The 72089-nt window shown below is 39.8% G+C and overlaps 1 protein-coding gene and 1 long non-coding RNA gene across 5 annotated transcripts; one reads left to right on the forward strand and one right to left on the reverse strand.

The window, feature by feature from the left end:
* Positions 1–23367: 23367 nt before the first annotated feature.
* Positions 23368–45968, reverse strand: slc35b3 (solute carrier family 35 member B3). Of its 4 annotated transcripts, none has more exons than XM_079806823.1 (11): positions 45875–45961; positions 37392–37468; positions 37117–37297; positions 36907–37028; positions 29378–29532; positions 28154–28261; positions 27910–28007; positions 27728–27820; positions 25902–26013; positions 25721–25790; positions 23368–24019 (listed from the first exon to the last, which is right to left on the reverse strand). In XM_079806823.1, the coding sequence occupies exons 3-11, from the start codon at positions 37249–37251 to the stop codon at positions 23869–23871; spliced, it is 1044 nt and encodes a 347-aa protein (XP_079662949.1). In that variant the 5' UTR covers positions 37252–37297; positions 37392–37468; positions 45875–45961; the 3' UTR covers positions 23368–23868. The 4 variants fall into 4 exon arrangements, with proteins under 4 accessions (XP_079662949.1, XP_079662948.1, XP_079662946.1 ...); XM_079806822.1 differs by lacking the exon at positions 45875–45961 and adding an exon at positions 44587–45098; XM_079806820.1 differs by lacking the exon at positions 37392–37468 and having other exon boundaries at positions 37117–37344; positions 45875–45968.
* Positions 45969–47404: 1436 nt separating this feature from the next.
* Positions 47405–50265, forward strand: LOC307119647. Its single transcript, XR_013815665.1, has 7 exons — positions 47405–47521; positions 48109–48182; positions 48386–48434; positions 48518–48600; positions 48751–48956; positions 49124–49283; positions 49380–50265. It is a non-coding gene; the product is annotated as an uncharacterized lncRNA (long non-coding RNA).
* Positions 50266–72089: the final 21824 nt, after the last annotated feature.

Consider the following 72089-nt stretch of genomic DNA (forward strand, 5'->3'; position numbering starts at 1 on the left):
TATTTGCCTGTTACATGTTTTATATTGTTTAGAAGTGGGTAGGTTTAGGGTTTGAGTGGGGTTAGTTTCTCCAAAATAAAAAAAGTAGCCTATAAATATTCATAAAATCATGTCTACTTTTACAAATGCAAAGAATTAAATGCATCTTGATCTGACGCATTGGGCAAACAACTGAAATCAAATGGAGTACCCTGTGCATCGGACAACGACAGGTACGTTAAAAGTGACGCTGAGGGGTCCTAACCAAGCGCCAATATGTGACGAGTTGGGAGTGAGACCACATTCATCTAAACATCGCTCTCAGGAGTGTGGACGGCATCTGGATGTTCGTAACAAAAGATATATCGCTGCAAAGGTATTTTTTACTTCTAAATAAAGAACGAAACAGAACTTTGCCGCAAGTATATCAGGGCATTGAATCACGTTCAGTCTCTTGTGTGTTATGAGTGCACGAGTGCAAGCTCGAGCAATAAGTTGCTACGGCAGTTAATGGCCACTGCTAATACAGAGCCGCTAATGACAAGGGTTTCTAAATCTCTACATATAGCCCCTTTAAAGTTTGTCTTTACAATCTTTATTATCTAGTTTTTATATTGTATGCTATTTCATATTTTAAATGTTTATTATTCCTTAAGCTTTAGGGTCATAAATCTAAAACGCTTTATCAGAAGGATAATAAAAGACAACTGTAATGCAACCAATTCCTCTTTACCCACAGATCATTACTCTGTCGGACCACATATAAACAGATGTGAACACAAATGGGAGCTAACTGTGACAAATGCAACATATTTTCCTATCACACTCACCACTCATAAAACGGCGAAAAAATGTTCCCAACTTACGTTGGGCGCTGCATTAGACATACCCTGTGGGTAGCATTACAATGAGAGCTCGTGGGATAATGTTCACTGGATATGAAACAAAGCCACACATCATGGCATGCCATTTTGACCAAACATTCCTTAATCGCGTTTAAATTTCCCAGCAGCCCCTTCTATGACTGACATATGGCTCAGCTCTATTGGCTGTCATGCTCAGTGGCCTGTGCTTTAAGTATGATTTTACCATTACAAATAGACTCTCTCTGTTTTCTATGCATGCCAGAGCAATACTCACTGAAATATTGAATGCTCATGGCCTGACCGAATGAAAGTCTTATTCAGTGTCCAAATATGTTCTTCAAAGTATCTCAGAGGACTTCAGAACTACAGGTCAGGAGTTTTATATGAAAATAGCACTAAATGTAAATAAAGGCCCAGGTATACTTAATTTTATGCATTCCACTCCATCTCGCACACAGTCGTGTTTGCACAGCTTACAAAGTATACTCGCCTGCGGATGAACACTGTTGGACGAGTTCGACACATGAGCTGTACAAGTGCTTTTCTATACTCTACCAGCTGTCAGAGGGCAGCACTAAGTGTAATTTACAGAACATTTGCTCGGAAGGATAGAAGAAAAGTAGATGATCCGGCATTGCATACAAAGTTTAGAACAAGAAGCAAAACAAAAACGATGGAGAAGGATATGCTGCGTTTTATGCTGTTTGTATCTCTCTTTCCACATTCTTTGACTACTGCACAGTACATCACAATTTTGCATATTGCCACCTAGTCGACTATTCTGTTTCAACATTCACCTTGCGCATACATTGTTGTACACGCACTGGGCTGCACATGGATGGAGAGCATGGACCTCTGTGGGCCCTCCTGCTGACAAAAATTACATCATGTGGACAGTGCGCTGGCTGGAGTACTTTGGACTTAAAGGTCCCATGGCATGAAATTTTCATTTTATGAGGTATTTCAACATTAATATGAGTTCCCCTAGCCTGAATATTCTCCCCAAGTGGATAGAAATGTTGATCGGTGTAAAACCGAGTTCTGGCTGTCTTTCTCTGCCTTTGAGAAAATGACAGGCCAGACGAGCCAATCCTGAAGTCTCCTGGTTTGACGTCCAAGCAGGAACGGTTACCTCCCTTTCCTCCGCCCAGAGAATCTGGCACGCCCATGCAAACACTCGAGATCATTAACCTTACTTGTGAACGAGTGAACACAGGCAGTTTCTCAGTGTTTGGATGTACAAATGAAAACAGAAGTCTTTCTTCAGTTCTTTCTGATCTGTGATCATTGATTTCTTATGTGTAGCTTATTATTTATTATTTGTGGACACGCAGCGGCTTCTCTCTCTCCCGACAGAACAGTGTTTTCGTGTTTTCTATCTTGTGAGTCAGTGTTTTTGTACGTCCTTGTCGCGTCTATCTGTTCTAAAATGTGCATACAGTCTTTTCTGTTTAACATCAGCAGTCACATCTTTAGAGATAAACTTCACACACGCCGAAGCTCGGCCTCCAACATCGCCGACCCCCAGTACTGCATCTGGCCCACAGCGGAGGCACCAAACGCGGCGTGAGATTAAGCAGAAGGAGGGTAAGCGTGAGCATATCTGGGCTAGGCTAGCCAGCTTTCCCCACAATAAACTGGATAACATTCGATTACTGCTGTTGTGTCTTTGTTTGCGCTGTGTAACGTTACTCAATGCGCGTCACTGACACTATTTATATGATTGGAACATATCTAGAAATAATGCTATACTCAACACTTACTAACTCGTTCATCTCGCTGTAATGGTACATTGCATGTGTTACAAAGTTGGTAGAATAATGATGAAGAGGACTCAGTGTGACTGGGACTCGTGTTTATTCAGAACTCTCAGATACAAACACAATAAACTCGCGCTGACAGACAGCGCTCTCACAACTCAGTAGTTACTATAAATAACTTTGTTAGCAATCGCTTCGTCTCCGTGATGTCCGGTTCACGAACGAATCATTCTTTTGAATCGGTTCTTTTTAATTAACCGAACCAGTTCACCAAATCGGACTGAATCGTTCTAAACGGTTCGCGTCTCGAGTCAGCGCTGATCCATAATTTACTAAAGTTACTAACTTTCTGACATGAGTGACAGCCCCTCCGACTAGAAATAAACTAATAACCTTAAGTATATGCTGTAACAGTTCAACCTGAACTGAGACATGATGAGAGAACTGATGAGAAGTGAACACAGGTCCATCCGTCTCTCTGGCAGACTCGTGCCTGCTCGTGCCTCGTTAAACCACGCCCCCTCCGCTCATTTAAAATGCAAAGATGTCAGCCAATCACAACAGTGGGCGTTTTTACTGAAGTCTCACAGCAGACACGCCTCTTGAAGCAGGGCATTCAGCCACAGGGCAAACAGCAGTATAGAAAAAATGCCTTTTTTTTCTAAATTATGACATTTATGATGTAAAAATCATACTAATAATATAAGTACACCTCAGAAAACACCATAAAATAATAGAAAAATGCCATGCCATGGGACCTTTAATGAATGCAACTACCATAATTGTTCATATTTCAGCAAAATTAATGGGGTTATCAACAGCATTCAATCAACATCTACGGAATTTGGTACAAATTAATCTGACACTTGGTGGAAGCTTTCTAAAACAGATGCCAACATGGCTGTGGGGTGTCCTCTTATATGACCCAGACCACATTAAATCACATTAAACTCAGTGGCCAATGCCACTGCTATAGGCCACATAGGCCTAAATAAAAATGTGGACTTGTACGGAATCATTTTGCAGTGACAAAAACACATAGGTGTGCAGTAAACGCAAACAAATTTGCCTTCTTAAAGAACACCTATTATGTTTTTACAATATGTAAAATAAGTCTCTGATATCCCCAGAGTGTGTATGTGAAGTTTTAGCTCAAAACACCCCACAGATCATTTTTTACAGCATGCTTTTTTGGGGCGAGCAAAAAGGCGCAATTTTTGTGTGTTTCCCTTTAAATGCAAATGAGCTGGCATTCCCGGCCCCTTTCAAGAAGGGACAATCTCATCTCATGGAATGAAAATGTAAGAATAGAAACTCAAAGTAGCAGTGTTCATTTCAAACCAGAGTCTGACAATAATGCCAACAGAGCCAGAGGATATATGCTGTATGGAGATAGAACAGGTTTCGTTTTGTTTAATTACGGTTATAACTTATTTGTCATGTTTATCCACTATTAGTACAAGCCTGTTGTAGAGGACCCCATCCGAATGATGGCCAAAACTGTACTAATGAGTTTTATGAAGTTTATTGTACTTCACACAAAAGATAAAGCGTCCAGAAAATCAATGTAAGAGCTGAATAACGCAGTACAAGAAGTGCACATTAAAGTCTTATCCTTGATCTCTCGCTCTCTCCCTTGCATTATCATCAACATACACAGCGAATTACACAAAAACACCCGTTGCTTCATTCTTACATCCAACAACAAAACACCTCAATCGCTTAGGAAACATTCTTGTCTACACCTGCTCTGATAGGTCCCCTATAAAAAAAGAGCTTGCAAATGCAGTCTTTCTTTCCTGTTGCAAATGCATTTGTCGATTGTTTGAAGCTTGCTAAAACCGGTATCCCAACATGGTCAGGTTGTGGGACATCCTCTTATATGACCCAGACTGCGTTTAACCCGAGTTATGTTCATTTCTGTGTTGTACTACTGGTGTCCAATGCCACAGCTATATGCCACGCTGATTAAAACTTTCTCATACTCATATGAAGTCTTATTGCAGTGATGAAAACCCAAAGTTAAGAGGCTTAAAATGTGGTAAACATACAATTAGAGCAAACTTGGCATCTTAAAACAAGTGCTTCACTGCAAATGCATTTTACAAATGTTTAATTAGGCCATATTAATTAAAAGAGACACTCTTTATCTCACGCTCCGTCTTTTTTTCCCTCTTTTTCCAGTGGATCTGCAGCGTGACCTCTAGTTAATTGAAACCCTGGAGAATCCTCTTGCATAAAATCAGAATCTCTCTTCTTAAAAGGATTCTGGTAAAAATAGTCCAGGCGCAGTGGCTGGGAAGCGAAGGCCTGGAGCTATGCAGCCGAGTCTTGCGGTGGCCCTTTGCCCTCCTTCCATCGCCGTCCTGGAACAAGTGCTACCGCTAACTAGCTGGGGATGCATTAATTAATTGCAGGAAAACACAGACATAATGTCTATAGGGCAGATTATTTCCCAAAAGAGAAAGAGAGAGGGAGGAAAAGAAAGAGAAAAGAAAAGGGAAGAAAAATAAAGTGTGTGTGCACCCTGCGACCCCAAGGAGCCTCATTGTGAGATTTCCCCTTGACAATAAAGTTATGATCACAGATAACACTAATGTGTATCACATATGCCATATGTATACCGTGACATGACATCCATATTTGAGCACAAGCTGTAGGAAAAAATTATTAATAACGAGATTAAAATCTGCAAATGGAAAATGTTGATTAATGGAAGTGTTTTTTGTGAATAACTTGGAACATTTGAAATATAGTGAGTCATATTCACAATGTAATAGTTAGTTAGTTAGTTAGTTAGTTAGTTAGTTAGTCATTTATGAGCTTGGCAGCCCCAGTTCCCAATTGAAAAGCGACCTGTAAAAACTATATATATATATATATATATATATATATATATATATATATATATATATATATATATATATATATATATATATATATATATATATATATATTATGAAGGCAAAAAGTGATTGAGTGTAAGAACTGTAAAAGATGACAATTTTAATTTTTGGAACTACTTGAGTCTTCTGCTTCTCATATTCAAAATTCAGAGAGCTCAATATAAACTCATCAAAACTAAATAATCTGAGCTATGCTATCCATGTTCATTATATAAGTCTTTACATGCTGCACTGTGTGGAAACTTCAACCTGTTTTAGAATAAACATCGGGAAAACAAAGTTCAATGTGAGAATTCCATTAGGTCTCATGAGTTATGAAAGAGCAATATCTGATTATCTGAATATCTTAAAACATTTATACTTATAAGTATTTTACTTATCTGCTGTGTCTGTTGAATCTTTATTCTCAACATTCATAAGTGATGTGTTTGTATCAGTTCACCATGTACATGGATTATTTGTGGACAAGGGAAAAAAAAACTTGACTTCATTGGCTAGCCTATGATCAAACATTTATTTTCCCAAACAATTCTTCTATTCTGGTCTCCATCGTCTGGGAAAACATGTCAATATTTAGGATTGGTGTCAAAAAGTCTTTCTGTTCATTAAATAGCTAAAAATGGAATTCTGGTCTCTGTTGTTCGACAAAAAATATAAGCCTGATGATGTAATGGTGATGATGTGGGGGAAATAAAGGCAGTCCACTGGTATGAGCACCTCCTCTCTCAGATAAAGGTATTGAGAAGGAAGAGGGGGGGGTGGCGGTGGGGGGGTCACAATCTTTGTAACCAATTACTGTATACACATATTTCACATTCAGTCGCAGGCGCTGCGTGCAAACCAGCCTGAGGGCAGCCATTATTGATGCTATGCCCCAAGGACAGACCATATGGGCCCCTATCTCAGAGCCTTTTATTAATTCACCATAATATACCTCTCCCATGCTAGCATTTACATTGTGGAGAAATGGCTCTATAATTAAAAAAAAGACTGTGCGTGCACATTGCTTGTTTGCAGTCGGAATGATACATAAAGCAGCCGTGTTGTCCCTCGAATCCCTGCTCCCAGAGTCCCCTCTCCATCTCTACGCAAATTAATAGCCAACCGCCACTGATGCGTTAAATTGCTTTCCGTTCGCCGCTGAAGACAACCAGATTATTTGTTATTTCTTATTAAAGCGATTCCTTGGCTCTATTATACCAAGGTGGTTTCCTTTGTTATATTGCAGAACTTATAAGGAAAGATTCTTACAACACACATGTTTAAAATGGTGGATAATAAATCAGCAATATATATGACATTTGTTGTTTATTTGACTTATCTAGAACAATTCTAGATACATGCCGTCGCTGCAAAAGAAAATTGTTCAAATCATGTTGTTACATTTGATGTCAGTGACTAAACACCATTGATTCTTGCATGTCTTGAGAACAAATGCAATCAGCAGAATGTGGATATGCGTATAATGATTTGAGAATTTAAAGCTATTGTGGTTGGGGGTGGGTATGTGGTGGGGGTAATAAATGTCTTAAATTAAACACCAAGCACAAAACAATCTTCATAATGTTTGGAAAATAACATGCAAGTCGTATGGACTACTTTTATTATACAAGATTATATGTATTTTCTGTACATTTTGAAGCTTGACCGCTTTAGTAATCATTAATTTTCTTATATTTGAGTTTCACAAGAAAGGTATTTAGGTTTAAAGCAATATTATGGTAAATACATAACTGATTGTTTTGTTTTTCCATGAACTAACTCATTTCTATTCATATAAAAAGTGTTTAAACCAGAGATGGGCAAACTTGGTTTTGGAGGGCCACTGTCCTGCAGAGATTAGCTCCAACCCTGATAAAACTCACCTGCCTGTAGCCTTCTAGTAATCCTAAAGAAAGCTAATTCATGTGTGTTTGATTTGGGTTGGAGCTAAACTCTGCAGAACAGTGGCCCTCCAGAAACGAGCTTGCTCGTCCCTGGTTTAAACCAATCCAGTGAAGGCTCTGTCATTTGTATGGTTTTTATCAGTATACTGTAGTGTCTTTCGGCTTCACTGGGCCTCTGCTTTGTTTACAAGTGCTGTCAGGGCAAATCTGTGCTAACAGTAAACTCTGTGCACACCAGCGCTGCTGTTTCCAGTTGTTTACCATCATTTCTTCTGCTTCTCTAACAACATGCATCTTTACGTTCCTCAGTGCCTGCCTTGCTGTTTCTGTTCGTAACACGCTGGAGCACCTTCCCCTGCGTGCTGTCTGATGAACTCGGCCTCAATGCTGCCACGGCAAGCGTTGACCCTGCTGCGGCACATATGCGTGTCAGGCCGTGTCAGGCGAGAGGTGAGAGCTGACGTTATGGGCTCTGATAGCAACATGTTCCATGTTGATGGTGGCTGTTTCCGTGCTCAGGTATCAGGCTTGCTTAAACGCATTTGTGCAGTGATCTGCCCAGGAGAAGACTTTAGTCCACACCATCAGGAACAGCACAATGCAAGATGGCAGCTGAGCTTGTGAGGATCAACAAAGCTTGAGATTCGATTTTTCCACTTGTGCTTTCTCTGGTTCTTCTGTACCCATATTTTTACACGTTAGTTATACAACTTTGGTTGTATTCGTTTAGTGTTATCTAAGGTTTCGTTTCTTAAAATTCTGTCATCATTTACCCACCCTCGTGTAATTTCAAAACCACATGCTATTTCTATTTTTTGTGAAATACAAAAGTAGCATTTTGTAAAGAAGGTTGAAACAAACAACAAACAACCCCAATGCAAATTACAAAAACAAAAATTATATATATATAATATATATATATTATCAGTATACACTCACCTAAAGGATTATTAGGAACACCATACTAATACTGTGTTTGACCCCCTTTCGCCTTCAGAACTGCCTTACGTGGCATTGATTCAACAAGGTGCTGAAAGCATTCTTTAGAAATGTTGGCCCATATTGATAGGATAGCATCTTGCAGTTGATGGAGATTTGTGGGATGCACATCCAGGGCACGAAGCTCCTGTTCCACCACATCCCAAAGATGCTCTATTGGGTTGAGATCTGGTGACTCTGGGGGCCATTTTAGTACAGTGAACTCATTGTCATGTTCAAGAAACCAATTTGAAATGATTCAAGCTTTGTGACATGGTGCATTATCCTGCTGGAAGTAGCCATCAGAGGATGGGTACATGGTGGTCATAAAGGGATGGACATGGTCAGAAACAATGCTCAGGTAGGCCGTGGCATTTAAACAATGCCCAATTGGCACTAAGGGGCCTAAAGTGTGCCAAGAAAACATCCCCCACACCATTACACCACCACCACCAGCCTGCACAGTGGTAACAAGGCATGATGGATCCATATTCTCATTCTGTTTACGCCAAATTCTGACTCTACCATCTGAATGTCTCAACAGAAATCGAGACTCATCTGACCAGGCAACATTTTTCCAGTCTTCAACTGTCCAATTTTGGTGAGCTCGTGCAAATTGTAGCCTCTTTTTCCTATTTGTAGTGGAGATGAGTGGTACCCGGTGGGATCTTCTGCTGTACGAGTGGTTATTTCAGTCAAAGTTGCTCTTCTATCAGCTTGAATCAGTCGGCCCATTCTCCTCTGACCTCTGGCATCAACAAGGCATTTTCGCCCACAGGACTGCCGCAAACTGGATGTTTTTCCCTTTTCACACCATTCTTTGTAAACCCTAGAAATGGTTGTGCGTGAAAATCCCAGTAACTGAGCAGATTGTGAAATACTCAGACCGGCCCATCTGGCAACAACAATCATGCCACGCTCAAAATTGCTTAAATCGCCTTTCTTTCCCATTCTGACATTCAGTTTGGAGTTCAGGAGATTGTCTTGACCAGGACCACACCCCTAAATGTATTGAAGCAACTGCCATGTGATTGGTTGATTAGAAAATTGCATTAATGATAAATTTAACAGGTGTTCCTAATCCTTTAGGTGAGTGTTATATATATACATACTGATCATGCATAACATTTATTTATATAATATTGTGTTGGTTGTGCTCCTCAAACCATTCCTGAACCAATTTTGCATTGTGACAGGGCACATTATCCTGCTGAGAGAGGCCACATCTACCAGAGAATACCATTTCCATGAAAGGTGTACATGGTCTGCAACAATGCTTAGGTAGGTGGTATGTGTCAAAGTAACATCCACATGGATGGCAGGACCCAATGTTTCTCAGCAGAACATTGCCCAAAGCATCACACTGCCTCCGCCGGCTTGTCTTCTTCCCATAGTGCATCCTGGTGCCATGTGTTCCCCAGGTAAGCAACGCACACGCACCCGGCCATCCACAGGATGTAAAAGAAAATGTGATTCATCAGACCAAGCCACCCTCTTCCATTGCTCTGTGGTCCAGTTCTGATGCTCACGTGCCCACTGTTGCCGCTTTCGGTAGTGGACAGGGGTCAGCATGGGCACCCTGACTGGTCTGCGGCTATGCAGCCCCAAATGCAACAAACTGCGATGCACTCTGTATTCTGACACCTTTCTATCAGAACCAGCATTAACTTATTGAGCAATTTGAGGTACAGTAGCTCGGCTGTTTGATTGGACCATACCGGCCAGCCTTCGCTCCCCATGTGCATCAATGAGCCTTGACCCTGTTGCTGGTTCACCACTGCTCCTTCCTTGGACCACTTTTGATAGATACTGACCACTGCATACCGGGAACACCCCACAAGAGCTACAGTTTTGGAGATGCTCCGACCCTGTCGTCTAGCCATCACAATTTGGCCCTTGTCAAACTCACTCAAATCCTTATGCTTGCCCCTTTTTCCTGCTTCTAACACATCAACTTTAAGGACAAAATGTCCACTTGCTACCTAATATATCCCACCCACTAACAGGTGCCGTGATGAAGAGATAATCAGTGTTATTCACTTCACCTGTCACCTGTCAGTGGTCATAATGTTATGCCTGATCAGTGTATATAATTATATATTTATGTATATGCATTGTATTAATTTAATTTATGTATTAACGAATATATGTATTAATTATCTTGTGTACATCTTGTGTGCTTTGAAAAGCTGCTTTTAAAGGTGTTATATAAAATAAAGTTTGTTATTATTAATTTTAATGTAGTACAGTTTTATAGAATGTAGTTCCATCCACCATGATAATGAAGAGCAATGCCTGGGTTTATCGGTGGTTACCATTTTCTAATCATAAATACCACACTTAAAATTATGAACATTATGCAAGAAAGAAACCTTCAGTAGATTGACATTATGATCAGAATTAAGTACTTTGACTTATTTGCTGTTGCTGTTTTGTTTTTGTTCCCTTTATTTGCATTTGAAAAAAATTCCAATAGGTGACTGTACCTCAGTAATTAGGAGAACGATAAAAAGAAAACTATTTCCAAGGAGAAAATCTTAATCGCACAGTCAGAATTTTATCATAATATAAATCAGCTGTTAATAAGCTTTTTACAGATATTCATTGATTTATATCTTTATCGCAAATACATGTTTTACTGTCAAATTTGTGGTTTGACATGCAGCTTTATTAGAAATTACACTTTCACATACATTTATAATTACATGATTATAATACCCTTTATATCTGTTTCTATGAATTCTAGTAATTTTAGGATCAGTTTTATCCACATAGCTGAGAGTTTTAATAATGGAATTTGGACTCCTTAAAACATGTAACCAAATATGAAACCTGTACAGTTTGAAACTTTAGAAATTAAGCTTTGATACTGCCCGTTTTCTGACAGTGTAAAGCTTTACCACACATCTGTGATTCCAGTGAGAGAATATTAGATGCATCACGTTTCATTAGACAGAATTGAAGTGTTATGAAGGATTTTCCAGCCAGGTTGAGTGTCAGCCGCCCCACGTACGACGGAGGGCTGTTTAAAATTCTGGATTTGTCAGTCGGTCTGTCATAATTTATTGGAACTCATCTGTAACAAGGGCCTGGCTCAGATTTACACACTGATTTGAAAAATAAATAAGAGCGATACAGACCTGCGCTGCTTTAATGACAGACTGTACTGACATGAAGGAGTGGAGATATGAAACAGAGAGAGGAAATTAGATATTATGCCCCCAAGACAACTGCAGCCACTGGTCCATTCATTATTAGTGTGATATTTATTATTAAGAATTCCTCTCAGTGAGAGAGCACAGAATATTCTCCCGGCTCCAGCACTTTGAGTCCTGTCAGGAGTGAAGTGTGTGCAGATCATTCCTGTAACGCTGCTGCTGACACGGCAAATCTGCAAGATACATCATGTGAATATTGTCTTGCTCACACACACACACACGCTCGCAAGCGCTCATGCGGAAGCAGGCGGTTTACACAGCCCAGACATTCATGAGATGAATATTTACAGTTGTTGTGATGGGAACCAGATTCTCTAGAAAAGTCTCTAATGTACGCTGAATTTAAAGATTTTTTTTTTCTATCTAAAACCATTGGGAGAGCCATTGGCAGGTGTTGGCAGGTGTATGCCATAGATCTGGCTTGGAAAAATAATCTTTATTTTTATAAACATAAAACTTGTACAAAAGCTTCTCACTGTATAGAGAACATTTTTATTCCAACTCAAAGTTTGTAGTGGTATCGTATGAAGCTTGACAGCAGCAGTAATCATTCATTTTCTTATATAAAAAGCACAGAGAAAATAGAATTAATATAAAGGTAATATATTATAGTTGTCATAAAATCATTCTAATATGCTGATATGTCATAATGTCATAATGTTGTCAAAATGATCTCGGTTCACACGGATCCGCGAAAATGACTAAAAACATTGTTTTATTCATGCCAGGCCAGTAGTTGGCGATCCCTTTGTAAAGAAACACTACGCGCCTTTAGACTGAACATGCAATATGCATGCGCATGATGTCGTTTTTGTAGTTTACACGGAGATGATAACAGTATTGTTTTTTAAAAACTTGCACTTTGAAATTTGTTTTCGAAATTTTTCATTTTCAGGCCCCCAAAACGCCGCTGTCTTGTAAATTAACAGCCAAAACGCATACAATTTTTTCCGTTTCTAGTTGAAAACGGCGTCATAATGGACCCTTTTATAGAAACATTTATTTTTATTATCAGCATTGAAAACAGTTGTCCAACTTAAAGTGATAGTTCACCCTGAAATTAAAATAAAGCCATCTTTTACTCACCCTGCTGTTGTTCAAGTGCCCTATGTCCTTCTATCTTTTTCGGACCTCAAAAGCAGAATTTTATTAAATAGTCCTGCACATGCTCCTTCCTATAATGGCAGTGAATAGCGACCAAGCATTACATTACAAAATTACAAAAATTATACAAAAGTATCACGCAATGATACAGTGAGACGCCCGCCATATGGAAATTGTTCAGGAGGCATACTATAAGGTTTTGCGAGAAAGAAACCGTATTATTCAGTCAAAATACTGAGCTCTGCTGTTACTCTGTGCGTGCGCACTCCGAGCCATCAGCAGCCACTCACACAATGTTGTCATGACAACCGGTACACAACATTCAGTTCAGGAGGTTTTATTATGAGTATTATTGAATTATTTCTTATCATATACCTAATAGAAAAGACGAGTCGCATTTGTTTCTATTGAGCCCGATTTCTCAAAATGGTGCGTGTGTGTGCCATGACAACAGTGCGAGTTATAGTTAGCATGAGCACCGGCGGTTGCTGACGACTCGCACGCACTCACAGGATCATGCACAGAGTAACAGCCGAGCTCAGTATTTTGAAATAATACAGTTTCTTTCTTACAAAACCTGATAGTATGCTTTCTGAACACTTTCCATATATGAGGCGCATCTCACTGTATCATAGCGTGATACTTTTGAATAATTTTTGTCTTGCTTTAGCTTGGTCGCTATTCACTGCCATTATAGGAAGGAGCGCGTACAGGACTATTTTTACAATTTCTGCTTTTGAGATCCGAAAAAGATAGAAGGACATAGGTCATTGGAACAACAGCATTTCAGGGTGAACTATCCCTTTAATATATATATATATATATATATATATATATATATGGAAAGCATATTTTTTTCAGGATTGATGTGTGAAGTTCTTGAGCAGTGCTTATTTTAAATGTTGTTTTTGAAACGATTTTAACTTTTTTATCAATTTAAATAAAATAATTAATCTGTTTAAAGAAATAAAAAAAACAAAATTTTACTGACCCCAACTTTTGAAATGTATAATAATTCAATAATAATTGTGTAATGTTTTATTTATCTAATTTAATTTAAAACATGTTGTATTCAATGTGACAAATATATAATAATATCAATAGTAGCAATAATAAACATTAGGTCTGATACAAAATATAACGTAGTTACATATTTCTGCACCATTCACACTGATTTGAAATTACGGGTCCATCCAGTGTCAATAAAAACTGACTCTCTATCTGTCAGGTTTGATGTACTTTAACCCACCACTCTCCCCTTCTACCCCACTGGTATCCCATTTACTTTCACTTCTGAGGCAGGCCTGTGACCTACTTTTGTCCATTTCCACCCCACCACCCCCTTCATTTCCCCCTTTATCCTTTTTTACAAGCTCATAGCCTCTCTCTCTCTCACCCGGCTGGCCCAGTCCGGCCCCGGCCCAAGGACGATACAGCCATGGCCCTTTGGTAATGGATGGGCTGCCAGTGGGACCTGCTGGGCTATTGGAGTGGCTGGGGCTGTTATATGGAGTTATACGGCAGCCTATTTACTGAGGTGATGAGCTGCAGACGTCCCCCATTATTTATGAAGGGAGGCCAGCAGAGGGGGGGCAGAGGTCACTGAACCCAGGTAGACCCGATACATTAATAAGAGCTGGGCGGACGTCTCAGTTTATGCGAGAGCAAAAGAGCAACAGAAGATAGAAAGTAGAGAGAATACACTTGTATACAGGCAAGACTATATATACACACACCCAATGCAGTCTGGGTGACATTAATATGCTAATTTTGTTGGTATTTGCAGGTCCTGTTCTGACAGGGACAGCAGGGGAGAAAAACTATGCTAAATGCAAATAATAGAATGCAATGTAACTCTGTATTTGGTTGGCAAGTCACACTTTGTTTATGCATTAACAAAATTGTCCATGTTGCATATCATTGTGCCCATGTTGTTCAAATATGAATACATTTAAATGTTTGATTTTCAAGATTTTTAAAACATGGTTTTTATGATAAACAATTTTGCCAAAATTGAACCTGAAGCAAAAACAGCTTAAAAACACACTACACACAACTGTTTTGCATAAGACATTCTTAGTTTTTATTCAAGCCTCAATTCTGTTAAGCATCCGATCGGACAGTTTGTACTGTGTGTTCTGAGTGTGTATAGGGTCAAATACTTTGTTTGATGAATGAAACGCTCACACTTCAAATGGGTTTTAAGGCTTCATTGTTCAATGTGCTAGTGTTTCTCTTCACAAGATAAATGGTTCTTTTAGCTGCGGTCAGCTGGGGCTTTCAAACGTATTATGATCTAAAATGTACCTTTAGGCACAATTTATCTCGACTGCATTTAAAATGTGTTTGATTAAAAGAGGTAACATCTCCTTTCCAGTTCACAACTTATTGTTGAATATTTCACTTTTGATATAAAAGTTAGCTGTATTTAGCAAATTTTACACACAGAACCACAAAGGCAATACTAGTATAAATCTAGTTTATGCTGATCAGAATATTGGGTGAAATATGTATATAAAATAAGCTTATTTTCAGAAAACCTTTTGTGTACCTAAGACTTGCTACTGATATAATTATATAACACCTACAGAATTTATTCATTTTGTACAAAGCAAAATAAATTTTCAATAAAACAATGTCATTTTGAAATGGTCTTTGTATTTTTTGGAAATAATAAATTAAATTGTCAGTGAATTTATCCAAAACAAATAAATGTGTCACTGATTTAGCCACTTTGTTTAGTGTACAATGCAAAATAAAATATAAAATGTTTGTGTACACACACACACCGATCAGGCATAACATTATGACCACCTTCCTAATATTGAGTTGGTCCCCCTTTTGCTGCCAAAACAGCCCTGACCTGTCAAAGCATTGACCCTTGAAGGTGTGTTGTGGTATCTGGCACTAAGATGTCAGCAGCAGATCCTATAAGGATAAGTCCTGTAAGTTGCGAGGTGGGGCCTCCATGGATCTGACTTTTTATTCAGAGATGCTCGATTGGATTGAGATCTAGAGAATTTGGAGGCCAAGTCAACACCTCAAACTCATTTTTGTGCTCCTCAAACCATTCCTGAACCATTTTTAATTTGTGGCAGGGCACATTATCCTGCTGAAATAGGCCAGGCCACATCCACCAGAGAATACCGTTTCCATGAAAGGTGTACATGGTCTGCAACAATGCTTAGGTAGGTGGTACGTGGCAAAGTAACATCCACATGGATGGCAGGAGCCACGGTTTCTCAGCAGAATATTACCCAAAGCATCACACTGCCTCCGCCGGCTTGCCTTCTTCCCATAGTGCATCCTGGTGCCATGTGTTCCCCAGGTAAGCGACGTACACGCACCCGACCATTCACGTGATGTAAAAGAAAACGTGATTCATCAGACCAGGCCACCTTCTTCCATTGTTCCATGGTCCAGTTCTGATGCTCACTGCCCACTGTTGGCACTTTTGGCAGTAGACAAGGGTCAACATGGGCACCATGATTGGTCTGCGGCTATGCAACCCCATACAGGGAGTGCAGAATTATTAGGCACGTTGATTTTCTGATCATATTTTTTTTCCAGGCACATTTGACCAATTCCAAACCACAGTAATCCTAATAACTACTATTGATTTAGTATTTAATAATTTATAAGTGATATATAATTGTTCATGAAGGCTGGAAATGAAAATCACCTTATATTCAGGTGTGTTCAGAATTATTAGGCATGTTTTCTTTTACAGATAAATTGAGCCAAAAAAGAGATTTAACTCAGACTGAAAAGTCAAAAAGTATTAAATGCCCATGAGAAGGATGCAATACTAATGCAATACTAGACATTGCAGTTAAGGCATGACCATTGGACAGTGAAATGCTCGTTGGGTCAGCAGGGTCAGACAAAAACATGTGGCGGAGAAAAGACACCTATTAACCGCAAAAGAATTAAGAATTAAGGTGAAGAATTAAGGGTGAAACTATCAGGAACCCTTTAGTCTCCAGCGCCACCATTTTCCAAAGCTGCAACCTACCTGGAGTCTCCAGAAGTGCAAGGTGTCAGGATCTCAGAGACTTCAGTTAGGTAAAGAATCCTAAAAAATGACCCCCACTAGATAAGAATCACAAGCTGAAGTGTTGTAAAATACATGAAGCCTGCTTTTTTTATAGGCTTTATAGGTTTTATAGGTTGAGAATGACTCTTGAAGGACCAGCACCACATCCTCTAGTACCACTGTTTGAAGAATTCATCTTCCAGAATCTGGCAGTACGTTTTGGGAGTTCATTTTAGTCCATCCTGAAGTCCGTTTTGCAGAGATGGACTAAAAATGAACTCCCAAAACGTACTGCCAGATTCTGGAAGATGAATTCTTCAAACAGTGGTACTAGAGGATGTGGTGCTGGTCCTTCAAGAGTCACTCTCAACCTATCTGTCCATAAAGCCTATAAAAAAACCTTCATGTATTTTACAACACTTCAGCTTGTGATTCTTATCTAGTGGGGGTCATGTTTTAGGATTCTTTACCTAACTGAAGTCTCTGAGATCCTGACACCTTGCACTTCTGGAGACTCCAGGTAGGTTGCAGCTTTGGAAAATGGTGGCGCTGGAGACTAAAGGGTTCCTGATGGTTTCACCCTTAATTCTTCACCTTAATTCTTAATTCTTTTGCGGTTAATAGGTGTCTTTTCTCCGCCACATGTTTTTGTCTGACCCTGCTGACCCAACGAGCATTTCACTGTCCAATGGTCATGCCTTAACTGCAATATCTAGTATTGCATTAGTATTGCATCCTTCTCATGGGCATTTAATACTTTTTGACTTTTCAGTCTGAGTTAAATCTCTTTTTTGGCTCAATTTATCTGTAAAAGAAAACATGCCTAATAATTCTGCACACCTGAATATAAGGTGATTTTCATTTCCAGCCTTCATGAACAATTATATATCACTTATACATTATTAAATACTAAATCAATAGTAGTTATTAGGATTACTGTGGTTTGGAATTGGTCAAATGTGCCTGGAAAAAAAATATGATCAGAAAATCAACGTGCCTAATAATTCTGCACTCCCTGTATGCAGCAAACTGCGATGCTCTGTGTATTGTGACACCTTTCTATCAGAACCAGAATTTACTTCTTGAGCAATTTGAGCTACAGTAGCTTGTCTGTTTGATCGGACCACACGGGCTAGCCTTCGCTCACCACGTGCAACACTGAGCCTTGGCCACCCATAACCCTGTCGCCAGTTCACCACTGTTCCTTCCTTGGACCACTTTTGATAGATACTGACCACTGCAGACCGGGAACACCCCATAAGAGCTGCAGTTTTGCAGATGCTCTGACCCAGTCATCTAGCCCTTGTTTGGCCCTTGTCAAACTCGTCAAAAAAGTGGTAGGCCATGTAAAAATCACAGAGCGGGTCAACGCATGCTGAGGCGCACAGTGCGCAGAAGTCGCCAACTTTCTGCAGAGTCAATAGCTACAGACCTACAAACTTTGTGTGGCTTTCAGATTATCTCAAGGACAGTGGGTAGAGAGCTTCATGGAATGGGTTTCCATGGCCGAGCAGCTGCATCCAAGCCTTACATCACAAAGTGCAATGCAAAGCGTCAGATGCAGTGGTGTAAAGCACGCTGCCACTGGACCCTAGAGCAGTGGAGACGTGTTCTCTGGAGTGACGAATCGCACTTCTCTGTCTGGCAACCCAATGGACGAATCTGGGTTTGGCGGTTGCCAGGAAAACGGTACTTGCCTGACTGCATTGTGCCACGTGTAAAGTTTGGTGGAGGGTGGATTATGGTGTAGGGTTGTCTTTCAGGGGTTGGGCTTGGCCCCTTGGTTCCAGTGAAAGAAACTCAATGCTTTAGCATACCAAGACATTTTGGGCAATTTCATGCTCCCAACTGCGGGGTGGGGATGGCCCCTTCCTGTTCCAACATGACATGCAAGGTCCATAAAACCAAGGATGAGTGAGTTTGGTGTGGAGGAACTTGACTGGCCTGCACAGGGTCCTGACCTCGACCTGATAGAACACCTTTGGGATGAATTAGAGCAGAGACTGCGAGCCGGGCCTTCTCGCCCAACATCAGTGCATGACCTCACAAATATGCTTCTAGAACAGTGGACGGGAACCTATGGCTCACACCCTTTACAAACAAATGATCAATAAAAAAACTGACACATCAACAGAGATCAGCTCTCTGCAGAAAAAGCAGCCAATTACAATTCCCTTTTCCCTAGCGAAGTTAATGAAAAGTTTAGGATAATTATATTCAAGTGTGTGTTCATTGCTGTTCGTGAGTGTCAAGAGTCGTGACAGCAATACACTGCAAACCACTTATGTTTCTGTGGTAAACCTACAGCTCCTGCACTGGGATTCAAGCAGCTGCAATCTTGTTTAAGGTAATGGCGAAAACCCTTTTTAGAACAGAGGCGAAAATGTAAAAGTAGACTGTATAAACTTTAATGTATAATTTTATTGAAACTTTCGCTTTTGCCGCAGAGACCCTTAATGTCCTATAAACGTATTTATGATCATCCATGCAGATTTCAGTTGATGATACTGTTTAAAGTTATTAGTAACAAAGCATGAATGAATGATAAAGAAAAGAACAAGATGTGCATTATATTGAAAACAAATATCAAATATCTTGATAACTGAATTCTACTGAAAGGATGCTGGGCACGTGCTCCGAGTACAACAGGGACAATCATAGTAGCCTTTGTTTTTGGTTGCGCGCCTAAACGGCCAAATAAACAGAAATATATCAAAATGCCAAGCCGAGTATTGACGTAAACACAGTAGATGTAAGCACTGTGTACGTTCACTCTATCACTCTGTCTCTCTAACACACACAAGAGGATTTATGCTCATAACTCAACCTCACAGTGAAAGCCCTGCAGAATTAATTCCATATTGCAACTTATTTGTTTGTTTTTAGTTGTCTATGGACCTAATAATTACTACTGTTGAAATGTTATTGAAAAAAGCATGTCTTTTAATAATAATAGGCTATTATATATATTTTTTTACTGTGGCCTATTAGCCAAAAATGAAAAGAAAAAAAAATTTGGCTCTTTGGTCAGAAAAAAGGTTCCCGGCCCCTGTTCAAAAAGAATGGTCAAAAATGGTGTATATATACTGAAGTGATGCAGGCAAAGCTGTAACCATATATTTGGGATTTTTTGCAATAGTAATAGACTGAACAGTGTTTGTTTGGTGCTACATCGTAAAAAGGTTTCATGTGAACTGCTTTTTAAGCTTCAGTGAAATTTCAGTCCATAGGTTGAAGGTTTGTTTTATCTTAAACAACCCTACACTCTAAAAAAAAAGTCTCGTAATCATAAGGGAACCTTTTTTAGTGCTATATAGCACCAATTTTGGTGCTTCAGTGGTTCTTCAGAGGTGCTATATAGCACCTTAGTCAAAGAACCGGTGAAGAACCTCTGAAGAACCGCTGAAGAACCACTGAAGCACCACTGAAGCACCAAAAATGGTGCTATATAGCACTAAAAAAGGTTCCCCTATGATTACGAGCCAAGAACTATTTTTGGTGCCATATAGAACCTTTTTTTTTTAGAGTGTAGAGATGCACTGATTTAAAGAAACCATCCGTTTTGTGATATTGTGAATTACTCACTGTTCTCTATAATTTAGCACTCTAACATTTCAGTGTGGTGGAGTCAGTCTTCATTAGACTGCCGACAGAAACACAGAGCTCATACAGAGACACAGAAAACAATCTGCTGAAGCTGTGATCCCCAGCACTACAGAATGACCTGGAGAAGCTCCACTGCCAGCTGGACATAAGTGGAAGAAACAAGGAAAGATGTTCTCACAGATGTTCATCTTCAGTGCCAGATGACCTTCATCAGAAAAACGTGAGCAAGCATGACCAAATCTCTTTTCACAGCAAGTCAGTTCAACTGTAGGCATCTACGTTCTAGTCTAGATTGAGCTCGGACAGAAAAAACATCATCTCCAAAACATATGACAAACAACATATGTCAAAACAACTACAAAATCTGGTAAACTTAACAGAAAATCTTTCCTTAACTCTGACACCACTGGTTCTCACATTTCTCACTTCATGTTTGAATACATGAAAACCATGAATGACATTTAGACTGTTTGCATTTCCCATCTGTATTTCACACAAATCTATTTATTATGTATTTAGGACTAAGAATTGAAGTCATATGACTACTTTAATATACTGTTATGTTGCATGTTTGGCACTTGACAGCCAATAGAAAGGGTTAACATTTATAACCCTAGTTAGTATTAGTTAGTTTAATACCTTAAGGTTACTTAAATAGGTTGCATCATTCACTCTGAAAGCAAGACTTAGCAAGTAGGTTCATGAAATGGACTATTCATGTAGAAGAGCCACCTAATATGACATTTATTAATCAAATAGGCAGCCCTCAAATTTGCAATCAGAAATATTGAGAACCAGCTCTTTTTTCTATATATTTTTGTTGTTGTATGTGACTGAAATTAAATAAAAAATTCCATTGCATGTATACACAAGAAAATGTATAATACATAGGGCCAGATTTAGACAGCTTGCGACAGCGCAAACCCTTTTAGCATTAAAAAAACTACTGTCAGGTTTTACTAAAGACACGCAGTGAAAAATTTGCGCTGAAAAGGCATGGACAGGGATATTTTTGCGGCTGACCTTATTGCATATGCATTTGTAGGAGTTTCCCTTTCAGACGTAAAATTTATGGGAGGAGAGTATTTAAATAAATCATGCAAGGTGATTTACTAAGGTTTGCGCTCGTCAATTTACTGGTGTTTGCGCCATTATTTACCACCCAAAAAAGCACGTCTTAAACCAGATGCTATCTGGTGGATTGCGTTGGTCATTATGGAAATTATTCGGCTGCATCTGTGTTCTTTAATTTGCGTGTGTCAGATCACATGCAGAACTTTCCACTCCCATCTGCGCTTTTTTTTGGAATTGTGGTCTCGCATGTTTAGTAATCTGGCCCATAGTGTATTTAAATACATGCATAATAATCAAGAACTGCACCTAAAACAAAAGCAAGGGCAATACATAAATACTAAAACAACTAAAACAACAAGAAAAAAATAGTTTTTGTGTGCCAGCTGAAAGTTAGCCTGCGCACGCAGCAACAAAGTGCTAATGAAACCTCTCAGTTAAGCTTTAACTGTAGGGAAATTAGCAACTTGTGCATCCACTGAAATATTAATAAAATATTAAAGGGTTAGTTCACCCAAAAATTGGAGCTACGTCATATTCTCGCGCATGCGTCGTGGAGGCACACGGAAGACAATAACAAGTTGGATAAAGGTGTTATTTTGATTTTTTTTTGCGCACAAAAACTATTGTCGTCGCATCGTAAAATTATTGTAGAGCCACTGTTGTGAGATGGACTTTGTAACAACGTTTTAAGTGCCTTTTATGGGTCTTGGGAATATTAATGTACTGAATGCCAATGGAGGCCTATCTGAAGCCTTTCTCAGCCATCAGCTTTCAACAAAAATATCTTCATTTGTGTTCCGAAGATGAACGGAGGTCTTACGGGTGTCGAACGACATGAGGGTGAGTAATTAATGACAGAATTTTCATTTTTGGGTGAACTAACCCTTTAAGCAGCACAACTGTTTTCAATATTGATAAGAAGAAACGTTTTTTGAGCAGCAAATCAGCATATTATAATGATTTCTGAAGGATTGTGTGACACTGAAGACTGGAGTAATGATACTGAAAAATATACCGTTTAAAAACAAAATAGTAAAGGGTGCTACTTCTTAAAAAAGGTTTCCTATGAACTGCTTTATAAGCTTCAGTGAGTTTTCAGTCCATAGTTTGTTTTATCTTAAATAACCTTAGAGATGCGCTGATTTAGAAACCATCAGTTTTGTGACATTATGAATTACTAACTATTCTCTATAATTTAGCATTCTAAAATTTCAGTGTGTTGAGAGTCTTCATTAGAAAAAAAAAAGGAATTCAAATAAAAATAAAATAGTAATAGATTAAACAGTGTTTGTTTGGTGCTACTTCTTAAAAAGGTTTCATGTGAACTGCCTTTTAAGCTTCAATGAGTTTTCAGTCCGTAAGTTGAAAAAAAAACATAAAATAAACACTTCTGCATAAAGGTTTACAGCCTTCATTTTCATAATCAAAATACTTTGCTTTATTTTTATGAGCCGTTATATTTGTATGGTCAGTATTAAAATTGTAATGATTTTGTGCAGTCAAACAGCAGCTACTCCTTTGTGTATCTGTGCTAATGTTGGCAGCATTTAACTGGCAGAGTCTCTAAGGGAGAGGGTGGCAACAACTGCACAATAATCATTTCCCCGAGGCTTTGAAAGTGTCGCACACTTGGCACCCACAAACATGCACAAACCACACATGCTCGCTCTCTCCCTCTCTCTCTCCCTCACACATACATACACATACACACACACACACACACACACACACGTGCGACGTTCTGCTCAACTAAATTAGGTCTAAAGCCAAGCCCTGTGCACAGTGTTTGTTTTCTTTCTGGTGCTATCTTATTCCAGGATTACTAATCAAACAGGCCCTGGGCGATCGCAGGGCCAAACATCTGAGAAAGTGCTTGGCAGCTTTTCAACTCTCCATGCTGGAGCCAATGGATAAGAGACGCCATTATTCATGAAAACACTCCAGACTGTCTGAATCAACTTCCCAGTTTGTTTTAATGTAAAAACAGCCACCCTTTCACCAAACAAATAGTTAGCAAAAAATGGCAGCTGATAAGTTGATCCTTTTCCTTCAAACAAACAGAATCATGGACTATTTTCACCTGTGCAACTGCAGTTTACTCAAAAAAAATTGAGTCCTGACTTGTATGTCATCTGTTGCCATTATTTTATGGCACATGCAGGTGAAATGTTTTCATTGAAAATGTCACTGCCTCCGTTAGGTCAACATTCACTTGGACATGATTTGTTTAAAAAAAAAGAGAAAAGAAAAAGGAATCTTCTACTGAAACGGTTTCCAGCTTCAGTTTCCACCTTTGTCCAGTGCAAATCTTTGCTTTTTTGGCTCTATAGTCCCTTTGATTCAAACAGGTCCCCACGCTCCACGCGTGCAGCCATCCGACTCCAAACCACACCTGAGCATCAGCTGATGTAGGAAGTAGGAGAAGCCCATCAATAAAACTTTTGAGTTCATTCTCCTACACATCCTGAGACAACAGGCGCACCTTCCTCCCAATGAGCAATCGTTTTCTGAGCTCTCCTAAAGAGGGAAGCTTCATTTTGTCACTGTTTTTACTGTAAACATTTAGGAAGATGCCAAACACCACCAGAGAACCACCCCAGATGTACCTGCGAAAGAACCAGCGTATGTCATTATCAACAAAATAAAAATGTCATTAGTACAAGCAAGTCTCAACGTATGGACCCACTTTATATTAGGTGGCCTATTAAAGGGATCCCATGGTGTTGAGACTTGTATGGCTTAATATAACATAAATGATGTCTCTTACTGAAATATGTAGTTGAAAACCCATGAAAGATCCACGTTATTTAAAAAATCCATTATATATTTAGACAATGGGCGGCGCCATTTTGTGTGCATTCTAGGTTGATGACGTAGAATGGTTGCATTCGGCAATCAACTGGTGCTACTCGAAGCTATTTTTACCACAACACACCTCGAAAAATGTTTCAGAGTTAAACAAAATTAATTGCTTTGTAATTGCATTTAAAACACACTCAAACACACGTGCACACAAACGCTCTCACACACACATACACACCAACAAATCGGCGCGCGTGTGCACGCTCACACGCACACATACATCTGAAAGGGTCTCGATCGAGATCGTGCACACCCACAAACACACACACACACCTTTTTTTTACGGTCTATGACACACACACACACATCTGACAGACTGCTCTGTTCTCAATCAAGATGTGTAATGGGCTGCCCTCGTCAGTCTCCACGACAGGGGCTGAATCTGAAATCGCCCCCTAAAACCTCATTCACTATTCCCTACGTTATCCACTAATTCAGTTCACTTGAATTCAGTAAATTCGGACAGCTGTTGTCAATTGGGGATTGAATGAGTGCACTCAAAACGTCCACTATGGTTTGGGCAGCAATACAAATGGCTGTCTTCTCAATAGTGCCCTATTTGAGGGTACAGGGGGCGATTTCGGATTCAGCCAGGGAGAGTGCTGGCCTGCCGAATCGTAACCAGGTGACAAACTAGGCAAGTCAACCTCATGTATAACATTACAGCTGATTGAGCGTGTGTGTGCACGCACAGTGCGTGGATGTGTGTGTGTGAGCACGCCAATCTATTGGTGTGTCTGTGTGTGTGTGAGAGTGTGTGTGTGTGTGTGTGTGTGTGTGTGTGAGAGAGAGTGTGTGTGCACGTGTGTGTTAAATGCAATTACAAAGCAATTGATTGGTTTTGTTTAACTCTGAAAATTTTTTCGAGATGTGTTGTGGTAAAAATAGCTACGGGTAGCGCCAGTTGATTGCCGAGTGCAACCATTCTACGTCATCAACCTAGAACGCAAACAAAATGGCGGCCCCCATTGTCCAAATATATAATGGATTTTTTAAATAACGTGGATCTTTCATGGGTTTTCTACTACATATTTCAGTAAAAGACATAATTTATGTTATATTAAGCCATACAAGTCTTGACACCATAGGATCCCTTTAATGAATCATTTGATACAATGCACTTATTGTGTACATACATTTTTAAAAATGCCTGCATGTAATTACAGCTGTAATTAATTTCTGTAGTTACATTTATAATTACACTGTTGACACTTCCCTTACACCTAACCCTACCCTTAAACTTACCCATTCCACCAAACCTGTCCCTAACTTTACCCGTATCCCACCTCAATATCAGCAAAAGTGTCTTGCCATACAATATTAACACAATAAGTACATTGTGCTTATGTTTTGATGTATGTACATAGTAGTTAAGGCCACCTAATATAAAGTGGTTCAGTGTATAACCCAACGTATATTAAATGGGAACAATCTGGTCCACTTACTGAAAAGTGAAAGGTTTTGAAAAGAACAGAAATGACAATACAATAGTCATGGCTTTCCTTCCCGTAGTCACTGAAAAAAGAAAAAAAAAACAGAGTTGGGGCATCAATTCATTTGACCTATTATTCACGAAATCTGAATGACCACCCCAAAAATACAAACATATGAGAGCGCTTAACTGACCTGTGACAGCAACCAGTGCTCCAAACAGCTTTATCAGAGCCAGGACGAATGAAATGCCAAAATATCCCGTCAGTGAAAAGAAGAATGCATAACCGTATGTCGTCACTGGATGCTGAGTGAGTAAAACATTTTTTTTTAAGGATAGAAGACATTTAATTATTAAAAGTACAGTATTTGGAAGGCATAATATCATGTAAAACGTATTGCTCTTGCTTCGCTGAAATGAAAGACTCAATAGTGCTTATGTAAACATTATGGTTAGATTTTTATCACAGTATTGTGGTTATGGTTTTTATTTGAATCAGTTAACATGAACCCGTAAATATGGAAATTATGTTGCTGTTTGGGGTGCACCAAAAATCACAACCATGAACTCATGAAAAGGTCACGCTAGACGCAGGCGCAAAGACGTTTGAATATGTGGATACGGTCCTCGTTCCGCTCATTTGTAAACACTGACTCGGTACTTCCGCCTGCGTCTAGCGTGACCTTTTCAGCGTAATTGTGTATTACATGACGTCACGAGCGTGCATCACTGAACAGAGCAAGGCGAACATTTGTGCTTATAAAACTTAAACTTTATTTATTTAAAAAAAAAAGACAGATCGTTTCGCTAGATAAGACTCTTATTGATCGTCTGGTACCGTTTGATGTGGTTTAAAGTCCGTTTGAAGCTGTACTGAACCTCTCATTTGGACCTTGAACCATATGGAGTCTATTGACTTCCATTTTATGGAGAAATATCCTGAAATCTTTTCATCAAAAATCTTCATTTCTTTTCGACTGAAGACAGAAAGACATGGATATCTTGGATGACAAGGGGGTGAGTAAATTATAAGCAAAAGTTTATTTGAAAGAGAACTAATCCTTTAATGCTGTTTAATGCATTTTCCTCAGTGCATATTACATTTCACAAGCATCTTACACTTCCGCAAGCGAATCTCTGCTACATTTCACAGACTTACATGAACGGGCGCAGCAGCGCACATGTGTGCCAAACAGACGGAGCAAAATAATTCTGACTAAAATATACATATTGCTAAAATATTTGTTGTTGGACAATTAATGTAGAATTTTAAACCTACAAGTAAATGTATTTTTATAATAGCAGTAACTGTAAAGTGACTATTGTAACTGGGTAAATCAAATATAAGCTAATATAATTATTCATCTTTTTTTAAATTTACTTATTGAAAAAAATTTGATTTTTTTTGTGACCCTTTTTGCACATAATAGGCTATATACCACATAATATGGTTACTGTGGCAAGCAGCGAGGCAGGAGGAGCGAAGAGAGGACCAGGCCTGGATTTTATGTTGTGTTTTGTTTACGTTTTATTATGTGTGCATGTTTTTTCTTTCATTTTTTTCTGTTAATTGATTAAAGTGTTAAACGTTCGCCGGTTCCAGCCGCCATCTTCCCATATGTACAAACCTCATTACAGTTACATTTACTATATTTGTTTGTATAGCCATCAATGTGAACATTGTGTGTAGGACAACATTGGGCAGGATGTGATTATTTTTATTTTTTTATCCAAATAGAAAACTTATTTATAAAAGATATATACAGTATATAGCAATTCATATATGACTTTTTGGCCATATCACCCAGCTCTAATGTCAAGAACTTCACATGTGTAGTTCTCCGAACACAACAGACTTAATTTACATATAGTAGTCTTATAGGCATATCATCATAAATAGCCTGTTTAATCCTAAGAGTGCTATTGGTGCAACATTCAAATTATTTTAATACATGGACAAATAATAAAAATGCTATTTTTCAATTCAAAATGAATGTTTTATATTTGTGCTAAAACTCACCTGAGAACAGAAGGAAACAGCAGGTCCAATTCCCCCAGCAGAGAGCAGACCCAACAGAATATACACAAAACCAATAGAATAGGAATATAAGACCTGTAACACATGGACAAAAATGAATAATATTCCTGGACACAAGAGAGACAAACCACATAATGATGGTCATAATTCTAAATAGTTTGTACCATCTCGGAGTTGGTTCCGTTATGAATTTTCATTGCTTTTTCCTGCACATTTCCAATAGCAGCATCCGCACAGAGGGCCAGAGATATGAGAATTACACCTAGAAAAAACAAACAAAATAATAAAATCATGTTTGTACATTCAATTTCAAATAATTATTAATAGGCAGAGAGTAACAGCTCACTAGATTTTGGAACAAAGCCTGTTTCTCATAATCAACAGACTGAAGCAGAAGCAGTTTTGTACCTGTTACATTGAAGTTTGGGGCAATCTTACTATCTGCCAGTGTGAACCAGATCAGACCAAGACTCATGCACACAGCAGCAGACACATCCGCAAAGTTGTAGCGTTTCCCTAAAAACATACAACATCAACAAGCTCTATCAAACCAAGAATCTTTGACACAGATCAACTCAAAACACGTCATAAAAGCCGCATAAAAAGGCATCTGATCTTCTGCTAAGCTGAGGGCCTTCTCTTTTGGGTCCTTTGAGCTCTGGCTATAGGTTTGACACTTTAGCTGCAGGTTGGCTTTACAAAGATCTTTGAACAAGTTTAGCGGCAAGCTGATTTGTCGAAAAGAGAGAATGAGTTTTTTTTATCTTTCTGCTGGACTCTTCAACTCATCACAAGCAAGCATGTGAGGAGAATGAGTTTGAGAAAATGCAAAGAGCCAGAAAGAAAGAAGCAGAAAAGGCCAAAGAGTGGTCTCAAACAGGTAGTTGCCGTGGGGGTGAAGGTGATGCAGCAGGTTGCCATGCATCACTTTGATTCGGTCCAGCTTTGATGGGTCGGCATCTTGCGCGCATCCTCAACCAACGTCCCGCTGATCTTACGCACCAGCCTCAGGGGACGCAAGGTCCATGAAAAAAAAAAAAATCAAAATATCCCCATAAAAAGAGAAGGTAGAACTGTTCAGCTGGTTTCATTCTTTCTTGTTCAGGATATCAAAACTTCAGTCAAATTCTTGAATAAGAAAAGTGAAGAACTCCACAACAGTGGCCAATGAAAGAAACGGCACATAGAACTTGTTAACAAACCTGAGATAAAAAAAAAAAAAAACCTTTGAACTGATTTTGAAGATAAAGTGATATTTCACACACAGAAATTGTGTTGTTCCAAACCCATTTGCCTTCTTTCTTCAATGAAACACAAAAGATGATGCAGCTTTTTCTATATGTTCATAGTAAATACAAATTTAAACTTGAAAAGGACAAAAAGTAGGACAATACTTATGTGCAATATTCCAAGTATTTTCTAAGATATAGTCTTATAATAGCTTTGTGTGATGAACAGACTGAAATTTAACCGTGAAGTAGCAGTATATTTTTTTTCATGATTCATGGATAAATAGATTCTAAAGTTCTAAAAACAGCATTTATTTAAGATAAATACCCTATTGTGACCTCTTTTTTTTTATCAATTTAAGTGTATGTATGAATATAATTATTAATCTAGCATCTGATGTACCTTGTATAAAAACTCCTCCGATCATGACAGGAATGAGCTTGCAGCACTTAAAAATGACTTGTGTGGGATAGTTCAAGTATCCTAAAGAAGTGTTGGATAGACCCATGGTTCCAACTGTTAAAAATGCGATGATCATGTAAGTTTTCCATGGTATCCTGAAAAAAGAAAAAGTGTTTCATTAAAACCATTATGTTTTTTTAATTTGCCAATTTCTTGAACACCGTGAAGCATGTTTTCCTAAGGCTGGTTCACACTGACCCATTAAGTGCCTGGAATCAACTGTCATATTCACACTGTATCCCACAAAAATCAACAAGATAACTAGACATCTTTGTGTGTAATAATTGGCTTTTTAAAGGCAGGCTATGGCCATACAACAGGTTTAACATAAGTCTCTGTTGGCATTGTTTTGGGGAAATGTGAAGCAGGTCAGGTTTTTAGGGCTACTAAAGAAAATAATACAATTAATGAACCCACAGAACAATTAATGAATATGAAAAAAGTTTGTTTGGGAATTTAGTTTTAACTAGAGCTGTAAAAAATGTATGCGTTTATAAATTATAAACACAATTAAAAATTTGCTAGATACATAAGAATGTACAGCTACATGTGACTTACTATGATTTGTGTGAATACTGTTTTAACAATTTAAAATAAAAGATGGTATAATAATTTTGGCCCCACTTTATATTAGGTGGCCTTAACTACTATGTACTTGCATCAACAAGTAAGTACAATGTACTTATTGTGTTCATATTGTATTGCAAAACACCTTTGCTGATATTGAGGTGGAATATGGGTAAAGTTAGGGACAGGTGTGGTGATATGGTTAAGTTTAAGGGTAGGGTTAGGTGTAAGGGAAGTGTCAACTGTGTAATTACAAATGTAACTACAGAAATTAATTACAGATGTAATTACATGCAGGTATTTTTCAAAATGTAAGTACAGTGTAAAAACATGTATGTACACAAAAAGTGCATTGTATCAAATGATTAATTAAAATGTTAGTACATAGTAGTTAAGGCCACCTAATATAAAGTGGGTCCATAATTTTAATGTTCTGTAATTGTTAATACATTATCTCATAATTTGCAGTTTAGGCCTGGCTTTCAATTATCCTGTGATTTGTAATGGCTATAATTACTTATGTTATCCTCAGAAATTAGAGCTGCACAATTCTGGATAGATTGATAATCAAGATTTTTTTTTTAAATAGAGATCACAATTTACTAGTGCTGTCAGTTAAACGCGTTATTAACGACGTTAACGCAAACCTATTTTAACGGCGTCAATTTTTTTATCGCGAGATTAACGTTCTTTTTGGTCTAACAAACTTTGTAGTTTTTTCACATGCTGTTGCAGCAACTAGTAACGTTAGAAAAACTACAACACCACTCCGGATGTAGCTAGACCGGAAACAAAACATCAGGCACGCTGCGGCTGCCCACACTTGTTCGCCATTAAAAGAGTAGACGTGGATGGCAAGCGTGAGACGCCGAAATGAGAAACGTATTATGCCATGGTTTAACTCAGGGGTCTTCAACTAAAAGTGCTTGTCTTGAGCGCTGCTTTCTGCTCTGGTGGTGCATTCACACCGGACGCGAATGAAGCGTTTTGCGCGAGTGATTTAAGTCAATGCAAAGACGCAAATAGACATTCTGCGGCGCGAATTAAGCGGCGTGCATGTCGCGTCATTCGCGTCCGGTGTGAACGCACCTGCATGCTTGACCGCGCGTCTGGGTCTGAACGTAACAGTGAGCATTGCAACGTTAACTGTTTCATTAGCCTACGTCAAAAGGCTTCGCGGTCCGGATTTGGACCGGAGTCCGCTAGTTGGCGACCCCTGGTTTAACTGCACTATAGGCGGAGTCCTAGTTTACCTTGCATGTGCACTTTGTAATTTTATTTTGTATCACCCTGTTTTGATCCCTTAGAAAGGGCTGTTGAAGGGGCTGTTTGTGCAACAAAGTATTTTTTTTCACCCTTTTATTGATGGACAGTGTTACATTGTGTGAGCGATTATTTGCTCCAAGTGTGAATGACTGCTTCAAGTGAGAATGTTGGTGTGAAATCGAACACTACAGTATGCCAATGTTGTTTTCAATAAAACAAACATTTGAACAAAGCAAGCCGATCCACTTTTCTATGTTGATAAGAGCATTAAAATAAGAAAAAATAATGGGACAAAAAGAAATCAAGGGACATTTAGAATAAAAAAAAAAGTGCGATTAATTGTGATTAATTGTGAGTTAACTATGGCATTAATGCGATTAATCGCGATTAAATATTTTAATCGTTTGACAGCACTACAATTTACCCAAGATTCTGAATAAACAACTAAACTAAATAAATGTCCCCTGGTTTCACAGACAAGGCTTAACCTAGTCCCAGAGTAAAATGCATGTTTGAGCTGTTTTAACTAAAGGCAAGTTGCACTGAAATATCTTAAAATATGTCTGTACCATCGTTTTGTCTCATTTACACCAGTAATGCTTTTTCTAAGGCATGAACTAAGGCCTAATAAATGGCTTAATCTAAGCTCTGTCTGTGAAACCAGGCCGAATTTACTAGAGGTTCCAACAAAATGTTAATTGATGCAGTCTATAAAAAAAAAAAAAGTTAATAAATATATTTTTTTCAATCTGTGAAATGCATGATTCGAAGACTTGTTTTACTAGATAAATCAGTGTCCTTGAACCAATCTCTTGAATGAATGATTCAATGACAAATGCATTTTTAACAGTCACTTGTCACAACCTACTGGTAGTAACGCTGTCATTGATACAATCTTTATTTGAAGCGTCAAGTTTCTTTTAAAATGCATAATACAATTATATTGATACCGTAGACAGTGTTTTTCTTAACATATGGGGTTTATTCACACTGTGGCGTTTATTCACAGTACTTTGTAAAAAGACGCCATTAAACAAATACAACCCCAAATCCATAAATCACGCAATAAAAAACAAGAATCTGTGATTTGTTAAAGGGGTGATGAACTGAGAAATCAACTTTCCCTTGAGCTTTTGATATATAAAAGGTCATGGTAATCTAAGAATATCCTGTAAGTTTCAGAACTGAAAACTTCCTTGTTAGTCAAAGAAAAGCTTTTATTGACACCAGCCCAGAAAACGAGTGTGTGAGTGTGTGTGTCCGCGAGAGTGTGTGTGATTTAGTGTTTGCTTGATATTTTGCGAGTCCACTGAGCATTTCCCTCAGACGATTCCTGGGACAGACGGTAGCTGAAGCTCATTAAATATGCAAATCTTATCCAATCCTAGCCGTGGGCGTTTACTTCCAAGTGTTCAGTGCGGCACGCCCATCAAATCCGAGTGTTTCTCAGAGAGCCTCAAAACCAGGGCAGAAAATAGCCTATTACTTATTCCTTATGATGTTTTTGAATGTAAAAAACACACAAACGTCATAAGTTGACCTCAGACAACAGTATAAAAAATAAATAAAAAGCCAGTTCATGAACCCTTTAATTCTCTTCAACCTTTGTTTAACTGACAAAAGTACAAAGGAAAAAAAATAAACGTTTTAACTGGCCAAATGAAGTGTATTTTGTAAATATAAGCTAATTTGGATTTTGATGGCTGCAACATACTCCACAAAAATTGGGACAGAAGTAAAATAAAAGTGAAAAGATTACAGAATATTCAAGTTAAATGGGGTTGAAACAGTCCACAATTAGCAGGTGAATTGGTGATAGGTGAGGGTATCATATTTGGGTTTGAAAGGAGTCTTTGCGAGCAAAGAGGCTCACCACTTGGTGCCAAATTTCATGAGAGAATTGTCAAACAATTCAAAACTCATATTTTTCAATGCAAGACTTCAAAATATTCTTTCACCATCTACCATCCATAATATTCTGAAAATATTCAGGGGATCCAGAGAAATTGCAGGTTGTGTAAGGCAAGGCAGGAATCCTCTGTTGAATATCTTTTGAGCCCACAGACAGCAATGAATGAGAAACCATCATGCTACTGTGTTAAAAATAGCCACATGGGCTTGGGAGTACTTTGGAAAAGAGTATACAAGGAGAAAGCTATACATCATTTCAATGCAGAGATGCGGCCGACCTCATCTAAGATGGTCTATAAGATAGTGGAAATGTGTGCTGTGGTCAGATGAGTCCACGTTTCAGCACATTTTTTGGAAAAACTGACATGAGTTCTCACTCTCAGGCCCAAAGATGAGACTATCATCAGCAACAGGTGCAAGAGCAAACATCTGTCATAGTGTGGGGGTGCATCAGTGCAAACAGCATGGGTGACTTCCATATGTATTAGGGATGAAACGGTATGAAAATTTAACATCACGATTATAGTGACCCAAATTATCACGGTTATCAATATTATCACGGTTTTGTTCAAACGAGATGAAAGTGTTCAAAAAGAACAGATGCACACACTTAAAACATTTAAACAAGTTTTAGATTTGAAATCAACAAACAACAAATAAATCAAGCAGCTCTATGCACTTTTTTAAGATAGATTCTAATCTGTGAGATTTCCTTCCTTATAATGGCCGTCGTCAATAGCAACGCATAACGCATAAATAATAATAATTTGTCGTAAATATAATCTCTAATATTATCTCTGTAAATATATTCAAGCAATATTCGCATCAGTGTTCAGCAATGATGCATTTTAATATAGCATATTTTTGTGTAAGAGCCCAAACAGTATCCTAGTGAAATAATGCATATCCATATTTCCATATGATTTGACAGTTTATTTTATTAAATTTCAAAAGGTGTGTATCATACCTGACACCTAGATGAACACTTTACAGTCAGTTTTATGACTGTCATTCCCTTCAAATGCTATTGAAGTTTGAAACGCGTATAACGTTACCAATGTTGTATGTTTAGAGACGGTCCCTAAATTCACCTGCGTTATGCCAGTCATATCAGATGCGATGTGGTTCTGCTGTGTTTGTTTGAAACCATTTTCGCTGCTGAAATAGAACAAAAACAGTCGACCACTGTATGATGAGTGAATCTCCTGCATACATCGCACGTTTATCTCTGCTTTGAGAGATTTCAGCGAGTGAGCGCGCTCTGAATATATATGTTATAACTCTGGCTAATCTGAACGCCTCAGATTATGAGACGACGTCGCTTTCATAAACTCAATAGAAACACGTGTAAATGGTTATAATGCGCAACGCGATTATAACAGATGGCTTTTGAGAAGACTATAATAAGTTCAACAGTCAGAGTGACTAGTGTGCAGCCGAAATAACGTTACACCCGCAAATGGCGGTTGTTAATGTCAAGCCCTGATTATCCCTTAATGTCGCCCTAGTCTTTACCGAACTTGTTTGTTCGCTTCACGTTATTATTTCCCAGACGTAGTTTTGGTATTGAGGTCAAAGTCCACTTGCCTTGCGTTCGTAGTTTTGAAGTGTTTTCCCCATTACAGTGACTTTCTCCTGGCATGTTCTGCAGACAGGGTGACCATCTTCGATTAAGTTTCCCTCAGGACTTTTGTAAAAGCCTAAATATGACAACGCCTCAGATTTGGTCCTTTTAGAAGTCTGAAAAATCTCCCGGCGCTGTCACTGCCTTCTGCCATTTCTTCTCATTCAGAAACAGCGGTGCGCTGCAGTCAGACTGATACTGACTGGACAAGATTTACAGCGAGTTTTCACAATCGTGATAATCACACGCGGTTTTAATGATAATTAAATTTTATACGATATTACTAACCGTCACTAAATTTTATCGTGGTTTATCGTGAAACCGGTAATCGTTTCATCCCTAATATGTATGAAGCATAGACTGTAAAAAAATATAGACGTAGTGTCTGTGAGGTCACCCATAGAATTCTGAAGAGCAGTTTTGAAGCATAAAGTAGGGTCGAGCTGGCCGTTGCCATCTTGGCAGCGAATCATTCCAGGATAACAGAAAATGGGCAAAAAGTTGGGACGTGGATGGAGCTGAGGTGACGTGATGACTAACAGACAGCAGGCAGACAGACGGCTATCCACCTGTCACTCAAAGTGACCACGCCCTTAATCATGCAGAACTTTAAGGCTTTATATAATGTAAACGAATTACAAAAAAATTCACCCCCCTCACAGTTGTCATGAAGGGCAAAATTAGATATATAGACCAAAACCACAATTTGTACCAGGCTGTAAACATGTTTTTTTTTCTGCTGTAAAGTTGGGCATTTTAAAATGGGGCTCAATGAGATTCTGCTGCCTTTTGGAGCCCTAGTGGCCAGTCGATGAATTGCAGTTTAAGTCACTTCCGTATTGGCTTCAAAAGAAACTGGGGGAGGTTGCCGCTTGGTATGAAGGTACCATTAGCTATGTTTCCATTCAAAGTAACGAATTTAACATGTACAAAATTGGAATATCGCAGGTGAAGAGAACAAAATCGTCACTTCCTGATAAACTGATGATAAATATCAAAGAAAAATGGAAGTTGATGCAGTAGGAGAAGCCAATATAATAATGTTCGTATATACATTACTCCTCAGAGCGTGCAAACAAAACGCAATAAACACAGTCATGTTAACTTGCTTTCTAAAGCGGATGCCTGATGTTTGGGAACGCAGTCGAACCACTTTGACATGCTGTGCAACGAGATTGGTCTTTTGGTTGGTCCAGTTATGCAGTCCCAAAGCAAAGTCACATCTTTTTTAATGCGCATCGAGGAATTTATTCTGTAAATATTTCCATAGTTTATGCACATGTTTTTTTATATGATAAAACTCAGTTGAGCGTTTTTTTACGCACATTTTTAGAATTTATCCGGGTCTTTTTTTATGCAATATCCCAAAATGTGCACAAAATAGGTGGATGGAAACATAGCTACTGACGTGGAGGTGTATATATTGGGATTGTAAATATACATATACAGCCATCAAGGTCTTTCCTGTGAAGCAAGACAATGCCAGGCCTCATTCTGCATGTGCTACAACAGAGTGGTTTCGTAGACACTCTACACCATAAAAGGGATGTGCTTAACTGGCCTGTCTGGAGTCCAGATCTGTCTCTTATTGAAAATGCCCACAGTCTGTCTTGTATCAGGCGAGATGATTCCATATGCAAAAACTGCAACAATTAGTATCCTCAGCACCCAAATGATTAAAAAGTGTAATTAAAAGGAAAGGTGATGTGACACCGTTGTAAACATGCCTTGGCCCCATCTTTTTGGGGTTGTGTTGCAGCCATCAAAATCAAAATGTGTTTATATTTACAAAATACAATTGGTCCGTGAAAACACTGAAAATCTTTTCATTATACTTTTGTCAGTTAACTAAAGGTTTTAAAGAATTAACAAAATCACAGATTCTTGATTTTATTGCATTTTACAAAATATCCCTTTTCTAGAAATGGGGTTGTATGTAAAATATCAAACATTTAAACAGCATACTGTCTTTATGTTGTTAATTTGTAGACTGAATGTGAAAATGTATTTATGATTATACATTTTAATGTTAGGTGCAATTAATCACAATTCATTTTTAATCAATTGACAGGCCTAGTTTTAACATGCATACAAAAATTACCTCCTCCTCTTATCCTGAGTGAGTTGCAACTCCACCAACCCAAATATGGAGTAAAATCCAAACTGCACTAAAGTCAGATACCAGCCGAATGGCTTAAATCCCTCCACTGAGAATATCAGCTCCTGAAAGCACAGAGACTCGGATTAATCAGCAATGGCACAAATATTTAAAAAAAACCACACAAATCAAAGATAACTGATGAATTGTCACCTGCAGGTAGCCATAGATGAGGTAAAAGAGGAAGACGCCGGCCACACAGATCAAGAACTGTGTTGGTGTGTTAAAGCTGTTCAGGTTGATGCCCAGCACTCTGAGCTCCTCCACTGATTTAATATGAGGCGACATCACCTCTGTGGACGAGGGCACAGATATGGAGATGTGCTTCCTTGAGCTGTAATTCACAAGGCCAAATTTGCCACTCATGATGTCTGCAGGCTCCTGAAAATCAAAACAATTTATCCACAATCTGAAATTACATATCTTACCTTTACTGTCTACTAAAGATCAATGTCCAGTCGTTAAGTCTGACGTTTGATGTCACAGTTGTCGGGTCCAAACGCTCCTTCAGATCCCAAAAGCAAACAACAAACGGTTCTAATATACACTCATGATGTACTGTAGTATTGCCAGAAAAAGTTAACCCTAACCTTTATCTCCATAGCAAAATCTCAGTTGGCCAGACAGTGATTCATTTTTTTACGAATTGTTAAAGTATTGGTGTCCAGGACAACAGGTAGGGATGCACCGAATGTTTGGCAACCGAAATTATTCGGCCGAAAATAGCAAAAACTGCACTTTCGGTGTTCGGTCGAATAAATGAAAAGACCGAATAAATTGAACCGAACAATGAAAGTTTTTGATGACGCGATCAAATATAGCAACCAGCGCAAAGAGAGAGAGGTGCGCAGGCTTCTAAATGCAGCAAACATGTCAGAAGTGTGGAAGCATTAAAGTGTCCGTGATAAACACAAAAATGGCCGTTTGCAGACAGTCTAAGCACCCTCAAATGCAAGCAAGAGCACCCTCAGTTGATACTGTAATAATATATTGGCAAATGCTCCAGTGCGTATTTGTGTTTGTAGAAAGTCAAATGTATCCGTTTACAATGTGTTTCTGCAGCAGTGACAGGCTCACAAAACCTCTCATGAACAAACAAACAAAGTGTAGACACGAATTGACGCAAGTAAGATATTTATTGTGCATTGTTAGCAGCTTCATTGAACTTTGTGAGATCGCGATGAACTGACATAGCGACAGCGTTTAGTGATCGTAAATGGAGCGGTCTTGGCTCGCTTTCGAGTCTACAGTCTATATAATCCATTGAATAAAACTATTGTTTTTTATGTTGCAAAAAGGATTAATGGCCAATTGCACGGTGCAAAGTTTCGGAAGTGACAGTGAAATAGTAACGCATTAAAAGCAATGTAAAAGGCAGACTAATATATTAATAAAAAAATATTTGTTGAAATTCTAAATAATCTTAAATGTCTAGCCTACATTTGCACTTTAAAGGGATAGTTCACCCAAAATGAAAATTGTCATCATTTGCTCACCCTCAAGTTGTTCCAAACCTGTATGAGTTTCTTTGTTCTGCTGAACACAAAAGAAGATTTTTTGAAGTATGTTTGTAACAAAGCACAAAGAGCGACTATTGACTACCATAGTATTTTTTTCCCTACTATGGTATTCAATAGCTGCTCTATCTGCTTTGTTACAAACATTCTTCAAAATATCTTCTTTTGTGTTCAGCAAAACAAAGAAACTCATACAGGTTTGGAACAACTTGAGGGTGAGTAAATGATGACAGAATTTTCATTTTTGGGTGAACTATCCCTTTGAGAGCACCCTCAGTGATTTCAGAAGCACCCTCAATTATTTGATTATGATACCTGTAGGCATAATAGGCCAAAGATAAGATAAGATGGCATAAGATGGCCAAATAAAAAAAAATTATTTAAAAAACAATAATAATTTATTTTAAAGCTACACTGTGATATTTTCCCCCATCTAGCGGTGAAAAGGTATATGACCATCCAGTGAATATTAGTTTCTGTTCCTCTCAATTCCGATTGCGTTTTAACTCCTACGGTGGCCGATTCAGTCCAAGATTAACATGGCTTCCAGTTCGACCTCGTCCACATTCGACACGGTCCCATCGAGTGTTAAAACGCGAAAGGCGAAGCTTGAATTCACGGGTATGTCCCTCTTTGGCTAATGTACTTTCAAGATGGAGGGGCAACATGGCGACCGGCATTCGAACCCCTCACCCGTATGTATTTTCAATGGCATATTATAAACTTACAAGAATACTTTATTACTTGAAAGAAGTAAATATACATTAATGAGCACATATTTTTGAAAGAACGAAGTGTTTTTAACTAAGAATAAACTAAAAAAATTACACAGTGTAGTTTTAAGTTATATTGTGCTTTGTTTGTATAATGTCTGCTGGAATGCTTTATTTTTCTTTAAAAAAAGCAAGACAAAATTGTAAAAAGCTAATTTTTACTATTTAATTTATGCAATGGTGAAAAAATGGGCAAAATAAATTTAAAAAAAAAACGAGTACCGCATTCGGTACTCAGCTTCGGCCTTCGGCCAAGTGTTTTATTATTATTCGGCTTCGGCTAAGAATTTTCAATGATATTGCACAGCACCTGAAAATAGGCTTACTTCCATCAACATAACCAACGTGACAACCTGCTTGCACAGAGAAGTGTGCTGGGGACTATTTTCAGGCGCAGGCAGCAAAGTTCCTTGATTATTACGCAGGAATGAAAGAATAGTTCCTTGCCATGTCGGTCGAGAAAATCGCAACTTTTCATTATCCGTAGGTCTTAGTACACAATGAAACTATACAAATCAAAACATGTAAATAGGAAAATGTTGGCATTCTTTTGTCACTTATTGAGCAGTAGGCTAGATGGAGCTGTTTACCTCCAGTCTTTGTGCTAAGCTAGGCTAGCGGTGGGTGCGTCAGACAGAGTTATGGCACGCACGGAGATGAGAATGGTATGTATAGACTTATCTACCTCTGGGGGATACGGTGAATAAGCTAAAGTCCCAAAAAGTCCTTTAAACAGGACTTTTAGCTCCTTTAAACAATGTTCGGAACGTGGCGCAGCACGACACTGTTTCAGAGGGGTCCCGTTTCACTGTTGAACTGTGGTGAGGGCACAGCTGAAAGCATTACAGCGAAGAATTCAAACAACACGCAATGAGTTTAACTACGCTCACCACTTGGATCATATAGATCAGATAAAGACCAGAGCAACCGTTTCAAGTTTTTTTATGGACATATTTCATATACTCTATTGCTCTAAATATGAACCCGCACTGTGTATGTGCACATATTTAATCACGTCTTCTTCAAATTAAATATATGTGCAAATAAGGACACTGATACAGCCGAATGTCTGATCATGAACGCAATGACACAATGGATTATTCTGATACACTGAAGACAATGATGTAGACCGAAAATTCAAAGAGGAATGGGCAAAAAAAAGCAACTACCGTAAAATTTCAAATAATAGCCCGGGCTTCTATTTACCCAAATCACCGAACTGCACCGGCTTGTATTTGAAACAGGCGTCTATAAGAGACAGGCCTTTAATTTAGTGTTGAGATGTTCAAGCATGACGGTAGGAGGTTACCACATTATATTACGTTTTATTTATAATTAATTCGAATGTGTTTAACAAATCATTTAATGTAAGAAATGTCTTAGATTATTGGCAGCACAAAAAACGAAACGATGTGACAGCAATGGGCAGAACAATATAAGTTACCGCTAAAATCCATTGAGCGTATGAACTTGTTGCCCGAAACACATCAAGAAAGAATGAAGGCTACCCTGTAAAACAACTGCAATCATGTGATAGAAAATTACTATATTCATCACTATCATCATCCCCGCGATTCTCAATTACAAGTTCATGGGCGAATTCCTCCTCCTCGTTGCTCTCCTCCACTTCTCCAGCCTCCGCTAACTCTGCCTGCCTTGCTCGCACTAACAGATCCCGCCCAGATGCGCACGGCTCTCCCTCTTTGAAACAATGGATAAGGTGATCCTCGCTTCCATCAGAAGCTACTGTCAGGCCACATACCTAAGGATAACCTCCCGAAGTTAATGAAATATATCTCCTCCTTCTCCCTCGCACACACAAACACACGCGCATGTCTGCGCGCAAGCATTAAAGGTCCCGTTTTTCGTGTTTTTTTGAAGCTTTGATTGTGTTTACAGTGTGCAATATAACATGTGTTCATGTTTCGCGTGTAAAAAAACACAGTATTTTTCACACAATTTACTTATCTGTATACCGCTGTTTTCACTGTCCTCAAAACGGCTTGAAAGATTTCCCTGTTCTATGAAGTCCCTCCTTCAGAAATACGTAACGAGTTCTGATTGTGCCAGCGGTTCCCGTGTTGTGATTCGACAGCAGCTTAGGGAAGCAGAGCGCACGTTACCGGAAAGGTCACGCCTCTTACCATAACGGGGATGCATGCGCTCAATGATCTCTAAGTACATCGTCCCTGGGAAAGCCAAACAAAGGTGACTTGACTCCGGGATGAAAATAACAGCGTCTCGACGACATGGCAACAAACAAACTATACGAACGCAAACGAACGCAACACTTCCTATTCTCCACGCGGGAGCAACAAGACCACGCCCCCTTTTTCGCGTGTTCTTGTGGGCGGAGGTTAGTCGACATACTGCTCTACTGACGTAATTAAAGCAGGAAATACCAGGATGTAGTCCTAACCAGCCGTTCGCTGTAGGCTTTGAAAGGGAACTTCTGTTAAAGGTCCCATGGCATGAAATTTTCATTTTATGAGGTATTTCAACATTAATATGAGTTCCCCTAGCCTGAATATTGTCCCCAAGTGGATAGAAATGTTGATCGGTGTAAACCCGAGTTCTGGCTGTCTCTCTCTGCCTTTGAGAAAATGACAGGCCAGACTAGCCAATCCTGAAGCCTCCTGGTTTGACGTCCAAGCAGGAACGGTTTCCTCCCTTTCCCCCGCCCAGAGAATCTGGCACGCCCATGCAAACACTCGAGATCATTAACGTTACTTGTGAACGAGTGAACTGGCAGTTTCTCAGTGTTTGGATGTACAAATGAAAACAGAAGTCTTTCTTCAGTTCCTTCTGATCTGTGATCATTGATTTCTGATGTGTAGCTAATTATTTATTATTCGTGCACACGCTGCGGCTTCTCTCTCTCCCGACAGAACGGTGTTTTCGTGTTTTCTATCTTGTGAGTCAGTGTTTTGTACGTCCTCGTCGCGTCTATCTGTTCTAAAATGTGCATACAGTCTTTTCTGTTTAACATCAGCAGTAACATCTTTAGAGATAAACCTCACACACGCCGAAGCTCGGCCTTCAACATCCCCGACCCCCAGTACTGCATCTGGCCCACAGCGGAGGCACCAAACGCGGCGTGAGATTAAGCAGAAGGGGGGTAAGCGTGAGGGTATCTGGGCTAGCCAGCTTTCCCCACAATAAACTGGATTACATTCGATTACTGCTGTTGTGTCTTTGTTTGCGCTGTGTAAGTTACTCAATGCGCATCACTGACGCTATTCATACGATTGGAACATATCTAGAAATAATGCTTTAATCAAACTTACTAACTCGTTCATCTCGCTGTAATGGTACATTGCATGTGTTACAAAGTTGGTAGAATAATGATGAAGAGGACTCGGTGTGACTGGGACTCGTGTTTATTCAGAACTCTCAGATACAAACACAATAAACTCGCGCTGACAGACAACGCTCTCATAACTCAGTAGTTACTATAAATAACTTTGTTAGCAATCGCTCCGTCTCCGTGATGTCCTGTTCGCGAACGAATCATTCTTTTGAATCGGTTCTTTTTAGTGAACCGAACCAGTTCACCAAATCGGACTGAATCGTTCTAAACGGTTCGCGTCTCGAGTCAGCGCTGATCCATAATTTACTAACTTTCTGACATGAGTGACAGCCCCTCTGACTAGAAATAAACTAATAACCTGAAGTATATTCTAGTAACTACAACAGTTCACCCTGAACTGAGACATGCTGAGAGAACTGATGTGAAGTGAACACAGGTCCATCTGTCTCTGGCAGACTCGTGCCTGCTCGTGCCTCGTTAAACCACGCCCCCTCCGCTCATTTAAAATGCAAAGATGTCAGCCAATCACAACAGTGGGCGTTTTTCCTGAAGTCTCACAGCAGACACGCCTCTTGGAGCAGGGCATTCAGCCACAGGGCAAACAGCAGTATAGAAAAAATGCCTTTTATTTCTACATTATGACATTTTATGATGTAAAAATCATACTAACAATATAAGTACACCTCAGGAAACACTATAAAATAATAGAAAAATGCCATGCCATGGGACCTTTAAATAAAATATCTCGCTTGGCATTGAACTTTGAGCTTTATAATTTTACAGGTATTATAAATGCTCTAACAGCAACATTACACACTAACTAAAGTTTGAAAAATGGGATCACGAAGAACAGGACCTTTAAAGGAATTTTTCAGCCGCTCCGTATCCAGCTTTACCCACGCTTGAAATTTGACAACTGTCAGCTTAAATGTCAAATTATACTTCTCTCCATGGTGGTATTGAGAGAATTAAGAAAAACTGAAGACTGAAAGTTCGTTAACCTCTTTGTTATGTTGCCATAGTGATGAGTCGTTCATGAACGGTTCCGTCTGTCACGTGAAATCTAATCAAACATAGAACAGACGATCTGACGGGTTTGAGAAGATCAAATACAGCCCGATACTAAAAAACAGACCAGGCCTCTATTTGAGACCGGCCTTTATTTACCCAAACCTGTCGTCACACCAGGCGTTTAAAAGAGACAGGCGTCTATTTGGGACTCGGCTATTATTTGAAGTTTTACGGTATGTATTTATTCTTTCTGTGTTAAACTGTCATTTGTTTAGAGACTAGTGCTATTATTGGTTGTTGTCTCCCCAGAGCATAATTTTGTGGGGACTTGCAAACCTGTATTAATTCTAGTGTGGAATCTACAATATTCAATCATCATGACAGTAAAATAGGGCATTTTAAGACAATCTACACCACAGCAGTATTTACTCTCTCAATCAGTAGAAAATGTGGTTAACACTCAGTCATGCATGGGGGAAAAAATACCCTCATATACCGCAAAACCGGTATAATTTTGAAAAATACATAAGTCAAAAATATATAACACTGTTCTACTGATTTTTGGATATTTTAATCGAAAAATATTACATATTGTGCCTTTAACATGCTATAATTTTGTATGGTTCAGTGTCAGACAGTGGAAAAACACCTTGCATGTGTTTATTTTAATTTTTTTGTGCGTGTGTGCAAAGAAACAAAAGCAAAGCTTTTATTTCTGTTGTTGCTCACTTAAACTCAACACAAACGTACACTTAGATTAAGGAAAATGTATCTTATATAAAGTAGTGGTACTATGATACAATCAATCATTGCATCACAGTTTACTATACAATGGTTCTGAATGATTTTTATATAAATATTGCATTTACATATACTATGGCACTCAAAGATACCGGTACTTAAAGAATACAGTTTTCCACGTTTAAAACGTCATTTAATGGTACTGATAATTGATAATATCAGTGCATTCACTGCATACTGAATTATGAGAACAAAGATGACAAAATCTTACCAGAATGATCCAGAGATGATCAAAGTGATTGATCAGTCTAATAACAACCACATTGATCAGATGAGATGAGAGTGATGAGTATCTGACAGCTGGAACTGTGTGTACCACACTGATCTCACATCTCGCCCAGCTCACAGCCCGATAAACGACGCGTCTCAACACTGACACGCATGACAAGCTCAATCTGCGACTTTAATTGGCAGAATGAGTGTGCGATCAGTGAATTAAGACAAATTCGCTCGCTCATATGGAATTTGGAAGAGATAAAGAGTGTTTAGCGGCTAGGCTAACACCTGCTGCTTTGCTCCACTTCCGGGTTTAAAGTCAGTTTTAAGCGCTCGTCTTAAGACTATACAGACATCTTCTCATTCGTCCAATCGAACGGAATACAAAACAAACAATTTATCCATAAAGACATGTGTCAAAGTGCACATTATACGATGATACTGTAGTTTTTTTGTGATGTTCTGTCTCCCGGCAGCAGCCAACAGCTTCCGGTTACCTTTGACCTCATGACACGTCACTGAACACACACGTGTCAGTCTGAACACACTGCACTGACAAATTGCATTAAACTTTGAGGTATATAATTCAATATAATGAATGAATAAATAATAAAAAGGAATTGTTCAATAAAAAATGTGTGCTTTTTATTTCATTTATTTTTATTATTTATTATATCGTTGGAGAGGACAATTTTCTGCCCATTTTTGAACTATTAAACGCACAGTAATAATATTAAGTTTTGACAAATTTAAATAAATTGTTACTATCTCATTCGATCTCATTTCACACACGTTTCCCGTGAGATCAGATTGGAGGAACGTGAGGCCAAACTTGTCACAAAAGTTTTAAAATGTATAACATGAAGTAGCCGAATGAATTTTAAGGTAAGGACATTCACTAGACTCTAAAGGACGAGCAGTTTGGAGAATGGGTGGATGAATGAAACATCTCTAGATGCTAAAGCTAACATTCAACCTCAAACAACATACACAGAGTTCTGTGTTATCAAGGTGAAATTGTATGACCTGGTAGTATATCAAAACACTATGCACATCTTTATACACAAAGGTAGGCTATTTAGCCTATTTCCCATCACTGAAGGCTACTTTTAATGCATACTACAAGCATGCAAATCAGGTCGTGAGATAAGAAAATCCATCATTAGATAATGTTTGTCTCCTGCTTTTCCGATTGATTCTAGTTGATCTCTGAATAAGGACAATGCAAGATAGGCTACTTGTGTTGCCTAAATAAAGCACATGAACGAATAATAATTTCATACCTGCTTTATTTCTTGTGTTGGTTTCATTGGTAATATACATAGAGCTAAACAACGTGCGTTCAGCTAAAGTTTTCCTGCAAGTAGGTTGAACAGTATAACCTGTTTATCCAGATTGACAGGAGAGTGCTTTTGCCACATTTACATCCTTGTTTTGCATGTATCTGAATGAATGTCATGCAAAAATAAAACAAAGCGATTTTGATCAGATCTTCAGATATCACCAAAAAGCTCAAGAAGCATACTACACACTCGTCCTTCCTTATCCACAACACATGTGGCCGAGCCACAGCCATGGATGGTCCATCTCTGGCGAGGGGTTATGATCCTATCTACCCCTCCCCCTGACTTGGCTGGCCTGCCTCTGTCCCAGATAGCAAAAAATATCGGCACGGCTTCTTTTTGCCGCCGGCCCTAAGCTGTCGGCTATAGGTGCGTCCCGCTGGCGGTGATGAAACGTTTGCCGCCGAATACGTCACTCCCATTTCTTGCGAGATGCCGCGGCCGACTAGCCGGCGGGCCGCCGGCTTCATTTTCTCTGGCGGTTGCCTCCGCCTAATGGACCGCGGCCGGCTGGCGGCAAGCCGCTTTGAAATGCAAGGATTTCTACTCTCAAATTCGACCAGCCACGTTGGCTATGTTTGGCTTGTTGGGAAATAGAGTGGAACTGACAGCATTTTAACTAGTTCTCACATTTGAAGCGATTATAAAATCATAATAGCCTATATGTGAATTATATCAAATATTAGTTTTTTTTTGCTCCAAAGCCATTAGGGTTTATAACAGATTCTTGACTCTTGATTCCATGATAAGGTTAGGTTTAGGAAATTACATTTAAATTTTCACTTGATTATTTGCATGTCGAGTGTGTTGGTCAATTTGACCCATAATGGATGTAATACTTTTTTTTTTTTTTTAGCATAATAGGAGGGTTAAGAAAGTTTGAAAGTTCATTTTAGGATAACACTTATTTTTGTATTGCCCTTTTTTCTATTTCTTTTTGGACTGACTTTAAAATAGACATGACAAAAAATTAGAACTAACTTCATGACATTTAACTTTGTTTTCAAAACCCATATTTTTCTGAAAAACAAAAATATATTATTAATTATTTAGGAAAAATTCTACATTCATAAGACAAGAATAACTCAAAAGAAGCCCTCTAATATTACCTCTTATAAAGCTGATTTTTACAATATTTGAAACCCTCTCAAACATGAGGTCGCAAAACAAAAAGCTTACAAAAACAGAAACCTGAAAGCTTTTCAATTTCATGTGACTGCCTTAATATTATAAAGTATTTTCTATCTCAGAATTCTTATTTTTATTATTTATTTTATATACAGTGTTACATTTGTTGTTATTCTTTGTTCTACATATTCGGAACTGTACCACAATGCTTTATTATTTTTATTTTTCTCTCATTGTACTTTTTGTATTGTACTTGTCTATACATGTACTAATTTAAATAAAAATAAAATAAAAAAAAAACAGAGAAGTACCTCCACCGGCCGAGAGGGGCAGTATACCTAAAAAAGGCGGAAGACAAACCGGTAAAACATACAGATTTACCAACAGCGGCCGCTCATCACATGGTTTTAGTATTTGAAGAGAGGAGATCAGAAAATATCCTCGACTACGAGCGTTTAAGTAAGTACATGTTTCCTTTTTGTGTCACACAATATTGTGTTCATTTTTGATGTATATACCGGTAGGTTGTTTTAATTAGTTTGTTCAGACACGCACGCTGATATAGTGCACAATACACAGTGTTAGCTAACACGTGCTGTTTCGCCTTTTTTACACACTGAGTTCAAGCATGTTCTACATGTTAAAATGTATCTAGCTACTGTAGGTAAGTTAGCCAAAGCTTTACATCTAGAAAGACTTAAGTTTAACTGTTGGTGTTTTTTAACAAAACAGAATGATGTATATAGGTTATTTAAATTATTTTGTTAGTCCGAACAAGCATGCTGCTAGGTCAGTTTTAGCAAGTGTTAGCTAACATGTGCTGTGTTGCTACTGTTCTTCTAGCATTTAAGGTCATTTATGAGTTATTTCTCTGAACTGCTGTACTTATTATGTTTGAGGACAATGCAGTTTACTTGCATCACTACACTGAATGAATACATTTTACTGTTCCACATTTGGCTGACCAGTTTTTCCCCCCACAGCATAGCTACTGTATATTCTGTATTTAACGTTAACAATGCGGTTTTGTTCACATTTTCTTGCAGATACCTTGACCAGAGCACAATCGGTTATCTTCATCCAAGAGACCTACTATTGGACAATCGTTTCGGCTTTCAAGGTAAATAAATTGTTAGTCACAATGTCTAGTTACTGGGCTATAAGGAGAAGAATATTGAAAGGAGTTGAGATGGACAAACAGGAAATTGCAGATGTTGGAAACTTTAACAGTATGGAAAATTGTGCCTGTAGTTGTTGTTTTATATATATATATATATATATATATATTATATATATAATTAAAATAAAATATTTTTTATGTAGATTTCCAGAATCGAGAACCAAGCCCTGAGGGAAAGCAATGCACGAGCAGGTGAGAACATGCACTCTTTCTTAAATTTTACTTTTTTGACTGTGATGTAGGTCCAAAATTACCAAATGCCTTTCATTTTGTAGCTTCGGATGGCAGCGGCTCACTTCATGAGCAGGTGAAGGAAGTGAAACAATGTTGATGACGTTTGCTCGTACTGGGCAATCAGGTACAACTTGCAAACAACACCTGTGGTTGTTGGTTTAATTCCCACTGGGGCCACCTGTACATGTAGTAGACCTAGTTGTAAATGTCATAGTTTAGTAGTTGAGGGACCAGGACTGACTGCTTTATTCTTTTATTCTGTGAACCCCTGTAGGTGCAGATCAGACCCTAATGCTGCGACGTCTTGGAGAGTTTGCCGATGTTGTGCGTAGCATGGACAACAAAATGGACACTATGCTGCAACATTTCAGTGCCAATGTGTCTTTTGGAGAGTTATCCCTGCCAGGGGGTCTGTTACTCCCCCTAGACAACCCATTTGGCGTTGCTTGACAACAGTTTGAGGCAGGATAAAGAGCTCCAGTAAGTGTGCTGATTTTGTTTATAATGCTGTAGGGTAATCTAAAAAGTAAAATTTAAGATTGTACACTGCATATTCTACAGTCTGAATCACAGCCTGTCACATTTTTATATTTATGTATGAGAAGCTTCAGAGATATGTAATTTGTAACACTTTTTTGTATTTTCAGCTTCGGTTTTTGGCAATCAAATGTGGGAGGGACCTAAAGACAACCGTGTGGCGAATGCTTTAGAGTATCTTCTCTAATCACCTTTCCATTAATACAACCTGGACGGGTTTAGGGGATAAAGCATGTTTTAGAGACATGTTCCTGAAGACCATTGTTCAAAGTAATATATATAAATATATAAATTTGTTATATATTTAAGTAGATGTGTGTGGCCTTATGACATTCACATGGAATGACAGATCTGTATTTTCTACAGGAGCCATCCGGAAGAACCCGGCAACCCAGGATGCCACTGATGAGGCGGTCCAGGTTAGCGCTATGCGTTACCTGAAAGGAGCATCTGATCGTGAAGGTGGAAAAAGACGCCGCACAGCTGAGAGGGACCCACAGCCGACCTCTTACACCTAGGCTGACTACTGACACCTGGAACCCTTTCTTTATCCTGCAGTCAGTAACATCAAGACCCCTAAAGAAGCCAGAAGTTTCAGGCTACACTCACCCAATCCACACTGTTCACTGTGGAAATTACTTTTTTTTTATTCCCTGTGACCCTGCCTTGAAGGCAGCTCCTTGGATAGATATGGGATGGCGAGGTTGTTTGTCCTTTATATAGGCGCACAAGAAATCACTGAAGATAAGCCAATTTGCGCTGCCTCATTCTGGAGGTCGGGGAAAACCGGAGAACCCATAGTCAGGCTTGTTATAATGGTCTGTTCTACTACTGTTCTATTCTTCTCCAGAGCTTTACTCTAAATTATTACCATTTATGCTATTGTTAGAAATGGCTTGTTAAATGTGATGTTATACCTCGATTTATTTGGTATCCTGCACATTCTTTGGTACCAAATATCCTCATTATTTGATATAATATTTAATGGTAATTCTTTTCATCCCAGAGCTGACCTATTTGTTATTAACAAATATTGTAAGTGTTATAATTTGCTTGTAAGGCTGTTTTTTTTTTTTTTTTTAAAACCAAAATTTAATTGGAAACATGCAGGTTCTTTAGTAAAAATGTTTTTTGTTATTTATAGGCCTATTTAAGCTTATTTATTGTCTGTTATATTTAATTTATATTATCTTGTATCATTGACAGTTAATGTACTTTGAAATGTGGAATAAAAATGCCAAATGGGAATTTATCTGGTTTGTTCAATTATTATCCATCATAAACTGCATGTTACAAATATATGAATAATAAATAAATATATATATTATTTATTACACAATAAGCGGAGGCAGATCGTTCGAAAAAAGCGTTTGCCTCCGCCGGGCCGCCTTCTGGTATAAAGGCGGCGGAACGGCGGTTTGCCTGCGGGCCGGCGGCGGTACGAAGGCGGTAGGAAGCCGGCTGCCGCTTTTAAAAAGCGGCTGCCGCCGGCGGTGCGCCGTCAAACGTGTTTGCGATTACGCAATTCTGACGCTTCTACAGCCGCCGGATCACCGCCGGTGGTCCGCCGACTCATTGCTATCTGGGGTTCCGCCCATTCATTTCCTCTGCTTCCCCTATAGATGACAGAGGCCTTTCCATCCACCGTGAGAGGTTAATTCACTCACGGACGGCATTATTTCTTTCCAGCCCCTTCCACAATATAAAAATTCAGAGTGGACAGGCCCATCTCTCATCCGTCTGAGATTTGATTGGAATGCTATTGCCTCCTGTCCCGAGGAGCCCCTGCACTGGCTTGGCTGCACTTTATGACACTAAATAGCCAGGCTACAATTTTTCCATCTATTCAAAAAATTCTCTTAATAACTCATTCTTACGGACGAGAGCCCTCACTCTCCGCTCACTGCTGAGGACAGGCTCGTCCCATTTACGTCCACAGGTCACCGGAACGGAGACCTGGAAATGTCCAGAATTCAACGGGTTAATTAATCTCCGAATTTACTGCCCTCTCTCTGCCGCCCACTCGCCGAATCATAGTCCCGTGGAGAGGCCCGTGCAATATTTACTGCCCGCTAATAGTATTCAGCAATGCACAGAACCGTCTACATGCATGCGGCTCTTTCGCCACCCATCTAACTTTACAAGTGATCTCATTTATCAACAATGACGGATTTGTGTAATGACTTTTACTTTTTGCAGCCCTTCACACCAGATCCTTCTAAATAATAAAATGGCTATTTATTGATTATTCAGAAAGGTACATATTCCCATAATGGTCTTAGACCAGATCAAATAACCAATAATAAATAAAACATTGCATGCGGAAGGAAATGCGGTGGCCTTTCAAAGACTGAAAATCTGGATCCAATGAGGTCTGTAGCTCAGCAAATCAGTAGGATCTTCTGGGAAACCTGAATGGTTGACTGATTCTGTGCATGGATCTGATTAGAATTCAGATGACTTAACGACTGTTGGGATCATGGATGAGTCTGCAACAAATGTGAGGAGTAGGACATGTATTATTAAGGATACAAGTAATGCAAGTTACGTAATCAGATTACTTTTAAAGTAACATATTAGTTTTAAATTTACTCTTTTAAATAGTCACTTTTTTCAAATAAGTAATGCAAGTTACTTTGTTTTCTTATATATTGACAGTCTGGACAGATCTATTGTACATTCAAAGGAATGAAAACCTTAATTTGCAGAAGGGATAACATTAGTGTTGAAGTTCTAAGGAAATATATTAACACTATGCCAGAGAGATGTGCTGCTGTAATTGCTGCAAAAGGTGGACATACCTAATATTAAAGTTAAAAGTGGATAAAAACAGTACGACTCACTTCATCTGATATGTGTTGTGTTCAGAGCAACCATATGCATGTTTCATGAACATTATGAAATTAAATCATGTTTTGGAGGCAAACAAAGGTCAATATTTTCTAATCATTTTGGCCACCACTGTACTTTATGCATTTAATCTCACTTTATTAACCAATGTCTATACTGCTGACCTTTGATGATCCAATTCAACCAAAAGCAAAAAATACTTTAGTTAGTGTTGAACTTTCTTCTCCTGCAATCCAGAATGGCAGCGCAGCTGAAAGGTTTGTTTGAGCTGTGCCCTCTACTGTACAGGTGTGAATTTGTGCATTTCCTTCAGCTTGAGGCTTTTACTCATTTACTTATGTGAAAGAGTTATTTGCCAAAAAATCAAACTTTTTGTGTAATTAAAAAACAAACAATCAAGGCCCGGTGAGAAAAAGTAATGCAACCTAACACATTACTTTCCATAAAAAGTAACTAAGTAACACAAAGTTACTTTTTTTGGAGTAATGCAATATTGTAATGCATTACTTTTAAAAGTAACTTTCCCCAACGCTGTTGATAGTATCTTACTTTTTAATGCCTTATTCACATTTAGCAGATCAGAGCTTGGAGATAATATAGTTTATGATAACACAAGGAATCAAGCAGTTGAGATTTGCTCACTTTACGCAAGTATGTACACTGTAAAAAATAAATCCATAAAATAACAGGAAAAAGTACTTGCAGCTTATTACCTGGACATTATCCAGTAATTTTATGGACATTTCCGTTAACCCTAACATAGAATGCAATGAAGTTCAAAATTCTAAATACAGGTAAAACACCTGTAAAAAATAAATATGGAAAATTCTGTTAATTAATACAGAACATAGTGACCTATTTTTACTGATTTTTAGAGTGTATGTATACAGATTGAATTGTATATACTTATATATCTGACATTGTATAAAGACCTGGTTAATGGAATTGATGCACCATTTTCTCACATGTTGTATAACAGCATGTAACAATACACTTTGTATATGCAGAGTAGCCTATGTGTCACAGGTTTAAAACAAAACAAGGATGAGGATAGTCTAGTGGAATTCATATAGTTTGGCTGGTGGGGAATGGTGCTAGCAACAGAAAGTTCAATTCCCAGGGAATGTACTGTATGCACTGATGAAATTCATAGATTTTCTAAAATGTATACTTTTTTTTTTTACAATAGCATGGTAGCATTAGAGGAGACTACAGATTTAATTTGTTTCCTAAAAACGATCATACAAAAGCATCAGAAAAGAAAAAAGAGCAAATTAAGTGTAGAATCTATTTAGTTTGTTTCTCCACAATACAGCTGCTAATAAAAGATTTTGAACGTACGGTCAGAGCAGCAGCTCCTCTCTTCGTCTCTAACTCACTTTCCCACATGAAGAGTGAAATCACCTCATACATCTCCGGCCATTCTTACTGTGCCACCTTCAAAATTGAAAATACCAAAGGAGAAATTACACTGGCGCCCCTTTTATGAAATAATCCTCAAATTTATTTGTTATATAACGCTTCTCTTTTCAACAACTGAGGAGAAAGGTCCTTTGCAGAGGGAACCCTTTAACGTTGCCCAATCTCATATTAAATTGGAGGTTTCTTAATAAGCCATTTTGGCTGTGTTATCCAGAGCTAAAGGGGCCGTCTCTGTTGTCCTCTTCCTGTGCTTGTCTGAATCCTGCTGCATGACTTGGGAAACAGATGGTATCGGCCCAATATTACTTCTCAAAGCACTCATATCCTCTCTCATGTTGTTTTCTTTGATCTGCTGGGCTTCTGCTCTCACTTTTTTTTTTTGCAAGGCTGTCTCTCTCTCTCTCTCTCTATCCTTCTCTCTTTCTCTTAACTATTTGAGGTCAGCGCTCACTCAAAGAGGAAAGCTCGAACGTGTTGATATAGCTCTTCTAAGATGGACTGTATTGGCTTAATGTATATTTTATGTCTTTTTGATCAAAAGAGGAAATGACAGCATATCCTGCACAACAATGGAATACTTTTTCTGAGATGTCTAGATATATTTTTTTTTCTGGTGCAATACGGATTATTATGATTTTTTTTTTTCTCAGTTTGAAGATACACCATACTGTAACAAATATATATATATATTTTAAATGTAAAAGTGCTGGACTGTATAGGAGATTTTACTCTTTATCTTACTTTAAAAAACAACTTGCAGTACCTTCATTGCTGATAAGTCGCCATCAGTGTTTGAAAATATTGAGGATCGTGACTTAAACCACTAACCTAGTCGCCAAACCACCAGCGAGTTCTCTGAAAGATGCTCTGTGTTGTTTTAGTCTCTTGACACCGAGGGACTTGTGGACGTGGATTCATTCACTAGAACACAACGCAATAACATTCTCTCTCCATAGACACCTGTCATATGTCACATGAACCTCTAGAGCTCTGCTTATAACCCCCGTCTTTTCTTTAAGACTTTAAGATGGAACTTAACAAATACTCAACATCAAATGCTCCCCATTCAGCTGCAACAAAAAACACAAAATGAATTCTAGCTCGCAGCTTCTGGAGCTCTGTGGACTATTTCTTGAGAGCAACCAGGAGGGGGAAGCAGACTTCTGCTGAACGCTCAATGCTGGAAAAATAAAGAGCAATTAAAGATGAAATCTGAGATGATGGCAGCCAGGGGAATAATGTTCAGAACAAAATTCTTTAAACATTATTGATTAATATCACATGAAGACATTCCTTTTACCAAATGACTTGCTTATTTGAATGTGATTCAAATTAAAACGAGCCCACAAAGATGTTAAATGTAAAAATGTAATATATTTCATATCCCTTCAGTTAAATTCTTAGTGTACAGCATCTATTGCTCATTACATGGAATGTATCAACATGAAATAATCAGTGTTTTTTATTTATTTAAATTATTCTTAACTATATTTTTTTTTTTACGGCGCTAGCAATATCAAAAGTGATTGTGTTGTATTTGTACACATGTATTTGCTTAGGATTTTTAGCACATTGCTAGTTACTACAGTGTTTTGGATATTTTGCTTACTGGGTCGAGCCAAAATACGATTGTCTCTAAATATGACTCAGGTCCCTTCTTCAATGTAGGTTTAGAGGATTTTTTTTTTTTTGAGCTGCACAATTTGAGGTATCAGTCATGTCTGTTACACATATAGAATGGAATGACTTACGGGCCGTTTACAACTATACACACAGTTTTCAAATAAAATCTGAAATGTTTTTAGGCCCTATCATACATCGGCGTAATGCGACACCAGGCGCGACACAAGTGTTTTTTGATAGTTTCATCCCGACACAGTTATCATTTTCACGTCCAGCGCCACGTTGTTTAAATAGCAAATGCACTTGCGTGCATCTGTTCGCCCAACTGACCATTTACCAACAAAAACCTAGCAGTATTTTTTGGGTTATTTATAGGGTGCGTTAGTAATATGCGCCTATAGGCGGGTGCACAACTTGCGTACACTCTGCTTATTACACACACAGGGCAGCAGCACAAACACAAAATATAGCACTAAAAGTGGTTATTTGGCTCGTAATCATAGAGGAACCACTTTAAGTGCTGTATAGCACTAAATCTTGGTACTTCAGTGCTTCTTCAGCGATTCTTCGGTGGTTCTTAAGATTTAGCACAAGTTGTTAAGTTGTTACGATATGGTGCTATATAGCACCAAAAGTGTTTCCCCTATGATTACAAGCCAAGAACCACTTTTAGTGCCATATAGCACCTCTTTTTTTTGAGTGTAGCAAGAGTGGATTCAGACACGCTCTAAGTGAACCTGCGCCATACGCTTCAGACCATGTGCTCAGATCGTTAAAATAGGGTTTAACGATCTTAATGTGTTTTAGCCATTATTTTACACAAAAACAAAAACAGCGTTTTGGGTGCCTGAAAATGCTAATTTTTGAAATCTGGTTTCAAGGTGCAAGTTTTTGAAAACGATACCTTTATTGTCTTCCTGAAAACTACAAAAATTTGTGAAAACAATGTCATCATGCGCATGCGTATTATGTGTTCAGTCTATAGGCGTGTAGTGTTTCTTTACAAAGTGACATCGCCAACTACTGGCCTGGCGTGCACAATGCAGCATTTTAGGTACTTTTTTATAGCATTTTTAGCATTTTTAGTACAGTCGTCTGTACACGAAAAATGCAAAGGAAAAAAATCTGTTGTCATGTAAACGTACCCTTAGACTGCTGATTTGAGAAATAGCCTGCCAAACACCTCTAAAAATGTTGAAGTGTGTGTGAGTGTGTGTGTCTGTTACTTACTGTTATAAAAACACAATAGTAAGTATCACAATGTTTTTACACATGCTTATTGTGAAATCAAAATATAATACACTTTTCCACAGCCCAGGGATTATCCACACAATGACACATTGTTAAACTGTTCAAAGTGGCAATGGAAGTTTGTTTAGCTTTGCCCTGGGCCATCTCTGCGTTCTCGGTGACTAGAACGCTCAGCTGTGTGACGTCACGCTGCTTTAATGTGGCTTTGATTGACAGCTCGAGGATTGGCATTTTGGGCTGGAGGGTGTATGGCGGGGGGCGGGTCCCCTCAGCTGGCACAGTGGGACCTCTGAGTTTTAAGACGACTGATTTCATGAAAGACACTCTGGATGTCTCCCCCCTCATAAACATTGCAGAATGAATCGTGTGGTCAGGAAGGAGAGAAAAAAAGAAAAGAAAATGAAATTAAAGAGCTCACTGACAGCACAAAACATGCATATGATGTTTTATGGCTTGCCAGAAGAGTTCAGCACCTGTGGTTTACTGGAGTCAGAGCTGCGCTTCAATCACCAGCTTTAGCAGGTTTGTCTTGGCACGGACAGGTAGAGACATGGAGAAATAAAGACAGGAAAACAGAGAAAGAAGGAGGAAAGACACACCAGGGAGGTTCAGGAATACATCGGCTCTATTCCAAAAAACTTAGTGGGCTTCCATGCTGTATACCGTCTACCTTTAAAGGAATTTATATAGGTAATTTTGAGGCACATTATATATATATATATATATATATATATATATATATATATATATATATATATATATATATATATATATATATATATATATATATATATATATATATATATATATATACGTATATATACGTATATATATATATATATATATATATATATATATATATATATATATATATATATATATATATATATATATATATATATATATATATATATATATATGTATATATATATATATATATATATATATATACATTTTTTTTTTTTTTTTTTTTACTTGTACAACCCATAATATATTATATATTTGTGATAGACAGAAAAACACTTGGTGCAGTATTCTTCACTATTTTCACTCAGAAATCGCTATAGTAAATTAACAAATAATTACAAAGAAACATTGAATCAAACCTGATTTTTCATGATCAACTTACCACAGGTTGTCAATTTAGTATCAAGTGCACTTTAGCTTATAAATAATTGTGTACATTAAATGCTTAAATGTTTATAGAACCCTTGTAAATGTTTTATTAAGCATTAACATCACACTCAAATTTTGGGTAAAAAAGTTTTTGGGGTATTACATGAAACTTAAGTGGCTATTTAGAGTATAATCAATATTTTGCTTCATCCACTAATTGGATAATGTGCCTATGATGTCTTTAAATGCCAGCATAGGTTTTGGAACAGATCCATTTTTATATCACCTGTGTTTGTGTAATCACACACTGTTCAGAGTTCTGTCTGTGGTTTCTTATGGGCTCATAATTGCACTGTTTACTTTCCTGAGGTCTGATAAACTGTCCCACAAACTGCACAACAAAGTGTCTCAACTCTTTATAGCCCAAATCTGTGGGGAGTTACTAACTGTAATGATGTTTAATTAAGCAAAACAGATCCATAAATCAGTATCATATTTTAGACCAGAATTCATTTTGACAGTGTAATTTCACTACATTGTTCTTTATTTAGTGATTTTGTGTTATGTCCTTACTTCCCAGCATTGGGAAAGTTTTAGTAATATTCCTTCTTACTAAATAAAAAGCTCAGTCATGTCATTTTTGTGCTTTTCTTGTTTTGTTTCTCTGCTTTTTTAATTACGCCTGTACTTTATTTGTGACCGTGGTGTCAGGCGTAAAGCATTTGTCTTTAAGCAATGTGCCGTGTTCAATACAACTTTTGTTCAGCATCTGTGGCATGCTGTCAATTATCACAGAATTTTTTTTTTCTGCCTGATCCCTCAGTCTGTAAAAACGAATAAATATCATAAAACACTGCACTTACAGTGGAGAATAGACAGATAAAGTCGCTTACTAACTTTGCCTATACAAAATTATCCAATTAAAGCTGGTAAACACACACACACATATACACACACACACACACACACACACACACACACACACACACACACACACACACACACACACACACACACACACACACACATGCATGTATATATTTAAGACATTTTTGCATGTATATACTGTATATTGATCTTATATATAAAGATAATATTTTATATATAAATATAACATATTTTTCTTAAACATATACATGCATGTGTGTGTATGTATATATACATAATAATTATACTCATATATATAATTATTACACAGGGATATATCATGTAAACACAAACTTTTATTTGCGATTAATCGGTTTCCCAGCACTAATTATATTACATTATATAGCAAAGATGGCAGATGTCAAATGGCATACATCCTGACCTGTGTGCATAATTATGTTTGAACTTAATCTGTTAACTATTGAAAAAAATAAACCCCAACATTTTGTATGTCTATATATATTTTTTCAGATGGTTCTAAGTGAAAAAAAGTTTTCTGTCCCACTTTATATTAAGTGTCTTTAACTACTAAGCACTTCTTGTGTACATGTACATACATATATTTAAAAATGCCTGCATGTAATTACAGCTGTAATTAATTTCTGTAATTCCATCTATAATTACACTGTTGACCCTTCCCTTACACCTTAACCCACCTTCCCCCAAACCTAAGCGTACCACCAAACACTTGCAAGTGTTTTGCAGTACAACATGAACACAATACAAACCACGTAAGTACATAGTAGTTAAAGATGCGTAATAAAAAGTGTGACCAAGATTTTTTTGTTTTACATGTAGAGTTTCCTCACTGAAATAAACGGACGTCTGCAGACGGCGTCGTGAGAGATGAGCCCGTCTGAGATGTGTCCACCCCCTTCTCTCACTCTCACTATATTAATGACCATCTGCATCTCTCTGTCTCTCTCTGCCTACAGCGTGGAGTTAGTGTACAATTACATATAGTTTAATATATCTGCCGTGCACCTTTAAACAAGCATCCTCAGTGCACAGGGTGATTTGTCTTTTGCAGCCATTACTCCATTGTACATCTTGATAGCCACGGATTGCTCGCAGCCATGTTTAAGCATTAAATAGTGTATTATTATTTCACATAAATCAAGCAGGGACATGGGGGGGATTCATAAATTTTACATTTCACACAGACAGTATTTTAAAGCCTTCTCCATCTCGCGGTGGGACATCAGCACGGAGAGTCATCTACAGACACACACACACTCACACATGAAGCACAATGTGGAAAAAATATTCAGAATCATTTTATGAAGTGTAAATTTAAGTCCTAACCACTTCTAAGAAATGACCCAGTATGTTACTGCAGCAAATCCATATGAAATCATAAATTATTTATTACAATTATCACTTAAAACACTACAAACTGGCATGTTTCTCATTTTATGAGTTCTTGTGACAGACTAATGATTTGAACACTTTACAATAAGGTCACATTTTTAACATTAGTTAATGGACTAACATTTAATAATGAGTAATACATTTGTTACAGTTTTTATTAATCTTTGTTAACATTAGTTAATAAAAATACAACTGTTCCTTGTTTGTTCATGTCAGTTCACACACTTAGTGTTAACAAATACAACTTTTGATTTTAATAATGTATTAGTAAAAGTTGAAATTAACATTTAATAAGATTAATAAATGCTGTATTGTTCATGTTTTAATATTAATAATATATTACTACATTCCATTTTAGCAGAATTTCCCCTGATACTGTTTCACAAAGTAAGTTTATTTATAATAAAAAGAAGCAAATAAATAAATAAGTAAAGCCTTTTGATAACCATTAATCATTTTATAATAAATTAGATAATATGAATGAGACACAATATATTTCTTGATTGCTTGCTTGCAGAGATTGATTGAATAATTGATTTATGGAACAACCAGGCAAACATTATTCCTTCATTCTCCTCCTGCATTTTGTGAATATAATTATGTAAACATTTTATACCTCAAAACAACATCTATGTGATTGGCATGTGTTGGCTGCCGTGACGCATGATGAAGGAGTAGAATTCAAGAGGCAGTCTTTAATCATACATCAAAATTAGGAAAACGCAGGAGATCATATAGACATAAGTATAAGCATAACATTGAAGACACGGAACCCTGAAACTGAGGACTATATACACAGACAAACAAAGGGAACTTAATGAAACACAGGTGAAACTAATCAGAAACTATAGAAACAGGCACACACTTTGAAACTAGATCAATTAACAATGACAGGCAAACCAGAACAATAAAACAAAACAGAACATTCAAAGAAATGTAGCAATTCATAATGTAATAACCACACATAATGTAAAAACACATAATGTAATAAGTATTACATTATTATTGTAATGAAATGTTCATAATGTAATAATTTTATCAAAATGTAATAAAATCTTGAGCTCATAATGTAATAACAATTTTTACATTATTAGAAAATTATTACATTATCAACTCACCAAAAACATGTCTTATTTTCCATATGGTAATAGCTTTTAAAACATCAAAAATATTAGTTTTCCCTAAAAATCTAAAAAACTCTTAAACTACCTGGGAAATTCAGCATTTAAATATGTTGTAAATAAATAAATAACTGTTGGGTTTTGTGATGTAAAAAAGAAAAAAATAGAAAGATAAATAACGTTTACACCTTTTAACTACTACTACTACTACTACTAGTAGTAGTATAAGTAGCAGCATCAGTAATCTTGTGGATTTTGTAGGCAGGTTAAGACTGAATTTAGATTTTTAAAGTGTACTATAAGGAATAATTTTTAATAATAATAATAATTGCATGAATAATTAAATCTGTTAAATTTTGCAGGTAATTTAAGACTGGATTTAGATGTACTGTACTAATATTTTTATGTTTTAAAAGCTATTACAATAATATAAATATGACATGTTTTGGTGAGTTTATAATGTAATACATTTCTCATAATGTAAAAATTGTCATTACATTATGAGCTCTAGATTTTATTTAGTTTTGACAAAATTATTTAATTATGAACATTTTATTACAATAATAATGTAATACTTATTACATCATGTGCAGTTTTTACATTTTGTGCAGTTATTACATTATGAGTTGGTACAGATTAATTTTAATATTGATGAATGATTGAATGAACGTAACTTAACATCGATTAACTCTGACTTATTTGTTTGAACTAGCCTGACGTGGTCATACTCAGATTCTAGTCAGAATATGAGTCTGATGCTCCATTGGGCTGTGATTATGGGGCGTGTTTCAACCAAGCTAGGAAAGAAAATGCCTCTGCACTCGATTGGATAGACCTACAACCAATCAGAGAAACGGAGTAAGTGACGTGTTGAGCGAAGCAAAGTTGTCTACAGAACTCAACTGCACGCATGCTGGAAGAAGTAGAAGAAGAAGATGAGTGTAAACGATCCTTACCGGTGTTATAAAAAGAATTGAATGATACACGGATGCTTACCAACTCAATCATAATTTTTGAGAGAAATAGTAAAGGTGAATGCATATACGAAACAAGTTCTCCATTTAGTAAATGAATTCAACCCAAGCGCTCTTTGGTGACGTGGATGTTATGTTACTGTTGATCATCTGTCCATCATCGTATAAAGCCCGCCCTGACAATTTGATTGGTCCGATCAGCTCTGGTCCAAGCATAGTTGCTCCACAACGGATCAAGTCCAGACCGAACTTCCCGACCTCAAATGTTGTGGGTGGGGCTAAGTTAGGCTGGCATCCAGATGTTTGAACTGTGTTTTATTATTATCACTGAATAATGATCATCAAATCATTATTGTGCAGTAAATAGTGTACTCTTACCACTCTCAGAGGGCCTCAATATTTAATTTTTTGTAACAAAATGTAAGGTAACACTTTATTTTACAGTGTCATATTATTTAACAGTAAATTATGCATATTTACATGCAACTAACCCTAAACCTAACCCAGTAAGTATGTAGTTACTTAATATTACTCAGTACTTAAATATACAATTACAGTGTAACAAAGACACCTTAAAATAAAGTGTAACCCTTTATTTTAAGGTAACATAGTACATTGTACTTAGTGAGTAATTACATGAGTAGTTACTTGTAGTTATTAATTAACTACATGAACTTACTATAGGGTTATGTTTAGGGTTTGGGTTACACTTTATTTTAAGATGCCCTTGTATACTATAATTCACAACATGTACTTAACTATATTTACTAAATTAAATACATTTGTAATTGTTAATATATTTCTGTAGGATAAATGTTGTCAGTATAAAGTAATGTATTCCAATGTTCAGTGAAAGCTCACAGTGTCAGGTCATGGAAATAAAGGATTGTGAGAGAACAGTATGTGTGTATAATGAAAGCCTGACACAAGAACCCTTTGGTGTCAAAGTTGACGAAGGGTAGCGGGCGATAGAAATGTGTGTCTGTGTGTGTGTTAGTCGGAAGGCCTGTCTGTCTTGTCTTTCTTCTCTGTAGGGCACATGCTTCCTTTCTGACAGGTGCTGGTAGCTCCATTTGTTCTCATGTTCCTGTCTATGTTCATGTCTCCTGACAGTGGTGGTATCCTCTGGCGTGCCGTGCGGATCTTGATCACAGTCTCTCAGTAACTTTCACTGGGTTAAATACCTTCGAGGGTAAAAGTAAGTTAAACAGAATCAACATCAGCAGACACATCTACTCTTACCTGTCCACATTTTCTTCACCACCAATGTGAACTCAAGGAATCACACTCTTTTATTACTGAACACTGTGGATTCTTGTGAAGATGGATCTTCTTTCTAGGAAGATGTGCATAAGCTGAACTTTAAAGACGATCACTGTCAGTAACAGGACTGCAGAAAGCTTCGACAAATCAGTCATCAGTTTCTCATCTTCCACAGTCATTAGTGGTGTTTGTTCAAATCTCCATTCCTGAACCTCAGTGTGTGTTAAAGGGATAGTTCACCCAAAAATGAATTTACTCACAATCAAGCCACCCTAGGTGTATGTGACATTCTTCTTTCAGACGAATACAATCAAAGTTATATTAAAAAATGTCCTGGCTAATCCAAGCTTTATAATGGCAGTGAATGGGAGCCCAAAATGTGAAGCCCAAAAAATTGCATCCATCCATTGTAAAAGTAATCCATACCGCGGAGCCGTGGACGGAGCCGTGTTCCTGATTTTGAGACTGTTTCAGATTTCTGAGGAAATTAACAGAGTGGATGGATTTTTTCCACAATAGGGTTATCGTATACACACACTGTGGATGCTTATTTATGTTTAAAAACATTATAAAAGTGAATTTTGCATGATAGATTCCCGTCAAAGCACCACTCAATATTTTAGCGCATATATTAGTTGTAGCAGTTGTTGTTGTATGGGTGTTGTTCACTGTTCAGTATGGGTTATATGGCCTTATTTAATGTACCTTTTTTTCACTTACCATGCATAAATGTCATTTTCTCAAAACCACAAACTGTTATATTCATGCTGCTCACATATTATTGTAGCCGAGTTTGTGCTGAATACAGTGTTATCAGACTTTAGCTATGAGAATGTTATACAGTAAGTAATAGGAATAGGCACATATGTCAGGGCATGTCAAAACACCTCCTGGACCCAGAAAATACCTCAGACCTCGGAGAGTTAAAATGCTGACCACCCTAGTTCATATGCAATATTGATTTTAATAAGTCTTTTATTGTTAATATAAGATATCGTATATTGTCTGTCATCATGTCTCTCTCTGATGGCCCGTCTTTGAAGTAAAAGTTGAGCTTGTTAAGATTCATCACTGCAATTCAATACTCTAAAATAGCTCATGAGTAATGGATTTGTGGTTCACCACATCTAAAACACATTATGGTAGACTGGCTATTGAATATCTTCTCTTGACACACAAACATCAACAACAGAGACGTAAAACTTTCTCATAGTTACACCTTTTATTTTCTCACAGAGTAATAATTAAGAAAGGGGGGGAAATCACAGATTTTTTTAGAGAGAGAGAGAGAACATTAATCAAAATTACTTTATATTTGAATTCCACAAACACACATTCACCAGTGGCGGCTGGTGATAATTATTTCTGAGGGGGCTTTTTTTTTTCGCGCGGGGGGGCAGTATCAAGATGCATGTTGACTAAATTCATTAAAGAGAAAACAGTGTCTTCACTTTTATCTTTTTACACATTCATTTCCCACATATAATTGAATGAGGAAAGGAAAAACAAAAGAATAAAAAAAGCATGTTGACTACTTGAACATACATTTTGCTCTCCTTTCTTTCTGGCCAGCAAATTTCTCAATGACTCTCTGATTAAAGTCACTCATCTCAGTAGTGTCATGAGTCATGACGTTTGCATTGTTCAGTCAGATATTTGAGGTCTCTTACCCCCGTTGTTGTCCACAAAACTTCAGTACCGTGCAAAGCAATAAAGGGCATTGCTAACAATACATCCAGCCAGCAACTTACGTTTCTCATGACAAGCGCGTGAAGCGAGTGCAGCTGCGTCCTCTGTCACGGGCCTGCTGCTGGATTTGTAAATCGCGTTGGTCCAGTTCGGGATCCTTTATCATTTTTTTTCTTCCAACGCACGCCTTGTGAAAGAATTTGGTTTAACTGCTGCCATCTCTACGAAACTGATCTTCCTAATAAGGGTTTGGCGGAGTTGGAGTGACTGTGCCGCCCGCGCACTTTCGCTTTAGTGGCCAAGAGTGTAAAGTTGAATGACAGGTGACGAGAACCAATCAGGAGTGCGTTTCCCGAAAGCATCGTTAGCCAACTATGGTCGCAAGTTCCGTCGTTATCAGCATAGTTCAACCAGTCAGTGTTTCCCGAAACCGTTGTTCGAACGAACGTTTGCAAACAGGGTCGCAAACTTGTGTGGTTGAAACGACAGCTCTCGACCTGTGGTTAGAAGCATAGTTCCCATTCAGTCGGTCACTCTCGACGCCACGTCGGAGTACCGACGAATAGGAATCTCGCTCGCGAGAGCCAATCTACTTCGAGTGTAACTAAACGAGCCAATGCACATTGGCATGCAATGATTGCACCAGGTGCTCATGCCACGCCGCGCGGGTATAAATGAGACACAGGTGATTGCATCAAATCTACCTTTTGCTTCAGAGCCGGGTGGTAGATGGTAACGCCAGATATCACTCACTACTTCGCAGTCCTGACGGAAGACGGAAGCCGCCTTTCGGAAGCGATCTCTTCAGTCGGTGTTGGTGTGACGGCACAGCAGCGGTCGCGTGGTTTTCGGATCATCTCTCTGTGTTGTTTGTTTAGAGCAATCACAAAGGCTGTTCTCACAGCTGGTTCGGTGCGCTAGGTGGAGAGCGCTGAAAAGCCGTTCTTACGGCTGGTAAGAGAGCGCCTTCGTGTGAGAGAGCGCGCACGTCAGGCTGCACCCACCCCCTGACTGTGTCGCCGCGACCCCGCCCCCTGCGTGCTTCAGCACCAAGGAGAGCGTCCTTCTGAAAGAGCAAACACAGATAGAGCTTGCGTCTTTTTCAAGATGACATTCTATCTGTGTGTTTCTGGATGCGGTGGTTACCTGTCACCAAGGGATGGTCACCAGCGCTGTATCTCGTGTTTGGGCGTTCAGCACGCTGAGGCAGCGTTGGTGGATGATTCATGTTCTCACTGCGGGAACATGACCATCTCGGAGTTGCGGTCTAGACTCCATCTCGCAAGGGGTGGAGTCCCCGTGCCTCTGCCTCGATCTAACCCTCCACAGAGGGTTACTTCAGGCAGTAGCACGGGTGATTTGAGGGTTACGGTGAGCGCGCTTCCCCCAGGGAACCAACCCCCGGGGAACCCTCATCCCTCACGCACTCCGCAGCCAGCAGAGCTGCCGTCGGAACGTGGTGGGCCGTCCTCGAGATGTGCACCATCCGTATCCTTCGGAGCTCCCCCTGATGATCAGATGTCCATCGCTGCATCGGAGGGAGGGTCAGACTTCTCTGGAGATGACGTGTCGGCGCAGGGGGCTCCTTCGGGAAGATCCGCTGTGCCCGATACGGATCCGGAGATGATGGCCATGCTTTCCCGGGCCGCCGAGAAGATCGGGCTCGTGTGGAACCCTCCACCGTGTTCCGAACCTTCGAGGTTGGATGATTGGTTTCTCGGGGTGGCCCGTGCTGGTTCTCAGCGCCCCACCCCGGTTCCTTTCTTCCCGGAGGTGCACGAGGAGCTCACTAGGTCGTGGACGGCACCTTTTACTGCCCGAAACCGGCCCAGTGGATCCTCCTCCCTCACCACCCTCGATGGCGGACCTGCAAAGGGTTACACGCAGGTTCCTCCCGTGGAACGGGCCGTTGCTATGCAACTGTGCCCTAACTCCACATCCAGGGGGAACCCGTGTCTCCCCTCCCGAGCCTGTAGGTACTCGTCCGATCTGATCGGAAAGGCCTACCAGGCTTGTGGAGAGGCAGGCTCCGCCTTACACGCTATGGCGTTGTTGCAGGTTCATCAGGCCCAGGCACTGAAGAACCTGCACGAGGGTGGTCACGATCCCGCAGTTCTCCAAGAACTGAGAACCGCAACGGACCTCGCGCTTCGTGCGACGAAGGTTACGGTGCGGGCCGTGGGTCGTGCGATGTCCACTATGGTGGTCCAGGAACGCCATCTCTGGCTGTGTCTGGCAGACATGAGGGAGACCGACAAGATCAGGTTCCTTAACTCCCCCGTCTCCCAGACCGGCCTCTTCGGCGACGCGGTCCAGAACTTCGCCCAGCAGTTCTCGGCCGCACAGAAGCAGACTGAGGCCATCAGTCACATCCTGCCTCGGCGGTCAGCTGGTGTCTCAGCAGCAGGCGGTCAGCAGCAGCCTCCACCCAAGCGACGTCGTGGAGCCGGGCGCAAGCAGGCCGCCCAGCCCGTCCAGGCTCCTGCCAAGAGAGGTGGCAAAGGCAGGGGCAAGGGCAAGCGGCCCTGAGACGGGCGACCCGGAGATGGGGAGGACTGCTCTTCTGGAGACGGTGACCGCACCGCTCCATCCCCCGGAGGAGGGCCGGGAGGAGAATTTTGTGTTCCGTTTTGTTTCTGTTCCGCCGCTGGGCTCAGCCCCAGCGGTACCCAAATTTTCAATAAAAGAGCAGTTTCCTCCATCTCTGGGTCCTCAGGGGGCTCGGAGAGTTGTGGCCGGTCAAACGCCGGACCACACTCATCCTCCCCCTTCGCCAGCGGGCAGCAGTGGACGACCTCCTCACGTTCCTCCTGCCCACCTGTGGAATCAGGTAAGTGTTGCACAGCACACTCTCACCTCGCTGCGGGCCGCCTCCACGAGACAGCCGCCCCAGCCCGGTACCTGCATTCCACCTCGCTGCCCCACCGTGGGTGCGCCGGTGGTCCCTATGGTCCCGCTTGCACGGTCTCTGCGAGCCTGGCTAGAGCTCCCCAGTCCGTCTCGCTGGCTCATTCGGACCATCAGGCTCGGCTATGCGATTCAGTTCGCCCGGCGCCCCCCCAGGTTCAAGGGCGTCCGCTTCACCTCGGTGAATGCTGCAGATGCCCATGTCCTGCGTGCGGAAATCGCTGTCCTACTGGCGAAGGACGCGATAGAGCCGGTCCCTCCAGCCGATATGAAGACCGGCTTCTACAGCCCGTACTTCATTGTACCCAAGAAAACCGGTGGGTTACGGCCAATCTTGGACCTGCGAGTCCTGAATCGGAGCCTCCACAAGCTACCGTTCAAGATGCTCACGCAGAAACGCATTTTCGAATGCATCCGTCCCCAGGATTGGGTTGCAGCGATCGACCTGAAGGATGCGTACTTTCATGTCTCGATTCTTCCTCGACACAGGCCGTTTCTGCGCTTTGCGTTCGAGGGTCGAGCATATCAGTACAGAGTCCTGCCCTTCGGGCTGTCCCTGTCCCCCCGTGTCTTCACGAAAGTCACGGAGGGGGCCCTTGTGCCCATGAGAGAACAGGGCGTTCGCATCCTCAACTATCTCGACGACTGGCTCATTCTAGCACAGTCCAAGGATCAGTTGTGCGAACACAGGGACCTGGTGCTCAGACACCTCAGCCAGTTGGGTCTTCGGGTCAACTGGGAAAAGAGCAAACTCGCCCCCGTGCAGAGGATCTCTTTTCTCGGTATGGAGTTGGATTCGGTCGAACAGACAGCGCGCCTCACGGAGGAGCGTGTCCAGTCGATGCTGAGCTGCCTGAACACGTTTCAAGGCAGGATGGCGGTTCCACTGAAACAGTTTCAGAGGCTCCTGGGGCATATGGCGGCCGCTGCGGCAGTAACACCGCTCGGCCTGCTTCATATGAGACCGCTTCAGCATTGGCTACACGGCCGAGTCCCGAGATGGGCGTGGCAACGCGGCACTCACCGGGTGAGCATCACACCGGCCTGCCGCCAGTCCTTCAGTCCATGGTCAGACCCCTCGTTCCTTCGGGCCGGAGTGCCCCTGGAACAGGTGTCCAGGCACGCTGTGGTTTTCACGGATGCCTCTGCCATGGGCTGGGGAGCCACGTACAACGGGCATGCAGTGTCAGGGGTTTGGACGGGCCCGCACCTGCATTGGCATATCAATTGCCTCGAGTTGCTAGCAGTGCATCTTGCTCTGAGCCGCCTCAAAGCGTGGTTACGGGGCAAAGATGTACTGGTCCGCACGGACAACACTGCGACCGTTGCGTATATCAAGGTGGTCTGCGCTCCCGTCGCATGTCGCAACTCGCCCGCCATCTCCTCCTCTGGAGTCAGAAGTGTCTGAGGTCGCTTCGGGCCATTCATGTTCCTGGTGTGCACAACCGTGTGGCCGACGAGCTTTCACGAGCTGCGCTCCCAGGCGAGTGGCGACTCCACCCCCAGGTGGTTCAGCTGGTTTGGAGACAGTTCGGGGTGGCACAGGTCGACCTGTTTGCCTCCCCAGAAACGTCCCACTGCCAGTGGTTCTATTCGCTGACCGAGGGTACACTCGGCACGGATGCCCTGGCGCACAGCTGGCCCCAGGGGCTGCGCAAATATGCGTTTCCCCCAGTGAGCCTACTTGCACAGACTCTGTGCAAGGTCAGGGAGGACGAGGAGCAGGTCCTGCTGGTGGCGCCGTATGGCCCAACCGGACCTGGTTTCCAGAACTTATGCTCCTCGCGACAGCCCCTCCTTGGCCGATTCCTCTGAGGAAGGACCTTCTGACTCAGAGACGGGGCACCCTTTGGCACCCGCGTCCAGACCTGTGGAAGCTTCATGTCTGGCCCCTGGACGGGACGCGGAGGTTCTAGGTGACTTACCCCAAGAGGTAGTTAACACCATCACTTCGGCACGAGCACCGTCTACAAGACAGGCTTACGCCTTGAAGTGGAACCTGTTCGTCGAGTGGTGTTCTTCTCGCCGAGAAGACCCCCGAAGATGTTCAATCGCGTCTGTGCTTTCCTTCCTGCAACAGGGGTTGGAGCGTAGGCTGTCGCCCTCCACCCTCAAGGTTTATGTTGCTGCAATATCCGCCTATCACGAACATGTAGAAGGTAAGACGGTTGGGAAGCACGACCTGGTCGTCAGGTTCCTTAGGGGGGCGAGACGGTTAAATCCTCCTCGCCCCCCCCTCCATACCCTCTTGGGATCTTGCTCTGGTGCTCCGAGCACTTCAGAATGCCCCATTTGAGCCTTTGCAGTCAGCAGAGCTAAAGATTCTGTCAATGAAGACTTCGCTGTTGGCTGCATTGGCCTCCATCAAGAGGGTAGGGGACCTGCAGGCATTTTCGGTCGACGAATCGTGCCTAGAGTTCGGGCCGGGTGATACCCACGTGGTGTTGAGACCCCGGCCTGGCTATGTGCCCAAGGTTCCTACCACTCCCTTCAGGGACCAGGTGGTGAACCTGCAAGCGCTGCCCCCGGAGGAGGCAGACCCAGCCCTAGCTTTGCTCTGTCCCGTCCGCGCTCTGCGGGTTTACGTGGATAGAACTCAAAGCTTCAGAACCTCAGATCAGCTCTTTGTCTGTCACGGAGGCCAGCAGAAGGGAAAGGCTGTCTCCAAGCAGAGGATGGCCCACTGGATAGTGGATGCCATCACCTTGGCTTACCAAGCACAAGGTGTGCCCTGTCCGCTCAGGGTGCGAGCACACTCTACCAGAAGTGTTGCATCCTCCTGGGCGCTGGCACGTGGCGCCTCGCTGTCAGACATCTGTAGAGCTGCGGGCTGGGCGACACCCATCACGTTCGCTAGATTCTATAGCCTACGTGTAGAGCCGGTCTCCTCCTGTGTTCTCACCTCAAACGGGTAGAAGCACTGAGAGGCCCCGGCTCTTGTCGGCTTGCTGCGCTACGGCGCTTATATTCTCCAGAAGCAAACTCTGTGAGTCCTCCACCGCCCTCGGTGCCGGACGTGGCGGAACGTCTGGCATCAGGCCCCTTGCCGCTGAATCCTTGAGAACCGGTATTGGGCTTGGGCCATATGAGTGACCCTGCGGGGATCCCATATTTCTTCCACGGTCGCTCCTACGGGAAGCCCGTGTCTTTCCCTTGGGAGAGCCTTCCCTGCAGTGGGACTGAGCCCCCTTCTCCTTGCGGGCTACGGCTCAGCATTGTACTCCACATAACTCCTTCGGGGTACGATGTGGGCTCCGCAGCGTTCCCTTCTCTAGGGCACGCTTTCCCAGTGTTATCCAATAATCACTGAGCGGGTCATGCGGAACAGCAGTGATGGACTTCCCGGTGTGAGCCCCGTCTCATCAGGTAAGAGAGCTCAGGTGGCTCACACAGGGCACTGGATGGGGGCAGAAGCCATGGCGCTTTGGTAGGGATTCCTATTCGTCGGTACTCCGACGTGGCGTCGAGAGTGACCGACTGAATGGGAACGTCTCGGTTACGTATGTAACCCTCGTTCCCTGAAGGAGGGAACGGAGACGCCACGTCCCGTCGCCATGTCCTCTGTACCCTGCTGGGGTGCCTGTCTACCTACCCGGCTCCTCAGCAAAAGGCTGATTTGATGCAATCACCTGTGTCTCATTTATACCCGCGCGGCGTGGCATGAGCACCTGGTGCAATCATTGCATGCCAATGTGCATTGGCTCGTTTAGTTACACTCGAAGTAGATTGGCTCTCGCGAGCGAGATTCCTATTCGTCGGTACTCCGACGTGGCGTCTCCGTTCCCTCCTTCAGGGAACGAGGGTTACATACGTAACCGAGACGTTTCTTGTTTGCATGACATGTGGACTTAATAAATCCTTATCTTGAGCAAAATAAGCAAGCTGACATTCAGTACAACCTATATCTTTTATTTAGAATACATACAAATGTCATTAATGTCTTTTAGTTTGTCAAGAGATTTAAAGCACCGTTTTTGAAGAGTGCGCATGTGCGGACTTGCTCTAGTACATAAAAAAGAGCCTATTTGAATCTGGAAATAAAGCAAAATAACTGAGAAAAAATTTAATTATTCCTCAGGTGCCATATCCATAATGTGTAGCAAAAAATCTAGCATGAATTCGATCTCAAAATAATTAATTAAAAGCATTTATTACTCCACCACCTGCGTGACATCATTAACCAACGTGGTTGAACGACAGATTTGCGACAATACGGTTTCGGGAAACAGTCGTGACTAGCTAGTTGATTTCTTCAACGATGCATCGTACTATGGTAGTGAAGCAGTGAGTTACGTCGTTGTACGGGAAACGCACCCCAGATTGGATAAAATAACACGCATCCAATTCTGATTCGCCAGGAACACAACGACCTGCGTCCGGAGGAGGATCTTTAAGAACTAATTAGAGACCAGCTTCAGGTCACATGCTGCCCGTATATTTTTAGACTCAGATAGACATCCATTTGTCCGGCATCCCTCACGCATGAAACCGCATGAAACATATTGAAGAACATATAAAATAGTTAACCCATCAAAGCCAGTTTTTATTAAATGCTGAGTCTC

This window comes from Gobio gobio, assembly GCF_949357685.1.
Source record: "Gobio gobio genome assembly, chromosome: 23".
Lineage (NCBI taxonomy): Eukaryota > Metazoa > Chordata > Actinopteri > Cypriniformes > Gobionidae > Gobio > Gobio gobio.

Bases quoted from the DNA above. Each gene is read 5' to 3' on its own strand.
- slc35b3 (XM_079806820.1), bottom strand. From the start codon at position 45,901: ATGAAACCAACACAAGAAATAAAGCAG. The intron at 26,014-27,727 runs GTGAGTTTTAGC...TTACTCACTCAG, and splicing joins CTGTTTCCTTCTGTTCTCAG to CATCCAGTGACGACATACGG. The intron at 24,020-25,720 runs GTAAGTGGACCA...GTTCTTTCGCAG, and splicing joins TCAAAACCTTTCACTTTTCA to GTACATCTGGGGTGGTTCTC.